The sequence below is a fragment of the Electrona antarctica genome (assembly GCF_951216825.1).
Source record: "Electrona antarctica genome assembly, chromosome: 5".
Lineage (NCBI taxonomy): Eukaryota > Metazoa > Chordata > Actinopteri > Myctophiformes > Myctophidae > Electrona > Electrona antarctica.
This window is the reverse complement of record NC_136810.1, coordinates 18,519,302-18,591,390: the sequence shown is the minus strand read 5'-3', so window position 1 is coordinate 18,591,390 and position 72,089 is coordinate 18,519,302. Positions and strand designations below refer to the sequence as shown.

Sequence of the window (72,089 nt, the reverse complement as noted above, 5' to 3'; positions counted from 1 at the left end):
CACATACTCAACCTTTATCATTGAATAGCTGACCATTTAATTCACTTCACTTTGGAAATGAACTATAACTATAATCTGTGAGTTTGACATACTACACTGATGAAGACAGCATGTTAGCATAACGATGAAGGAGAGTTGGGAAACTGGCGAGTTCTCCGGATACCAAATGTATCCCCTGTGCAAGCAGACCGGCAATATTAGCTCAATGGTCAAAAAGATTCACCACTTTAGCAGGAAACTGTGTATACAATCTGGGGTAGATGAGGAAAGTTACAGCTTTATGTCCAAGAAAACAATAATGAATACAATGATACAAGTCTGTGACTGTGACCTCAATGTGATGATGATGCTTAGCTAGCTCCCACGCTCCCGCCCGCACGCACGCACGCACGCACGCACGCACGCACACACGCACACACGCACACACGCACACACGCACACACACACACACACACACACACACACACACACACACACACACACACACACACACACACACACACACACACACACTCTGTGTGTGACCCAGAGGGTCCTATATTCTTTGCTGACAGCTTCAGACTAACTCATAATATTATTATCTGGCATTGTCTTGTCACTCCAGTAATGCAAACCTTCCTTCACTGAGGCAGCTTAACGGCAGAGAGGGTTCCTGAAGCGGTCAAAATGCCTTCATCATGTGTTCAAACACGGTCTACTGAAGCCATTTCTACAGTGTTTGGTTAACAGGCCTTACACAAACATGGCGCCAGCAGCATGCCAAGTCTTTACTCTCTGAACCTATTGGGAGTCTGTTGTTAAAGGGATACTTCACTTTCAAACATATGTTTGGGGTCATTTTAACATCTACTCAGACTTTTGTGTTTCACCCCAGACAGTTTTTAAGTTGCTTGATTCAGAATATTTAGACATTAATGATTCATTTTATCAGACACGCCTTCCTATACAAACCCGTGGTAACTTTAAACAATTCACAATCCATTTTAATAGATCCATGGAAAAACACCCGTCCTTGGTTGTGGTGACTGATATTGTCATTCTAATGATAGTGATGGAGCCGTTCTTTTTCAATAACCTTTTTCAATTAATTCATTCATTTATTGTCCCCAACAAGTATGTAAAAAAATAAAAATAAACTCAGTATACAGTAATTGAGAAAACAGGAGAATGGACAATAAGGACAATGGACAAGGACAATAAGAAGGACAATATCAGTCACCAGAAAAATATCAGTCACCAGAACCAAGGACAGGTGTTTTCATTTACAATTTAGGCATTTAGCAGAGGCTCTTAATCCAGAGCGATTTACAATAAGCAAGAACAAAAAACATGGTAATACATAAAAACATAAAAACATCATCATGAATCCTGCGTAAGCTTAAGAACCTAACATCTATCTAAGGAAACTATGTGTATACACTATAGAGTGCTATGTCTACATAAAGTGGTATTTAGAGATTTTTCTTTAAAATAGATGAAATGAATACAGTATCAAATATCGAAATACTGAATCAAGCAACTTAAAAATAGTCTGGGTTGAAACCCAAAAGCCTGAGTGGACGTTAACATTACCCCAAACAAAGTTTAAAGTGAAATATCACATTTAACACAAGTGGTTAAATATGAATGAAGATGAGTGTATCGTAGCGTGTGTGAACCTTTAGATAAATGACAGGTGTCACAATATCAAATATCTACCTATATCCATATCTACTGCCGCATATAATTTGATATTGTTTTTGTTTTTTTTATCTACGCCAGGGTTTCCTCTTCAGCCCCTTCAGGAGTTTTGGGTGGCTCTATTTATCGACAGAAAGTGGAGCTAACCAACCAGCCACTATCAGATTGTACCTGTTCCTCTCTCTGATGCTGGAGCACCAGTGACACAGCAAATGTGTTCCATCCGAACTATTAGGCCTGTCACAATGCATAATCATCTAATCGCAATTATTGACTATAATAATTGCCTGACTTTGTTTTTTTATTTATTCCATATAAACTTTTTGGCGTCCACGTGACATCTTGTAGGACAGGGGTCTGCAACCTTTTGGAAACAAAGTGCCATGTTTTTAGTTTCTAGATAGTCAGTGTGTCACTTTAATTTAACACCACACCACAATTCCAACATGTTTTGATTGTCTACTAGTACAAATATAACCTTTTAAACTTTTTAACTATTCTTTCACATTGTTATAATGATCATTAGACTCAGAGCATAGCCCTCCTATCTCCCTCCCCAGTCAGAGTTCAGAGTTTTATTGAATGTAGAATGATGTAATTTACATACAAATATGAGTGAATTCATTTATTTGACTACATTTGTTTAATTGTTTATTTACCGGCAATTGTTTTTGTTTATGCCAGTGTGCCAGGGATCACCCTCCTTTTGTGCCAAGGTTGGCACCAGTGCCAAAGGTTGCCTACCCCTGTTGTAGGACATCATCATCATACTGGACTCAAAGCTTGTGTCACAGTGTTCTTCTTCGTGTCTGGCCATCCAGTCTATATCACGTCTTTCCAGTGGTTGGCGCAGGCGAGTGCAGCGGCATTTGGTTCGGCCAGTACATTGTGGAGCAGAGCTACATCTCATGACGTGGTCCATTGTTTGTGGTTCATCCATTTTTCCATGGATTCCTTTGCAGCGTCCTTCGCCGACCCGCAGATAGTTCAACGTTTTCCAGATGTCCCAAGGTTGGTCATGACCAGTCGCAAGACATTAATCTGGGGTGATGCCTCTCTCTGTCCATTGGGTTGTCTGGCTGCCCAGGCTGTTCCACTGGTTGTGTCACTCTGTAGTCCTGGCAACAGATGGTGTGGTCTCCAGTTCTGCAGTGGCATCCAGGAGTAGCTTACTTCTGGACCTGAGACGTTTCTGGGGTACGCAGCATGCTTGGGTGAGCTCCCCACTTTGAGTTGGTTAATTGGTTGTTCCTGGTGGACACCTTGGCTCTGGTCTCCTGGATGTGCTCTTTGTAGCTGAGGATACGGTCTGCGGGCTCGTTCCTGCAGCATCGCAGGCGTGCATTAATGGCGTTAAACCACCCCCTCTCGTGTAATATTGCTTAATTATTTGTGTGACATTTAATGGTCGACTTTAACGTTGTAATGGTGACAGGCCTAATCCCAACACAATGTTATCAAACTGCTCACACATGAGCCGCTGTAGCAGCTCCCTGCATGACATGGGATTCACGGCAGTCTATACTTTCTTCTGTAGATGCAAAAGTTGCATTTGCGCACGCACGCACACACACACACACACACACACACACACACACACACACACACACACACACACACACACACACACACACACACACACACACACACACACACACACACACACACACACACACACACACACACACACACACACACAGTAACACGCTCGTAATAATTCATGTGCATAATATGCAAACAACACACAGTAGTTGCCTTGCTCATGAAATACACATGCATTAAGACAAATGCAAATGAACTATATATGTTCCCCCCCACTTCTCTCTCTCTCTCTCTCTTCAATGACCTTCACATTTTGCATTTGGGGCAGAAATAGTCACATCTCACCATCCCGTCGTCTTTGCGACATCCATCCATCTGTAGGACACTCAGCTCTATCAGCTGACCCCCCCCCCCCTCCCCTACTTCCTTATATTCTCTGTCTGAAATACAAATAGTACTACCCCCCCCTCACTCTGTCCCCCCCCTCACTCTGTCCCCCCCCTCACTCTGTCCCCCCCCTCACTCTCTCTGCTCTCTCACACGAATGCTTTCTATCTCTCCCCTTGTTTGTTCACTCTCTGCTCCCTACATTCTCTCCACACACACACACACACACACACACACACACACACACACACACACACACACACACACACACACACACACACACACACACACACACACACACACACACACACACACACACACACACACACACACACACACACACACACACACACACACAATTTCCCCCCTCCCCCGTCTCATTCAGTAAGAGCTTACGCCACACAGCTGCACCAGACTCCAACGTTACTATTTTTGTCAAAGTGGAGGTTAATGCACACGCACACAAGCAACAAGGATAGACTGGAGCACTCAGCCTCAGCCACGCCTACATACATACATACTGTAGTGTACACGCACATGTGCGCACACACGCACACACACACACACACGAACGCACACGCGCACGCACGCACGCACGCACGCACGCACGCACGCACGCACGCACGCACACAAACCTCTATTAGACACAGCACAGCTCTCCAACACAGGACCACACAAGTATGTGGCATTTCACAGCAGATACAGCGTGCTAACTCTCTCTCTTTCTCTCTCTCTCTCTCTCTCTCTCTCTCTCTGTGTCTGTGCAGCACCCTCTCACTCTCAGGAAGACTACAGTAGCCTACCACCCTCCAGACAGCCAACGGGCGCACTGGGGGGGCTCGGCAGTGCGGACGCTATAACAGAGAGGAGGAGAGAGATAACAGAGAGGAGGAACCAAGAGGAGGAGGAGAGAGAGAGAGGGAGAGATAAGTGTGCACGTGGTGGAGGATGAGATGACCATCGAGTCAATGAGCGCGTGCACGACACCCACCTGGGGTACTGACCGCACTCCTCAAACCACAACCTCCACGTCTGAAGAGTGAACTCAGCCGAGAAGACACAGAGAAAGAGAAGAGAGAGAGAGAGAGAGAGAGAGAGAGAGAGAGAGAGAGAGAGAGAGAGAGAGAGAGAGAGAGAGAGAGAGAGAGAGAGAGAGAGAACTACACTGCATGTTTTATTTCTTTCTTTTTAAACAATACTAGCTGCGGTGCTATAAGGCGCCAGATGAAGGAGACTGGCTTTGTTTCCACACTCACGGTGGAAGGAGGAGAGTGACAGCAGCCCGTTCACACGCACGGTTATTTCCAAGTGCCGGACGCCACAGCAGATGGTGAGTGCAGTGTGCTGTATAGCTATTGCGCGCGCATGCATGCGTGCGTGCGTGCGTGCGTGCGTGCGTGCGTGCGTGCGTGCGTGCGTGCGTGTGTGTGTGTGTGTGTGTGTGCGTGTGTGCTGTGCATACCATCTCAGAGCTGGGCTAATAGGTGCAGACTATTTGTTTTCATATTTGGCAGCCTAGGACAAGCCCATATACAGTACAACTTGGGAGGAGGAGGCAAAAGGGCTGGCCAAAGTACTGTACTGTCTCTCCCATAATTGGTAGCCGGCCGCCACATATCGTGGAGATGCTGTTACTTTATACCAGAGTCCTATAAGAGACATGCTTATTGTATCATGAAGACATATTATGTCGTGATGTTGTGAATGTAACCTTTAGCTGTACCTTTAATATCTGTGTCCTTATATGCTCTCCTTTATGTGGACATGAATACAGTATATATTCTCTGTGTGTGTCAACGAGAGTGCATGTATTTGTGAGCTCATGCTTGCATATATGCCCAAGAGTTTGTGCACTGTGCATATTTAGTTACTGTACATGTTTGTGCGTGTGTGCGTGTGTGTGTGTGTGTGTGTGTGTGTGTGTGTGTGTGTGTTTGTTTCCATCTCTCCTAAATGTGTGTACAGTATGTAGGCCGTCATGTCTTGTATTGTACGTATGATTGCATTCTAGTTCATCCATCGCTACACCGCACTGCACATGATGCATGATGCAGTAACTAGTTTGCCTATGAACACAAACAAAACAAACACAACCACTTAAACCGCATAATAATACTTAATTGACAGGAGACCCCAAACAGCCGATCTACAAGCTCGCAACATGATTCGTGCTTGTAGACCTGCTATTTTAGACGAATGTTTTGTTGCCGAATTAAGGACGCTGGAATTAATTTAAGAGCAGCAACAGCATGGCTTCTCGTGCTGCTGTATTCCAACGAGACAAAACATGATGTCTAAGTGCAGCCACGGGGAGAAGTTGTCATTGGCCATTAAGCAGCAGGGCGGTTACAGTAATGCTGAAAATGGCAGCAAAAACACTGCAGCTAAAAGAACGAACGGACCTCGGAATGAAAACTCTTAAGTATTCTGTGATTTAGGGCAGTGGTTTTCAAACCCTTTTCGTATCAAGGTCAATCATTTATTCGGCATTTGATGAGATTTAGCTTCTCAGACACAAAACTTCCCAGGTGAAGGAGTTTAACCCATTCAGGCCTGACGTCGAAATTAAAAAAAAAAAGTTTTCTAAATCATGACAATTTTCGGAAAGATTTGAGGCACATTTTAACGATTTTTCAAAAATAGCAGACCTACAAGTTCATAGCGCGCCACTCGGTGGCGCGCTATGAGCTTGTAGATCTGCTATTTTTCAATAGCTAAATTATAACATAATGTTTAAAACACCAAAAGGGGTTCCCACACAAAATTGGTTAATGTGGTTAAACGCTAACGTGACATGGATGCGTTCCAGGTCTCAATGGATTAAGTATCTCGGGGTCTTGTTCATGAGTGAGGGGAGGACGGAAAAGGAGATCAGCCAGCCAGAGAATCGGAGCAGCGGGGAAGGTATTGCAGTCGCTGTACCGCACTGTTGTGACAAAAACAGAGTTGAGCCAGAAGGCAAAGCTCGCGGTCTACCGAGCCATCTTCGTTCCTACTCTCACCTATGGTCATGAAGTGTGGGTCATGACCGAAAGAATAAGGTCGCGGATACAAGCTGCCAAAATGAGTTTTCGCCGACGGGTGGCTGGCATAGATAGTTGCCCTAAGATGCCCTTAGAGATAGGGTGAGAAGTTCAGTCACCCGAGAGAGACTTGGAGTAGAGCCGCTGCTTCTTCACTTGGAAAGGAGCCAGCTTATGTGGTTCGGGCATCTGGTTAGGATACCTCTCGAGCGTCTCCCTAGGAAGGTCCTCGATGCACGTCCCACTGGGAGGAGACCCCGGGGCAGACCAAAGATCAAATGGAGGGATAATATCTCCAAACTGGCCCTGGAACGCCTCGGGATCCCCCAGGAGGAAGTTACTAATGTTGCTCTGGAGAAGGAAGTCTGGAGCTCTCTGGTGGAGCTGTCCCCGCAACCCGACTGTGTAGACTTCTTGTAAATTAAGGTTAGGGTTAGTGTATACTGTATATAGCTAACCCTTTAATTGTAACTCTTGAGAGCGAAATTAATCTTGAGAGTCTCTAAGCGTAAAATTACACTCTCAATAGTTAAAGATCTAATAAGGGTCCATTTGGTTATACCAACTCTCCATCATTTAGCTGGGGGACCACCTGGAACCCCCTCAAGGACCACTGGTTGAGAACCACTGATTTATAGAGGATCTGAAGAGAAAGATGAGAGATATTATAATATAATTTAAAATTATTCAATGCTTTAAAAATGCTGCTTTCCCCGGTTTTAATGGGTTAAAAAATATATATCAAAAAACCTTTATGCATGTTTACATGTTTAAGCTGCATTTATGTTATTCTTTATTAGTAAATCTACACAGTTTTTCTATCGATCAAAATAGTATGGTGTAGATTTATCGATACAGAATCACATGGACAGCTAATAACAGAAGTCCTTAATCCCCCATCTGATCAGCTGCATCAATACTGCAAACAATATACTTTTCTGTCAAAATATTTCCATGAGCATGATACAGATATAGAATCTCAATACTGCGTTTGGTAAAACAAAACCACCCTCTCTCGACCATGCCTTGTACTTTGACAGTTTTTTATTTATTTATATTATGTAATATGTATTTAATTTAATTTTTTTAACAAAATCAAAGATATAGGATTATTTTCCTCATGAGGGTTCCTGAGGAAATAATATTTGGAAATAATCCCAACTTCCTTGATTTTTTTCAATCAAAGGGCCAAGCAAGCAAGAAGTACACATTGGGACTTCTAGTACAAGGACACTGACTTGACACTCATCCCTTTTATTGTGTTGCTTTTATGGTAGCACTAAAGATTGTAGTATTATTGTCTTATTATTATGGGAGAGTATGTTTTGCACTCCGTCCGTCCGTCCGTCCGTCCGTCCGTCTGTTACCAGCTAATCTCCGGCACCGTTAACCCGGTCAATGCCAAACTTTGCGCACACACTCCCTGGATGCCAACGATGAACCTCTGCCCCAAAAAAATCCAGAACAGCCTGTTATAGAGCTATTTACAGCTTTTCACATTTGTACCTATAACTGCACCGATCTGCGTGAAACGTTGCAATATGCACACTCCCTAGAGGCCAAGGACAAACCTTTGACCTGCATTTGCACATCTGCCTTTTATATATTTTTTTATATTACTCCTCCAGATTCAAACAAATGAACCTGTTTCCTGTCTAAATAGAATGCCATCTAAATTTTAACCTTGCATAAAACGGCATGCATTGGCTACGGCAAGTGCTCTATACACGAACACAACTGCCTGTGTTCAAGGGGAGGGAAGCCGTATTCCTGTCAGCAGGGGGTGTTGAACATGAGGAATAGGACACAGGTCCTCCCGGTAGGGGGTCCTCACTGACAAGTGAGCCAGGAGCCAGTAGCCAGTACTTCAATTTGGGGAGGAAAACAAATAAATGGCTACTCTAGATAGAATGAAGAACAAGAAAAGAATAAACAGCATTGAAATAACCTCATGAATGAAGAATCCCTCACCCATGCTATACAGCAGTGGTTCTGCATGTGGGTCGGGACCCCCCCAGACATGATTTTGGGGGGGGTCACCAGATGACAAGTAAAGTGTAAGGACTTTTAAGACCTTTTGAATACCTCAAAGAAAAGGCCAATATTACTGCATGAAAAGTAATCAACAAACTATACTTTAGTATAGTTTGTTGATTCCCCAATCTTATATATAAGATTGGGGAAAACAGCTGATCTAAAAGCTCACAACACCTATAGCAAAGCCAAACTAAAACTAAATGTAATGCCTCAACTCAAATATGAAGAAGTGTTCATCGACTAAAACTAAGACGAAAAATGTTCGTCGACTACCTTATCTCACTGACGAAAACGACATGGAAACTAAATAAAAACTAGACTAAAATGTTAGGAAGGGACTAGTGGACAAGAGATCTAGTATAAGTCATTTAACACTATAGGTTGCATGCTGAAAATAGCCGATCTACAAGCTCACAACGCATTGCGCTGCGGCTATTTGCAGCAAGTCATTACGACGGCATCAAGGCCCGCCAAAACCCATTTTAGTCGACTAAATCAACTGTAGATTTAGTCGACTAAAATCTGAAAAATCTGACTGAAACTAGACTAACACTAAGACATTCCAGGTGACTAAAATGTGACTAAAACTAAATTAAATCTATTCAAGAGACTAATGAGTAAAAATGAGTAAAATCAAAATGTGCTGCCAAAAACAACACTGGTCCCCCCCAGCTCGAATAATATGCTTATTTGGGGTGTCTCGCGGCCTGAAAAGGTTGAGAACCACTGTTCATACAGTATGCTATTGCGCTCCCACTGGCCCTCGGTTTCACTGTTGTCCTTTATCAGAATGACATTCAGCAGGCTGATCTCTTAGCACACGTCCCACATCCACATCTGTTGCTATGCGACACCTTTGGTTGACTGTTTTATTCTAAGGTCATCTTTTGTCGCACGAGGAGCAACACGGTAGTGACCAATGACGTGCACAGATAGACACTAGGTGGTGCTAGAGCACCCCCTGCCCTTTTGGCAATGTGCCCTTTTGAAAAAAACAACAACTTTATTTTTTATTTGCTTTGTACAATGTACACTGTACATTATGTGGACCATGGTGACATTGATCAATTATTTTATAAAAAGCTTCTAATATATTATTTAGGCCCCAAAATCTATAAATCTCACACTATTAAGGCAACCGGCCGGTTCCACGTGCTGCACAAGGTGAATCTTTTCCACTTGAGCACCTGCCCCTCTAAATGTCTGTGCACGCCACAGTTAGTGACCGGATGCATACTGAAGGCTTATAGCTGTTGTTATAACGTTATATAGGCTATCATGCTGACCTTTGATGGTGACCTTGACTTTTGACCATTTTGACCAGTGGTGGAAAAAAAGTATTCTCATGTTTTTTTACTTTAAGGAAAAGTATCAATACTAGCGATGTAGAAACATGTATTAAAATGTTGAAAATAAGATTTGTTTTTGGCTTTTCTGCCTTTATTGATAGATACAAATGGAGATTGACAGGAAAGAGGGAGAGAGAGAGAGGCGGGGGAGACATTGCAGCAAAGGTAGTCATGAACGGGACTTGAACATGTGACGCACTGTCAGGCCAGAGCCTATTATGTGACATGCTGCCTGGACCGCTAGGCCAAGATGTAGTGGAGTAGAAGTAAAGTATTGAAAATTGGAAATGCTCCAGTAAAAAAAAAAGTAACTTGAGTAAATGTGCTTAGTTACTTTCCACCACTTAATCATCTCTTCAGCTGACTGGACGTTCCCGCCGAGTTTCCTATCCTAAGTTATTTAGTTACACCCAGACATACAGTACACGCACGCACGCGCACACGCACACGCGCGCACACACACACACACACACACACACACACACACACACACACACACACACACACACACACACACACACACACACACACACACACACACACACACACACACACACACACACACACACACACACACACACACGAATGAATTACGATACCCTGCAACGCATCAGCGCACGCAGGGGAAGAAGACTCCGTGCGAGAAGAAAATGGGTGAAAATTAAATATGAAATTCAATTTAAGCTTCCCATCAGCATCTAGCTGACAGGGCCGTCTCCAGGCACAAATCAGCAGGGGGGCATATTTTTTTGCAAAGGGGACACTTCATTTTTCAAACCCCTATATGTATAACAAATAGTCGCCTATTAACAAAGCTTGAAAAAGGCTACAAGTAGGCTACAATTATGCAGCAGCACAAACAACAAACAAAGAAATACAAATATGTTGAGCATTCATATTATGCATGCATATACCTTGTATTTCTATTAACTTTTTGTATATATTTACAATAATCATGAAGTTCTTCAATAATCATGAAGAACTTTAAAATATTGGTAGTATAGGGTAGGGTACTACTGGCCAATCTGGACTGGAGGGGCACAAAATCCAATCTGTGGGGACAATGCCCCCCAATGCCCCCCTGTAGAGACGGCACTGCCAGCTGATGGCTGCTCAGATGGCTCGATGATGGCACACTTATATAACTGCCTTAAAATAGATAATAAGGCAGGGTTTTCTCTATTGTTTGATAACAGACTTCATTTTCATACAGTATCCAGTGACCGTTGGGTGATTGTCATTGGACACCTTCGTACAGTACACAGTGGAATCCTTAGGGTATACACACCCTGTGGAGTTGGGTCCATTTAGTTCCACATGTGTGGAGTTGGGTTAATTTGGTTCCACACCCTGTGTAGTTGGGTCCATTTGGTTCCACATGTGGAGTTGGGTCCATTTGGTTCCACATGTGGAGTTGGGTCCATTTGGTTCCACATGTGGAGTTGGGTCCATTTGGTTCCACACCCTGTGTAGTTGGGTCCATTTGGTTCACCACCCTGTGGAGTTGGGTCCATTTGGTTCCACACCCTGTGTAGTTGGGTCCATTTGGTTCCACATGTGGAGTTGGGTCCATTTGGTTCCACATGTGGAGTTGGGTCCATTTGGTTCACCACCCTGTGGAGTTGGGTCCATTTGGTTCCACACCCTGTGTAGTTGGGTCCATTTGGTTCCACATGTGGAGTTGGGTCCATTTGGTTCCACATGTGGAGTTGGGTCCATTTGGTTCACCACCCTGTGGAGTTGGGTCCATTTGGTTCCACATGTGGAGTTGGGTCCATTTGGTTCCACATGTGGAGTTGGGTCCATTTGGTTCACCACCCTGTGGAGTTGGGTCCATTTGGTTCCACATGTGGAGTTGGGTCCATTTGGTTCACCACCCTGTGGAGTTGGGTCCATTTGGTTCCACATGTGGAGTTGGGTCCATTTGGTTCCACATGTGGAGTTGGGTCCATTTGGTTCACCACCCTGTGGAGTTGGGTCCATTTGGTTCACCACCCTGTGGAGTTGGGTCCATTTGGTTCCACATGTGGAGTTGGGTCCATTTGGTTCCACATGTGGAGTTGGGTCCATTTGGTTCCACATGTGGAGTTGGGTCCATTTGGTTCCACATGTGGAGTTGGGTCCATTTGGTTCCACATGTGGAGTTGGGTCTATTTGGTTCACCACCCTGTGGAGTTGGGTCCATTTGGTTCCACATGTGGAGTTGGGTCCATTTGGTTCCACATGTGGAGTTGGGTCCATTTGGTTCCACATGTGGAGTTGGGTCCATTTGGTTCCACATGTGGAGTTGGGTCCATTTGGTTCCACACCCTGTGTAGTTGGGTCCATTTGGTTCCACATGTGGAGTTGGGTCCATTTGGTTCACCACCCTGTGGAGTTGGGTCCATTTGGTTCCACATGTGGAGTTGGGTCCATTTGGTTCACCACCCTGTGGAGTTGGGTCCATTTGGTTCACCACCCTGTGGAGTTGGGTCAATTTGGTTCCACATGTGGAGTTGGGTCCATTTGGTTCACCACCCTGTGGAGTTGGGTCCATTTGGTTCCACATGTGGAGTTGGGTCCATTTGGTTCACCACCCTGTGGAGTTGGGTCCATTTGGTTCCATGTGTCCACTCTTCTGAGTTAAGGGAGTACAGTTCACCCCCCCCAAAAAACGACTTGTTTTCCATCAATTACACACTCCATGAAGCCTTGAATTCACAGAGATTTTTTTTTGGTTTTCATCGCATTCCTGAGCCAATAATTTGATGACCGGATCATCGGTCAGCAGGAGTAGGAGACTCTTTGCCGGTCATCAAATTATGTGTGATTGATTTTTCTATAATTACTCAACGGCTGTACTGTGTATGTGTTTGCAGAATAAGTGGCCTCGGGCTCACCAGGGACTTTCTGTTCTGACGCCATCTGGAATCATAAAATTCTGTCCCAGTGGCTTTAATCAACGTGTTGTGAATCCATATAGAGCAGTAGACACTAGACAGCTAATCTCTGGGTGACGACGGTGCTGCACGTTGACAAGCTTTGAGCGCACATTTTCACAGCTTTTGTTTTTTGACACCTTCTAAAATCTCACAAAGTCGTCATAAGTAATTTGAGTATTTAGAAATCACACCCGTGTGAAGTGAGGGGCACTCTCATCATGATACTGTACATCATCTGTCGTCTCATTCCGGCCAATCGCAATTTGCGTCTTGACCTTCGTCTTCAATCTTTGTGTTTACACGATGTTTGTGTTTACAGAAACCCTCAAAGCTGGCCATTCATTGTCAATGGCATTGCATGTTTGGGTTCACACAAACCCTCAAAGCTGGACATAGAGGAGGGGCTAGCACCCCTTAAAAATACAGATGTGCTTTCAGGGGAGATGGCATGTTTTTAGATGGTTGTCAAAGTGACATATTCCGAACTATGGAAGATACTCTAAAACAAACCACATAAACTCAAAGTCAAGTAAACAAGACTGCAAGGTTAACACTCCGATTGCCCGGGGTTATTTAATCCATTAAATCCAGCGATTTATAGCAGCACTTTTACAGACGGACCGGATATTATCCCGGATGTGGATGTAGCAGCTAAATGTAGCCATAACACTCTCCGATCGACAACAACGGGAGGTATGATTAAATCTAACACGACTAGCGGCGGGACCACAGTGGGCCGTCTAACACATGATCTTTTCTTAGAATTGGACGGGATGATTTAGATCAAGAGTTAACGTTTTAAGATTTTTGGTCTCGACGGCTAAACAGGGGGGGAACATTTTCAATGAGGTCCCACCGTTACGCAACATCGAGTATTGCGCAACAGACGCTCCTAGGCTGTGGAGCGATGTGATCGGCTTTCATATCAATAATCTTCGTCTTTTGGATAAAACTTCGTCCTGGGCGCTGGGTGTTACTAATTGAAAGGACGGTGAACTTCGTCCTGGGCGATTGGGGTGTTAATTAACTATTATGATGATCTGTCATCATATTGATTGTGAGGTCAATATGGAGAGACGGCGGATGATTCTAGTCATGCAAGCCTTTTATTAGCTGCTCTTTGCACGATTGGATTTGTAGCGAGGTAAACCTCAGATGTGACAATTGAGATGATTCTGATTCTGGTATTGTGCTGCAGAACTTGCAGGCAAGATGACGATTAAGTCGCAAGCTCACAACTTTAGTATTATTTATTCTGGCATATCGTTGATGGCATATCAATAACGATAAGATAAGATTTCAACCCCCGATCTGAGCCCCATGGACTTCCACTATGAAAGTGAAATATTTCAAAATCCATAACACAAAATCTGAAATAATATGCATGGAGTTGCTTTATTGGCCTACTGGCAGACAGCACAAATATGGAGCTGATTGATCCAGGAGTTTGCAAGAATTATCTCTGGGCACGCACGCACGCATGCGCGCGCGCGCACGCACGCACGCACGCACACACACGCACACACGGCTAGTGTCTTGCGGAGCCACACCGTACACATTGGTGACCACAGGGCTTGCATATTGTACAGTACATACAATCGTGGCACGGTATACGCTTGATATGACAATAGATTCTTAAGCAATTACTGTCTCCTCCCAATTCAAGAGTTCAGGAGAGAGAAATCAAATTCGATTCTCTTAGTTTTAAGGGTAACTGTATAATTGCAATATTACACTTCTGCGTTGCTTTTGGAACTCCTGCAGCATCGCAGGCGTGCATTAATGACGTTAAACCATCCCCTCTCGTGTAATATTGCTTAAGTATAACCTATCAAATTTAGGCTGAGGAATAATCGACAAAAGAAAAGAAAAGAAAAGAAAAGAAAAGACAAGAAAAGACAAGACAAGACTTTTAAAAAAAGTACACCAGTGTAAATTATTCAGAGAGTGGCAGTCAATGGGTGGAATATGCCAGACTTCAAGTATACTGTAGTTCTTAAAAAAAGAGAGATAGAGAGAGAAACAAGAAGACCCCAAGTAGCGAGCAGACAAGTAGGGCAGAGAGAGAATGTGGATGGATGCACTCAGAGAGAGGTGAATGGAAGACTGGAATGCAGGAGGCAGAGAGAGAGAGAGAGAGAGAGAGAGAGAAGAAAGAGAAGAAAGAAGAGAGAGAATGAATAAGAGTGTGGCCAGGGGCTGCTTTAGTTAAAAGCTCTATAAATGCAGGATGACATACTGTACTATCGCAACCTTCCCCACTTTTCCTTTTGTCGGTCGCTCCCCACCCGGGAGGGAGCTGTGTGTGTGTGTGTGTGTGTGTGTGTGTGTGTGTGTGTGTGTGTGTGTGTGTGTGTGTGTGTGTGTGTGTGTGTGTGTGTGTGTGTGTGTGTGTGTGTGTGGGGGGGGGGGGAGTTTGAGTGTGTGTGTGTTCATGCACGCATATAGGATTTTTTTCAAACTGTCTATACACTGCACTTCCCAAGTGTGTATAATATTAATCCAACCCCAGAGTCAAAAATAAACGCCACGGAGAGGATTAAGGGATTGCTGTCGATTTTGATCGCATTGCTCTTTATGCAGGCCCTTTATGTGAGTTTTGCATGAAAGCACGCCAAGTTGATTGTACTGTAGATCATGAAACATTGCATGAATCATAAAGCCAGATTTATACTCCATCGTATGACGGTGAAAATAGCTGCGCTAAAAGCAACCTTCGCGATGCGTTGTGAGCTTGTATAATAAGTCGATAGATAGATAGATAGATAGATAGATAGATAGATAGATAGTAGGGGTGTCCTGAAATATCGATATGGCGATATATATCGATACGTCCTCCCGCGATAAATAATCAATATTGATTATTAAAATATCGATATAAAAAAAAAAAGATGAACAACATGTTTAGAAAAGGAGGAAATGACAGCTAAGTATTTTGTAGTTGCAGATATCGTGATATATCGTTGATGAAATTTCATACAATATATCGATATATCGCAAATATCGCAATATATCGGATATTGTGATATTATCGTTATCGAGGGCCTAATATCGCAATATATATCATATCGTGAGGAACCCATATCGTCCCACCCCTAATAGATAGGCATAACGAATTAAAGCCGGGAAAGCATCTGTGTCATTTTAGATGTTAGCTATATATAGCTAAAATCACACGTTTTTGAGTGGTGCCTCCGCTCCATTACGCAGCTATGTGTGTCCATGTATGTACAGTACAGTATGTGTGTCTGTCTCTGTGTCCGAGCACGGACAGCTGGAACACATAAAGTAGCCAGTAGTACAACACAGAGTAAAGTGCAGAGTACACTACACTACAGTACGAGCCCTGGACGCGTTATTGGGTGTCTGGATGTTCCGGGGACCCCCAGGTGACCCCCAAACGGACCCCCAGGGGACCCCCGAACGAACCCCCACGGTAACTGTCATTTCTCGACCGTTTCGGACACGGGCGGCTTGCCGGAACCGGGCCGGCACCCTGGGCGCGTTCCTTAGGGTCTGGATGTTCCGGGGACCCCCCGGGGACCCCCCCACGTGGTAACTGTCAGTTCTCGAAGTACAGTAGAGAGCACAGTACACTACAATACAGTATACAGAGCACAGTACAGTACAGTAACTATAAATAAATGTATAGTTGCACCGCTCTGTTCACACAGGTTGTGATTTTCAGAAAACCTGCAGGGTTTAGAACATTGGTTTAGAACAGTGGTTCTAATAGCCGTTCTAATAGCCGATATAAACAAGGTCACAGCACTTCCCTTCATGCTGCGCTGTGAGCTTGTCGTCTTCTCTTCTGGGGTCCCTGGCATGAAACATTTTCAGATGGTGGTGTCCGTGGCAAAATTCCCATCATTTTGTGTGACAATGATTTATAGAAGGCATTTGTAGAATCGGCCTCAGGTCTTTGAGGCTTAATGGTCTGTGTTCTGACGTATAGGGGACCTTCCTATACAACGAGGGCTCTGATGTAACAAACCCATAGATCTGTAATTATGTGACAATAATAAGAACAGCGTGACTATATTCCAGTGTGACAGGTCAGAAAGTAATCTCTCTCTGTAAGACCTTCATGGTCCCCGAGGCATGGATGGAGGGCCAGGTTCATCATCCTCTTACACAGACATGCGTGTTAAGCTGTAAAGGCCTTGACTGATGGGGCAGTCGGCCGGGCTGTAGATCAGATTGACTGGACAGGGACTAATAGCATGCTCTCTGGGAACGACGACCTGGCTTGACGTGAAGGATGGGATTGACATTGAACTTTGACGTGATTTGAGGAGAAACATATCGACTCTGTCGGGTGGAAATCCTCATATATGTCCAAAACCGTAACTTTTCAGGATCCCATTTTTTTGAAGTAAATTAAAAAAAAAAAAAGCACCTTTAAATAGCAAAAGTAGCAGATCTAGAAGCTCGAAACGAGCGCTACTTTTGATGCTTTTGGGTGACGCTGTAGTATGATCAATAGTGCATACATTTACAAAACAAAACACAAAAACACAACAACACAAAAAACTTTTCTGCCCGACACGATTTTCACTTAAGTAAAAGTACCAATACTATATGTCCTCTTTTTCCCGGACAAGTCCTCTTTTGGGGGGCTGTCCGGGGGGGTTTTATAAATTCCTTCGAATGCCCGGGGTTTTACACGTATCTGTACGCTCACGGACCATTCAAGAATGTGTATTACAATGCACGTTCAATGGTTCGTAGTGGAAAAACACTGTGGGAGGCGGACTTTCAGCCCAAACCCCGGAATGTGTATTATTCATAACTCTGCATGCGTTCAGCTGACAAGCGCTCCCAACAGCAGATCAAAGAAATTAAGGCTCGCTGCGGCCGCTGTCTGCACTAGACTGTTGTCTCCTCTCAATCTAACCATTGACATGCAGAAAAAGTAGGCTACTGTTTTCTTAGCTTTGTGACTGACCAATGAGAAGCAGATTGTATTGTCTGCAAAGGAACTATGTGTCTGTCACAAATACAAGTTCTGTCCTGCAAGCCCATGTCAACAACACAGACAAGGCAGCTGTGCACGATCCTTCTGCAATCCATTCTGACCGAATATTATTTTGTACACCTAGCAAAGCACAAGATATGATGGTTTAGAGAATAGTCTGGTCTCTCTTTTTATAAGAGATAAGCCATTGCATACAGATTCTCAAAACCTTTTAATTTCAAGGACTCCCATAACTCTGGGAGTAAAACCAAATGGACCCGTGAGTCCCATTTGATTCCATTTGTACAGTATCAGAGTTAAAGGTTATACAATGGTCCATTTGGTTCCATTAGTACTATAGTACTCTCAGAGTTACAGACCTGTAAGGGTCCATTTGGTTCCATTAGTACAGTATCAGAGTTACAGACCTGTAAGGGTCCATTTGGTTCCATTAGTACAGTATCAGAGTTACAGACCTGTAAGGGTCCATTTGGTTCCATTAGTACAGTATCAGAGTTACAGACCTGTAAGGGTCCATTTGGTTCCATTAGTACTATAGTACACTCTCAGAGTTACAGACCTGTAAGGGTCCATTTGGTTCCATTAGTACAGTATCAGAGTTACAGACCTGTAAGGGTCCATTTGGTTCCATTAGTACAGTATCAGAGTTACAGACCTGTAAGGGTCCATTTGGTTCCATTAGTACTATAGTACACTCTCAGAGTTACAGACCTGTAAGGGTCCATTTGGTTCCATTAGTACTATAGTACACTCTCAGAGTTACAGACCTGTAAGGGTCCATTTGGTTCCATTAGTACAGTATCAGAGTTACAGACCTGTAAGGGTCCATTTGGTTCCATTAGTACAGTATCAGAGTTACAGACCTGTAAGGGTCCATTTGGTTCCATTAGTACAGTATCAGAGTTACAGACCTGTAAGGGTCCATTTGGTTCCATTAGTACAGTATCAGAGTTACAGACCTGTAAGGGTCCATTTGGTTCCATTAGTACTATAGTACACTCTCAGAGTTACAGACCTGTAAGGGTCCATTTGGTTCCATTAGTACTATAGTACACTCTCAGAGTTACAGACCTGTAAGGGTCCATTTGGTTCCATTAGTACAGTATCAGAGTTACAGACCTGTAAGGGTCCATTTGGTTCCATTAGTACAGTATCAGAGTTACAGACCTGTAAGGGTCCATTTGGTTCCATTAGTACAGTATCAGAGTTACAGACCTGTAAGGGTCCATTTGGTTCCATTAGTACAGTATCAGAGTTACAGACCTGTAAGGGTCCATTTGGTTCCATTAGTACAGTATCAGAGTTACAGACCTGTAAGGGTCCATTTGGTTCCATTAGTACACTCTCAGAGTTACAGACCTGTAAGGGTCCATTTGGTTCCATTTGTACACTCTCAGAGTTACAGACCTGTAAGGGTCCATTTGGTTCCATTTGTACACTCTCAGAGTTACAGACCTGTAAGGGTCCATTTGGTTCCATTAGTACACTCTCAGAGTTACAGACCTGTAAGGGTCCATTTGGTTCCATTTGTACACTCTCAGAGTTACAGACCTGTAAGGGTCCATTTGGTTCCATTTGTACACTCTCAGAGTTACAGACCTGTAAGGGTCCATTTGGTTCCATTTGTACACTCTCAGAGTTACAGACCTGTAAGGGTCCATTTGGTTCCATTAGTACTATAGTACACTCTCAGAGTTACAGACCTGTAAGGGTCCATTTGGTTCCATTAGTACTATAGTACACTCTCAGAGTTACAGACCTGTAAGGGTCCATTTGGTTCCATTAGTACTATAGTACACTCTCAGAGTTACAGACCTGTAAGGGTCCATTTGGTTCCATTAGTACACTCTCATAGTTACAGACCTATAATGGATCCATTTGGAACCCCCCCAAGGAACCATGAGGGTCCCTGGATCACACCTTTGAGAGCCACTGCTTTAAATAAATACATAACTAATATAGAGCATATTTGATGAAATTTAGGAGCATAACTTTTTTGTTATAGATTATTTTGATATCTGAATTTAATTCAAACAGAACCGCGCACGCACGACACATGCACGCACGACGTGCACGCACACATGCACACGCGATGTGTCCTCTTTTTGGTAATTCAGAATATGGTAACCCTAGCAATGTAGAATTACCGGACTGGTACAAGTTATAGTCCAGGATTCAAAATGTACTTGTGTAAAAGTACAAAAGTACCAAATATTGAAAGTACTCATTGTGCAGAATCCTCCCTTTAACAAGTTTTCAAATTGCATTTATTGCATTTATGAAGTGAAGTGGCTGAAGTGGTTCATGTATGTTTTCTAATAATAATCAAAATCTACAAAGTAAGTTTTCAAATAAGTTAGTAGTGTGTATAGTGGCCTGAGATGTTGTGGAGTAGAAGTAAAAGTACAGAAAATTGGAAATATAAAAAATACCCCCAAAAAGTATAGTACTTGAGTACAGTTACTTTACACCACTGTAAAAAAAAGCACCATTCATCCACTCGGTCGATTCGTCCCTGAAAGCTACCCCGTACCGTAACACCCAGCCCCCCCCCCCCCCCCTCCTCCTCCTCCCTACCCCGTACCGTAACACCCCGCCCCCCTCCTCCTCCTCCTCCCTACCCCGTACCGTAACACCCCCCCCCCCCCTCCTCCTCCTCCTCCCAGCTGTCCCATCACCTTCCAGTGTAATGTATATTGATCACGTATATTACTAGATATATGAAGGACATTTGTGCCAAGTTTGGAAGGCAATTCGACAGCTGGTGTGTGTGTGGGAACGCGAATGCACGCACGCACGCACGCACGCACGCACGCACGCACGCACGCACGCACGCACGCACGTACGCACGCACGCACGCACGCACGCACGACACGGTTTTCCAATTATAGTAGTGAGATGAGATACGATGAGATAAAAGCGCATGCCCTTAGCTTTTATAAGTTAGGCTACTTTTTCTGACATATTGATTGGTGTCGTTTTGCGGATGTCAGCCATCTTCACATTCGGGCAAGTTTGACCCCAAACTGAGCACCCGTTGATTTCCAGTTAAATTAAATATTTAAAACATATAAAACATGCAAAAACAAATGTGTGGAGCTAAGCTCACACACACACACACACACACACACACACACACACACACACACACACACACACACACACACACACACACACACACACACACACACACACACACACACACACACACACACACACACACACACACACACACACACACACACACACACGCACACACACACAGTGTAAAAAGAAAAGCTGTAAAGCCAAATCCTACACTGATTTTGTGCAAACTTCCACAAGTTAAGCAGAAACTCAGGCTTTTATGTTTCAATGAATGTTACACAACATGACTATGCATGCTCTTAGCCAGCCTCCTGTCCTCCTGCAACTTTGTTTTTCTACAGTAGAGGAAAAAAACAACAACAGTAGTGTACTGTAAAGTCAAAGTCATACGATTTGTCACACACGTTACCGCAGTGAAATTTCAATTTGTTCTCCGCATTTCACCCATCTCTTGGAGCGCTGAGCCGCAGCCAAGGAGCGGTGAGCTGCAGCCAAGGAGCGGTGAGCTGCAGCCAAGGAGCGCTGAGCCGCAGCCAAGGAGCGGTGAGCTGCAGCCAAGGAGCGGTGAGCTGCAGCCAAGGAGCGGTGAGCCGCAGCCAAGGAGCGCTGAGCTGCAGCCAAGGAGCGGTGAGCCGCAGCCAAGGAGCGGTGAGCCGCAGCCAAGGAGCGGTGAGCCGCAGCCAAGGAGCGGTGAGCCGCAGCCAAGGAGCGGTGAGCCGCAGCCAAGGAGCGGTGAGCCGCAGCCAAGGAGCGGTGAGCCGCAGCCAAGGAGCGGTGAGCCGCAGCCAAGGAGCGGTGAGCCGCAGCCAAGGAGCGGTGAGCTGCAGCCAAGGAGCGGTGAGCCGCAGCCAAGGAGCGGTGAGCCGCAGCCAAGGAGCGGTGAGCCGCAGCCAAGGAGCGGTGAGCCGCAGCCAAGGAGCGGTGAGCTGCAGCTGTGCCGCGCTCGGGAATCATTTGATTAGTCGATTTGACCCCCCCCCAATCCAACCCGTTGATGCTGAGTATACTGCAGGCTGCAGCTGCTCCATCTTGGATCTGTACATCCTCTCTAGGGGGTCCGACTCTCATTAATAAAACATGCAGTAATAAAACACCCCTGATTTAACAGTAAATATTGACAATACCGACTTATGCAATCAAGCGTTTCCCTATAGCAGAAACAAACCATCACACTCGATAAATAAGGCAAGTCAGGGTTTTGGCAAGGATGTGGCAACAATGGGCGAATCAATTATGCAAGACGAGCTGCTCATTGCATGAGAAATAAACCCAGACAGGACGTCACGAAGCGACGTCAATTATCCTGCTTTATTGCTCGGCTATTTAATAATGAATTAATTAAATTAACCCAAAAGTTAACAAACAAAACTAAGTATGTCCTTGCTTTACATCAAAGAAAGTATTCCATGAATTTATGCCCCAGGTGCAGCCGTCTGTCCAGTGCAATACGGTCGCCGCCTCTGAAATCTGATCAAATACAGTATAGAATACATTTCCGGTTACGGCATTGTCCATTTCTCGCTTCAAATGTTGTCAAAAACATTCTTGAGAGCATTGTTAAGCTGTAAATGACATTGTGTTGTTAGTTTACATGGCTGCTATGTTCTGATACAATATAAAATCAAGCAGCGCAGCCAACAGGTGCTCCGAGCCTTTTGATGTCAAGAGGTCTGTCATTGAGCTCATGCAGCGGTCATTACACAGAAATAACACACCGCTTAATTTCAGTGATTGACCAATCGGAATCAAGCATTCAACCAAGCCGTGTAATAATCCTGAATAATACATGTTCATACTTGACCATGCATGTCAGACCGATTACAATCAGTCACAGTCCAACGAAACTGCCACAACACACGCCCATGTGGCTCATGCGCATCGTATATAACATGCGGACCATTAGATTACAATAGACTGCAAGTGAAACTTCGGTCACCCGTCCGTCCATCCATCAGTGGCGGAACAAGTCAAAGACGTTCCGGGAGGCAGATCGGGGCCGCCACGAACCGATTCCTACTACTCAGCACTATACTGTAAGTAGGCTACACGGCTATATTGAACTGAAAAGAGGAGTTATACAGTTAATATACGGTAATATACAGGTGTGATGGTACAATTCGGGAGTTTACCGGAGTTTGTTGGAAAGTTTAACGGGAGTTTCCTGTAATATACACAGCCGTATTCCATGCTTTTTGCGCAATTAACCCTGGAACACTAAACTGAACTTTTGTCAAACCATCACTAAACAACGTGTATATTTTACGGCACAATGTAATATATTCCATCAAAAATATTTCTCATCAAAATAATTATAATAATTATATTGAAGTACAGCAATCCATGGCAACTTGAGGTACTCTTTTTTTAATATTTCGTCATGGCTTTTCACAAATAGATATCATGGGGGGCCCTATCATTGGGGGGCCAAATCGGTGAAAAATGTGGGTATAAAAGAATTGAGCTGCGAACTCCTTTGGTCCACCCATTCCTGGGTCCACACCATTGTGGGTGTATGGGATTTTTCGCTATTACTATTACTATCACTAAACTCAGGTGAAATTCACCCGAACACCTGCCTGTAGAAAAAGCCAGGGATGTGGGCACACTGGGCAGGGAAACAAACTTATGATGTAATTGAGCATCATGAAGGTATACTAAAGACCTACCCACCTCAGACATCAGCAACATTATTAAAAATACAAAAATATAATGTTTAGTGTTCTCGGGTATAGTGCAGACATGCAGTGACAGTAATATGCCTCCCTGACCCAGACGAAGGAAGGCAATGTAACATTAGTAGTGTGGATTAATCAGCTGTGACGTCAGGCTCATCTGGAGTTGCAACAGGTGGATGATGATGAAGCCAAACGAAATATGCATGCAGCCAATTTGGACCGTTTACAGATTGCCTGGTCCATCTCTCTCTCTTTGTCTTCACATTTATTTATTTTTAGCTCCATTTTTATAGCCTGCTCTAATTCCGTTCATGATTAGGCTACATTGTTGTCACTGCTGCCTCTGTCAGCGGAGGCTGCATTCACACTATTGACAAATAAAGTTCCGGCCGTGCCCCTGGCCTGTACCCCCTGGCGGGTAGGAAGCCGCCTCCCCAGCCTCCCCTGGTGCTCCCTGCACCCATGGTACAGCAGTACTCAGTCTTAGAGTAGCCTCGGAAACCCAGACATTTTATTTCCAGGGAGAAGAGAAAAAAAAGTCTGGGGCCGAGTGAGTCCACTTCAATTCGGCATACAGTAGCGCAAACGTCGCTCACTCTCTGCTGATTTCGGATTGTCTGCACCTTTGTTAAATTGACGCACACACGCACACACGTACACACACGTACACACACGTACACACACACACACACACACACACACACACACACACACACACACACACACACACACACACACACACACACACACACACACACACACACTCCTCTCTCTCTCTGTCGCTCTAATTAATTAGTCTCATGTCGCGCAGCTGCGTATAGTTAGAGCTGTGCCTATGCCATAGAAAGCATAGGTGGGTTCCAGTCTAGTCTTTAGAGCAACCTAGTTTCACTAACATTTTTATGCAGACAAACAAAAAGAAAACAATACATAAAAAAAAAGTTAAAGTAAAACTAAGTGCAGACGGCTGATTGTATCAGTTTTATTTATGTTTGTGAAATAATCATTTTAATTGTTTTGTTTAAATCTGTAAACCAACAGCCACCATTATCTATGTTGCGTCCGTTTCTTTAGTTGGAGAAGGTATTTTTTGCCCTTGAGGGATGCTTGGAGGCATTACAATGGTGCTTTGATGCATTACAAACGGCATGAACAATGGCTTGCAGATGTGACTCAGGGCTATATAACAAATAACAGAGCATCACAGTGCTGTGATGCAAAATGCTTGTCTTTCTGTAAAATTGCTTATTTTGGTTATAATTGTTATGTTGGTTACATTTTTGTTAGGATTGTTTCTGAAGTATAGTTGCCTATTTGGGCTTGCTTCCAATGTCTTGTTCCAGGGACCCCCGTACCAGATTTGTGTAAATGTTTAAAACATTTTGCACTTTATTTTTTTCAATGGTGTTTTAAAAATAGCAGATCTACAATAGCCGACATACGTAGGTTTAACGTGTGACGCAGCCACTTCTTTGAGGCTTGTTTTCATTGTGAATACATAGCCAGTGTTACATCACGTGAGACGGTTCTAGAGAAATGTTGGCCCTTGACGCATGAGTTGGTGACTGAGGACAGCATTGCGTTGGCATCCACATAGTCTGACAAACATCTTTGAGTTGGTGACTGAGGACAGCAGTGCGTTGGCATCCACATAGTCTGACAAACATCTTTGAGTTGGTGACTGAGGACAGCAGTGCGTTGGCATCCACATAGTCTGACAAACATCTTTGAGTTGGTGACTGAGGACAGCAGTGCGTTGGCATCCACATAGTCTGACAAACATCTTTGAGTTGGTGACTGAGGACAGCAGTGCGTTGGCATCCACATAGTCTGACAAACATCTTTGAGTTGGTGACTGAGGACAGCAGTGCGTTGGCATCCACATAGTCTGACAAACATCTGAGTTGGTGACTGAGGACAGCAGTGCGTTGGCATCCACATAGTCTGACAAACATCTTTGAGTTGAGTTGGTGACTGAGGACAGCATTGCGTTGGCATCCACATAGTCTGACAAACATCTTTGAGTTGAGTTGGTGACTGAGGACAGCATTGCGTTGGCATCCACATAGTCTGACAAACATCTTTGAGTTGAGTTGGTGACTGAGGACAGCATTGCGTTGGCATCCACATAGTCTGACAAACATCTTTGAGTTGAGTTGGTGACTGAGGACAGCATTGCGTTGGCATCCACATAGTCTGACAAACATCTGAGTTGGTGACTGAGGACAGCAGTGCGTTGGCATCCACATAGTCTGACAAACATCCACATAGTCTGACAAACATCTTTGAGTTGGTGACTGAGGACAGCAGTGCGTTGGTGACTGAGGACAGCAGTGCGTTGGTGACTGAGGACAGCAGTGCGTTGGCATCCACATAGTCTGACAAACATCTTTGAGTTGGTGACTGAGGACAGCAGTGCGTTGGTGACTGAGGACAGCAGTGCGTTGGTGACTGAGGACAGCAGTGAGTTGGTGACTGAGGACAGCAGTGCGTTGGTGACTGAGGACAGCAGTGCGTTGGTGACTGAGGACAGCAGTGCGTTGGCATCCACATAGTCTGACAAACATCCACATAGTCTGACAAACATCTTTGAGTTGGTGACTGAGGACAGCAGTGCGTTGGTGACTGAGGACAGCAGTGCGTTGGTGACTGAGGACAGCAGTGCGTTGGCATCCACATAGTCTGACAAACATCTTTGAGTTGGTGACTGAGGACAGCAGTGCGTTGGTGACTGAGGACAGCAGTGCGTTGGTGACTGAGGACAGCAGTGCGTTGGTGACTGAGGACAGCAGTGCGTTGGTGACTGAGGACAGCAGTGCGTTGGTGACTGAGGACAGCAGTGCGTTGGTGACTGAGGACAGCAGTGCGTTGGTGACTGAGGACAGCAGTGAGTTGGTGACTGAGGACAGCAGTGCGTTGGTGACTGAGGACAGCAGTGAGTTGGTGACTGAGGACAGCAGTGCGTTGGCGTCCACATAGTCTGACAAACATCTTTGTGCGGAAAGAACAAAAAAGAACCTTGAGGCGGCTCTGCATGGTGCCAACAGGATGATTAAGTGATGTCACATATCTTTCTTTTCTTCCCATTCTACCCCTCTGCTACGCACCTCTCTCTCTCTCTCTGTCTCTGTCTCTGTCTCTCTCTCTCTCTCTCTCTCTCTCTCCCTCTCCCCCTCACTCTCCCCCTCACTCTCAAAGTCTCTTTTGTGATGTATACGCAGAAGAGAGGCTTGAAAAGGATTAACCCATTTTGGGCGGGAATCCCTTTTGGTGTTTTAAGCGTTATGTTATACTTTAGCTATTGAAAAATAGCAGATCTACAAGCTCATAGAATGAACTTGTAGGTCTGCTATTTTTGAAAAATCGTGAAAATGTGGCGCAAATCTTTGAATATATATTATTTGAATCTTTGCGTCTGGATGGGTCCCTGCAGGAACTACATATTTTCAGAGGGGGGTCGGCGGCCAAATACAGATAATTCTAGGGGTCGTTGACATGAAATAGTTTGAGAATGACATAGAAACATTGTTTTTTCAGAAAACTGCCAGGATTCAGAAGACATTTTGTAGAATCGTCCTCAGGTCTAAAAGGATTAATCCATACATAACATTCTTTCATGATTACATCGGCACTGTGGGGCAGAAACCTTGTATCTCCATGTGTCCTTGTGTTGTACTGTATATCAGGGGTGCCCACGCTTTTTTGACTTGAGAGCTACTTTAAAAATGACCAGCTCAACAAGATCTACCCACCGAATACCATTGCTGAAAATAGTCATGGAATAGGTAGCGTTTTTTGTATTTAATTTGTAATGCTACCGACGTTTGTGCACAGCAACGCTCTTGAAACTATAAGATTGTACATTGTGGGTTTGAGGGGGTGCATACTTAGTTTAGACTAGTCATTGGTTAGACATGGGTTAAAAATATTTTTAATTCAAGTGGCAGATGCAAACAATATATATTTTAAAAATATTATTTAGGGGCATGTCATGCGATCTACCTGCACAGCCTTTGTGATCTACTGGTAGATCGCAATCTACCTTTTGGGCACCCCTGCTGTATATACTCCCTCCCCTCCATAATGAAATGCCATATTTTATATATACGTTGTCGCATGACAGTATCGCACAAAACCACAACGCATTGTGACATTGTACGGTTGGCTAGTTTCACAATATTTTTGAAAAATCTTGGAACATTTTTGACACATTTACTAACTACAATCACTCAAAAAGAGTGGCTCTCTTGCATGGCTAAAAATGTATTCCCTCCGTGTTTGTGTTGCGCTCAGTGGAACAATCGCTCAACAAACTTCTCAGGAAGCAAAGAGGCCGTGGTGGTAGAAGTACTACAAGTGCACATAAAGTGCGTTGCGATGCGACACGCGAGCTAAAAGATTGACTATTTTCAAACAACCTAAAGGTACAAAATAGGGATAAAGTGATTAACGTATGTTTTATAATATAATCATTTATATCTGCAAAGTAACTAGCTAAAGTTCAAATAATTATAAGGTAGTTAAAGTACAATATATTTGCCTTTGAGAAATAGTGGAGTAAATGTGAAATTCTTGAAATTTGGAAATACTTAAATTGTACTTAAGTATACAGTAAGACTAAATGTACTCAATAGTTACTTTACACCATTGCAAAGAGACAAATAATCAAATGGACTGAATACAAAGGAAGGGCTGCGTATTAAGTCAGATTGCAGAGCTGCAATACCAGTGCAATGAAATCTAACAGAGTGACTAACATGTTGTTTCTACAAAAACAAATAGAAAACACAGTGCTCTGCATTGGATGAAAGGCATGCCATCTTGTCAAGCCTCTCTCTTTTGAATACCCTAATCAACAGCTCCTTCCTACATACCTCTCAATTATACTGTCTGAGTGCTGCAGCCAGCAGGGATCTCATGCTGAACATGTATTTATAGACAGTCATACAGTAGAACAGGGCCGGATCTACAATATGGGCACGTGCCCAGGGGCCCTTGGGCAGCAGGGGGCCCTAAAGAAAGAAAAATCACACCCGTGTGCAGTGAGGGGCGCTAATATATTAAAGTCTAACTCATGTTGATTAGGTGATGTAATGATGTAAAACAAACGGTGCAAGCACAAACATCAAACGCCATTAACAATGAAGAGACAGTATGACATAATGAGGGACATGACTTAAATTTTCCCTTCATTGTCAATGGCGTTTACAAAACAAACATTGAACTAAAGACAAACATTAAACCTGTGTATATGAGGGGCTGGCGCCCCTCAAAAAAAGAACGATTTTTTAAAAGCTCCACAGAAGATTTCCCCACTAATCAGAATGAAATAAATGGTGTCTAAAAAGATTTGTGTTTAATTGTTGGTGAGAATGCAGCTGAAAAGTGCAATTGTGTGTAAAGCAGTAAAGCAGCACTATAGATTGTCTGTTCAAGGTGGGTGGGCCCACTGGGCTGTGGGTGGGCCCACTGGGCTGTGGGTGGGCCCACTGGGCTGTGTGAGGTCAGGTGGAGAGGTGGGTGGGCCCACTGGGCTGTGTGAGGTCAGGTGGAGAGGTGAGGTGGGTGGGCCCACTGGGCTGTGTGAGGTCAGGTGGAGAGGTGGGTGGGCCCACTGGGCTGTGTGAGGTCAGGTGGAGAGGTGGGTGGGCCCACTGGGCTGTGTGAGGTCAGGTGGAGAGGTGGGTGGGCCCACTGGGCTGTGTGAGGTCAGGTGGAGAGGTGGGTGGGCCCACTGGGCTGTGTGAGGTCAGGTGGAGAGGTGGGTGGGCCCACTGGGCTGTGTGAGGTCAGGTGGAGAGGTGGGTGGGCCCACTGGGCTGTGTGAGGTCAGGTGGAGAGGTGGGTGGGCCCACTGGGCTGTGTGAGGTCAGGTGGAGAGGTGGGTGGGCCCACTGGGCTGTGTGAGGTCAGGTGGAGAGGTGGGTGGGCCCACTGGGCTGTGTGAGGTCAGGTGGAGAGGTGGGTGGGCCCACTGGGCTGTGTGAGGTCAGGTGGAGAGGTGATTCTGGTGCATCCAGCTTGTTTTCATTCTGCAAGCATGGCGTCAGGTGGCTCGACAAAAAAAAGGTAAAAATACTGAAATACACTGTCTGGCACTGGCCAGATTCTCTCACCCATTTGCTTACTATGTGGGTCAAATAAAAAAACAATGTGCTTGTTACTGCCTGACTGTCACTCTGGGGCTGGGTAGGCGGCCGGGAATAGACCAATATAACGGAATAAAACCGCCCCAAAACGGCCCAAATTGGGTGGGCGCATGATTCGACGTGCATGTGCAGGGGGGGCCCTTCAAGCTTCAGTGCCCAGGGGCCCTCAGAGGTGTTAATCCGGCCCTGAGTATGCATGTGTCTAGTAGTGTGTCTACTGCATATGACATTGCAACGTGTCCCTGTACCATGTATTGTGCTATTATTAAACTGGTATTTACACCCCAGCATCAATACTACTAAAGTATAACATTTATTGTACATTGGAAAAATAATTAAGCCCCACCACCCGCTCTCCCAAGAAAGTCACCTAATGTCTTACGTACTATAGTATATTACTGTATTATTACATGTCTTGGTTGAATGCTTGATTCTGTCAATCGCTGAATTCAGTGGTCTGTTATTTCTGGATAATGACCGCTCCGCTCTATAACAGACCGATGCCTAAACAAACCCTCGGAGCACATGCTGTGCTCCGCTGATTTACTGCTGTTTCCAACATGACAGCCATGTAAACGCACACACAATGTAATTTGCATGCTAAACATTGCTCTCAAAAATGTTTTTGAAAACATTCGAGCGAGAAATAGACGAAGCAGTTCCCGAAAAATGGATTCTATTTGATCAACTCACTTCCTTGTTTTTCCGACAGTGCTCCAGCCCTGCAGCTGGGCAGATGCCAGAGCCAGTCTAAAGGTGGGATCGGAGACATGTGGTACTTGGACAGGCATCGGGGGAACAACCTGGAGAGTCTGGGTGAGTGAAACACGCCATTCATTATCGTCTCTGTTGGAGATCAGCCTGATGGCTCTATAGAGTCCATAGAGCGGGCCTATAGGCAACCATAGGAGATCAGCCTGATGGCTCTATAGAGTCCATAGAACGGGCCTATAGGCAACCATAGGCACAGGTGGCCACATTGGCACAAAGGAGGGTGATCACTGGCACACTGGCATAAGTGTGAGAGAAAGTATTTTTGGTTTAAAATAAATTATTTAAAAAACATCACACCCGTGTGAAGTGAGTGGTGCAACTCCGTGTGGGGGTCCCCGGGGGGTCCCCGGAACTTCCAGACCCACAGGAACGAGCCCAGGGTGCCGGCCCGGTTCCGGCGAGCCACCCTGCGTCCGAAACGGTCGAAAAATGACAGAGTTAGTGTGAGGGTCCCCAGGGGGTCCCTGTACTGTACTGTACTGTACTGTACTGTCACACCCGAAATCATCATATATACAGTTAATATATGTGTGTGTGTGTGTGTGTGTGTGTGTGTGTGTGTGTGTGTGTGTGTGTGTGTATTTGGCTGCACAACAGTGACACTTGGTGATGAAAACCAACCAAACGCTATTTTCGTGCTCGGACCCAGGGACGGACACAGCCAGCCAGGGACACAGCCAGCCAGGGACACACAAAGCTTTTTTTTGAGTGGTGCAACCACTCCTATAAGTGGTTGCACCACTCAAAAAAAAAGTAGTAGCTAAAATCCCTCCCATGTGTATGTAAATTACATCATGCAAATAATTCTACATTCATTAAAACACTGACCTCTGACTGGTGAGGGAGTCTCGTCTGATTGTTAGGGAGTCTAATGATCATTATATAACAATGTGAAAGAAAATATTTAAATAGAAGGAAAAGGGTTATACAGTATGTGTGGATAATCAAAATATGTTGAAATGTGAATGGTGTCGTTAAAATGAATATTCATGGCAGACTGACAAACAGATTCCTGATGAAGGTCGTTTAGACCGAAACGTTGTCATCTGAATAAAACTGCTGCTCTATTGGTGAAGACAGTGTGCGGGACCCCTTTTCTTCTCATGATTCGCATTTGGTTGCCGGCTCCGTCGCACCTGTCCTTGTAGGTGTGCACAAGGCCCTTGTCTCTACAAAGACTGACACTCAGAGAAATAAAAATATAGCACTTAACCTATTTTGGGCGGGAACCCCTTTTGGTGTTTTAAACATTATGTTATAATTTAGCTATTGAAAAATAGCAGATCTACAAGTTCATAGCGCGCCACCGAGTGGCGCGCTACGAGCTTGTAGGTCTGCTATTTTTGAAAAATGTTTTTAACTTAATGGGTTAAATTTCAAAAAGGTTGCAAATCCCTGCAATAGAGTGAGCCATGCATGGTCCAACCCCCGCCGCAGTCTTACAGTTCAAGTGCACTTGAACAAGAACCACTGAACCCTGAAGAGCGTCTTCCGAACAACACATGCAGAGTGCAGACGTAACAGGGACGTGCACACATAGTCATCAAAGGGGGCTTCAGCCCCTGCCCTTTTACCCGTCTGTAAAACAACTGCCCTCTCCAGACCACGAAAGAAATGCAAATGCCACTCCTGAACTTGAACACAGTATTTTGCGTTGAACAAATTTGTTTAGAAATCCATGTCGTTACACACCGCATCTCCACTATAGCTAAAGAGTGCGCCCCGAAAATAGCTGATCTACAAGCTCTCAACGCGGCGCAGCGCGGCGCGTTGAGAGCTTGTAGATCTGCTATTTTTGTCCAAAAGTGCCCTCTTATACGGGATTTCAGCCCCTGCACCTCTAACACTCTCTGCATGTCCCTGAGACATAACATCGTCAAGGTCTAGTGGTATTTTGACAATTGAGCTGTCCATTCTCCACTTCCACTAATAGAATAGTATTAGATCATTTAAATGCAGAGAAACATACAGAGAAAAGTAGTGTAACTTCAAAAGCAGAGACACACAGTCACCAGTGATGTCCCTTTCTTGTTAGACTGGAACTCACCTATGCTTTTTATGGCATAGGCAGCTCCGCCGGGAGAAACTACTGTAGGCACAGCTGCAGGACATGAGACTAATTAATTAGAGCGACAGAGAGAGAGAGGAGTGTGTGTGTGTACGTGTGTGCGTCAATTTAACAAAGGTGCAGACGATCACAAATAAGCAGAGAGTGAGCGACGTTTGCGCTACTGTATGCCGAAATGAAGTGGACTCTGCCCCAGACTTTTTTTTTTCTCCCTGGAAATAAAAACGTCTGTGTTTTTCCGAGGCTACTTTCTTGTTAACTATAGAGTGGTGCCCGTTGGAGCCTTTACAGCGAAGCTGGCCTACTTGGAACGATGCAAGTTGGAAATGCGTGAAGAATAAAAGTGACCTGCACACCGTCCTCTTGCACAACAGGAACACTTTTATTAAAGCTTTAATAAAAGTGTTGGTGTTGTAAGTGAACGGTGTGCAGATCACTTTATGCTAACACAAACTTTGTCCTACACAAACATTGCGTAACAAACATTGAAGATGAAGGTTGAGGACGCAAATTCTGATTGGCCGGAATGAGATGATGTATGATGATATGATATATGATGATCATGGTATATCAGATAAGATCGCCCCTCACGTCACACGGGTGTGATTTTTATTCAGCTATAATATAAAAAAAAACTATATGTACTTGGACTATATCACCAAGACAAATTCCTGTACAAAATAGGCCATTAAAACCGGGAAAGCATCTGACAATTTGTGATTTTTCTTTAAACTCAAATCTTTGTCCTGGGGGTCCCCTGGGACAAAATATTTTGAAATGGGGGGGTTCCGAGGCCAAATACATTTTGGGGGTCCTTTGCATGAAAAAGTTCAGCAACATTTAGAAGACATTTGTAGAATGGGTCCTCAAGGTCTTAATGGTTAAGTATAGTGATTCTCTCTCTTCCATCTCAGTCTGTGCAGTGCTGCCCAGCGTGCTGCTGACTGTAGTGAGTCTCCTGGGGACTGTCCACGGCTGTCCCGGGGTCTGCACCTGCCGCGGAAACACCAGCGACTGCTCCGCTCTGGGTCTGCTCTCCCTCGGCCCCATCCTGCCACTGCTGCCCCGGGACACCCGGACCCTCCGCTTGCCCCAGAACAACCTCTCCTCGCTGGGCACGGGAGAGCTGTCTGACCTCAGCAGCCTGGATCTCCTCGACCTCTCGCAGAACCACCTGTGGAACCTGCAGCCCGGGGTCTTCTCGGGCATCTGCGGCCTGCGCTCGCTCAATCTGTCCCGCAACCGCCTGGGCAGCAGCCGCCTCCCGGCCTTCGAGCCCGGCGGCGTCCAGCGCGCCAATGGCAGTCAAGTGAGCAATGGCACTGCTGCTCAGCAAAGTCTGAGCAAGGACCTGTTCCGAGGGCTGATTCTGCTGCAGTCGTTGGACCTGTCTGAGAATGGTCTACTGTGGCTCCCCAAAGGCCTGCTGGACTCGCTCCAGGGACTGGTCTGGCTCTCTCTGGCCGGGAACAAGCTCCGGGCCTTGGACAGAGTGACTTTTGAGCCTCTGCTGGCGCTACAGCAGCTCCAGCTGGCCGGGAACCCGTGGGTGTGTGACTGCAAGTTGAGAGACTTTAAGCACTGGATGGAGTGGCTGATTTACAGGGGTGAGCATGCGGGCCCTGTTTTCTGTTACTGCCATGCTGGCTCTTTTGAATCTCAAATGTGTTGGACATGGATAGGCTGCTAATGGACCTACTGTGGTTTATGACTGTAGGGGAATGAATGATGTTGTACTTTAAAGGCTATAGCTGTCTAATCAAGTCAATTAATCTCAGTTCTGCAGTATTTCTAGACCTGCTGAACACAAGCATTTATAATCTCTCTCTCTCTCTCGCTCTATCCCCCTCTCTCTACTGTATCTCTCTATCCATGTCTTTCTTTCTCTGTATCTCTCCATCTTTCTCTGTCTCCATCTCCCTCTGTCTCCATCTCTCTCTCTCTCTCCGTCTCCCTCTCTCTCTCTCTCTCCCCTTCTCTCTCCCCCCTCTCTCTCTCTCTCTCTCTCTCTCTCCCTCCCTCTCTGTCTGTGTGTGTTGTATCTCATCCAGATGGACAGGTGGATGCAGTGCAGTGCAGTTTCCCCAGGGACCTGAGGGGCAGGGACATCCGCAGTGTTCCGGCAGAGATGTTCAACTACTGCCTGCAGATCCAGCAGGTCAAAGAAGGAGGAGGAGGAGGGGACCCCACCTCCTCCGGCTACAACAACAACAATGCCAGAGCCCTGCCGGGGCCGCCGCCCTGCCCGCAGGGCCGCATGACCACCAGCGGGGAGGACTGTGTGCGCCAGCGCTACAAGCCCGCCAGCGTGCGGAGGGCGGCGGGCACGCAGATCGTGGCGGGCGTGGTGTGCGGCACGGTGTGCGTGATGATGGTGGTGGCCGCCACCTACGGCTGCATCTACGCCTCGCTGATGGCCCGCTACCAGCGGGAGATAAAGAGCCGCGGCCAGCGGCTGGTCAACGACGCCGGGGGCGCCGAGACGGAGCCCGAGGAGGGCGAGACGGACGTGGAGGACGGCGTGGTGTCGTCGCTGATCTCGCCGGACGAGTCGCCGACCATGCAGGCAAGTGGCATGGACCACAGCTACAGGATAAGCAGCTTCTGAGAATACTTTCACGGTCTGGCTTTTCTGATTTCAACTTTCAACTTTTTATCATGATGGGCCACCATCTGAGCAGCCATCGGCTGGGGGGTGAAGCTGAAACTGAATTCTCCCCCCCGTCCGTCCGTGTGGGATTAACACAAAGGTCTCTCTTCCTTGTGACTGCTTCAGCAAAGGCCTTCTCATCTCATTCACGCTGCTACAGTACATTATGGGGGACGGTGAATTGTATGGAGGCAAGTGTAGCCTATAAACCCCCCGGGAATCAAACACCGCCGCGGCTCTCCCGCGTGGAAGAGCCAACATCTCATCCACTAGACCAAAGGGAATTCCCCGTATAGGACGGGGAAGATATTAGGCTTTTAGGTCAGCAGGCAGATTGAGGCTCTGAGCCACTACTGCTAGACTAGCATACAGTACCTACCTATACAGTATACACAGTACTGTAAACTGTACCTATCTCACTCTATTGTGTGGCTAAGGTTTCAGATGTGAACTGATTTACTGCGTATCGACCAAATGGACTACATTCAGCGACAACTGGATGTGAGCAGCTCATCTACCAGATCAGTGGTTTTCAACCCTTTTCCTATCAAGGCCAATTATTTATTCGGAATTTAATTGAGTCATGGACTGATGAGATTTAGCCTCTCAGACACTAAACTGAAGAATATGTTGTTGCCGTTGGATACGATTTTGTCTACAATTCAATGCTATACTGAAGTGGTATACCATACGGAGAGACAACAGGCAAACGTTGATGAAAATAACAATCCTTCGACATTCTCTAATTGTGTAGATTTCGTAAATTAAGAAATGCTGATTTTTTTAACAATAATTTCACTTTTGAGACTGTAAAATTACACTCTCAAGACTTCAAGATCTATGAGGGTGACCAACTCTCCATTTATCTGGGGACCACCGGAACCACCTCAAGACCCACTGGTGGTCCCCGGACCACTGGTTGAAAACCACTGTACTGCAGTAGATGTGGATTGGAATTCCCTGCTCCGCTGCACAGAGCTGTGTCTCTGACAGCTTCCTCGCGCCTCCGAAGCTGATGCCTGACACGTATTCACCTCTGTTTGACTGCTTGTCTTTACTCCAACGCTATGGTGAGCCGTTGAGGTAGCTTTGATCAAAGTGTTTTTTTGTTCTCTGCGTGTCTGTAAAGCACAAAGCGACAGTACCATTGTGTATCTGTTTTATGTTTTGTTAAAGTTTACTATGAAAACCTGCATCTCCCGTCAGTCAGTCCGTCAGTCACGCCTCGTGACACATATATGGCCAATACAATAATTCATTCCATATGTTGATCTGACTTCATCAAACCCTGTACACCCAAGACACGCTCCATATATGACCAGTATAGAATTCATTCCGTTGATCTGACCTCATCAAACCCCCTAGATCTTCATATATGGAGCTGGCCTGTTCTGATATCCAACGTCTCTTCTCGCCCTCTGGGCGTCTTATACTGGTTTAATTGTGTGAACTTTTACCCAATATCCACCTTGCGTTACAAGTTTATTTTCTGTAATTTTATTATTAGTATTATTAGTATTATTATTAACATTCCTAGTCCTCAGAGTAGCCCAGTTAGAATGAAACCATAAATAGTAAAAAGTATGATCAGGTTTGGATTTGCTTATGGGCAGGATGGATGGCTTGGGAATCCATGCCTCTGCTGTTGATATCCCCCACCCCTCCCACCCCCACGGTCATTCATTTCCATTTTTATGGCCAAACGTGGCCAGTGGCGGACATGTTTTATCCCTGGTCAATCACTGCATTTCTGTTTTTGGAATATACACGTTTGATATGTTTGATATTTATGTTTGATAAATGATAATACCTGCACAATTTAACTCCTGGAGACTCCTGTCCAGGACAGGCTTTCAGAGGCGCCTCAAGACTATATTCGAATTTTTTTGAAAATAGCAGATCTATACAAGTTCACAAGACATTCATGAGTTGCGACCTTGTAGATTGACTATTTTTGCTATTTTGTTGTGCAAATAAGTATTTGGTTAAGGAGGTTAAGAAGTTTGTTTGGCTCCTGTTTTGTTTGTTTGTTTGTTTGTTTTTTGTAAATCGAACCCTGTGCGTTTCATCAGTGCGTGCGTGCGTGCATGCGTGCGTGCGTGCGTGCGTGCGTGCGTGCGTGCGTGCGTGCGTGCGTGCGTGCGTGCGTGCGTGCGTTATAGACCTGCGTGGAGATGCTGAATCATTTATTTGGTGAACAACCACTTTAAAAGATGTGAGTCATATAAGGTACGGGTTGTGAAGGTGAACTGAAACAAGAGAACAATACTGGCACCTAGAGGCCATCAACCATAACGTAGCTTTGGGCTCATTAGCTGCTATAGAACACTGGAGGTCAGGGCATGGACATCATGGACATGGCTATGCTTTTCCTACATCAATGACGGATAGTGATTATTAAAGATAGCCCAACCTTCATGTTCCCAGCCTAACAGTGAGATTGTTGTTGCTGCAAACTTACATTAAACACAGGGTGAGTGCACATACTGTACCATTTTTTTAGAGTGAATTCAGAACTGTAGCGTCATTGTGCAAGCACAACATTGCAATTGTGTCAACCCAGCAATTGAGACTTATTCACATATGTATTTGCTTGCTAATGGATCCTCTGTCTTATCCTATATGTATTTGATTTTGTTCATATTTTCTGGGTTAAGCACAAGAAATGTTATCAGTTTGTCCAAAGACAATGAGGGTTTGAAATTTGAATAAAATGGTACCCATGCTGAAAATAATAAACTTTATTTATCTAAACACAGTTGTATTAGTCTTTGTAACACTGTAATTGTAGGATTATAATGCTTGCCAACACCCAATTCCCAAATTAGCATCGCTCAGATAAGAAAATCAATCAGACACTATGGAGTGCAGCCAGAGAGATCCAGATCAATAAAATAGAGGTCAGAATCAAACACAAGACTTTTCACCCTTTCTTGTAACCTTTGCGTGTATGTACACGTGGTACAAATCCACCAAAGCATAAGCCTAGCTCAGCCATAAACACTGTAAAACGCTTTACTTTTCAGGAAAATGAAAATAGAGTTGTAGAGCTGTATTCCAATGGATCCACTTTAGTTATTCACAGTAGGCTCTTAAGAGCCTTTTGTTAATATTTAACTATTCGTTAAATATTAACAAAACCCACAGACTCCATATTTCTTTCATACATTTTCCAAATCTTTCAAGATTTTTTCAAAGTAGCAAAAATAGCGTACAAAATCTACAAGCTCACAATGCATGTATCAACTTGTGATGCATATGGTATGACAAAGTTCAGCCAAAGTACACGAGAGGGCTTAACCCATTCTGGACTGGAACCCCTTTTGGTGCATTATGTTATACTTTAGCTATTGAAAAATAGCAGATCTACAAGCTCATAGCACGGCACCGAGTGCCGCGCTACGATCTGCTATTTTTTAAAAAATCGTGAAAATGTGGCGCAAATCTTTGAATATATATTCTTTCAGAGCGAACGTTTTTAACTCAAATCTTTGCTTCTAGGGCAGGGGTATTCAACTGGCAGCCCGCGGGCCGTGTTTGGCCCCCTAGTGGCCCTTTGAATGATTTTCAAAAAAAAGAGAGCTTATGAAAGTTACAGGTATGATGTGTGCGATATAAAGTGCTAGATTATCATAATAACAATCCTATATATATATATATATATATATATATATATATATATATATATATATATATATATATATATATATTCTATCATATAGAAATTAGAATTAGACAGACTCCTGCAGTGTGTGTGTGTGTGTGTGTGTGTGTGTGTGTGTGTGTGTGTGTGTGTGTGATTGTATTTCCAGCTAGTGCTCGTTGACGCTCGTTCTGTCAAATAGGTCTATTCTAAGCATATCTATATCTATAGCATATACTTGTATAGACATATACCCGTAACACCCTGTGCTCATACTGTGCACAAATGTATTAGCCTACACAAATTGCATTTGTAGAACCCAAAACATTTCGCGCTTCGTGCGCACACTGTGCGGCCCCCCACACACAATCATTCTACAGTTGTGGCCCCCGACCTAATCTAGTTGAATACCCCTGTTCTAGGGGGATCCTTGGAACAACACATTTTCAGAGGGGGGCTGGCGGCCAATTACATATAATTTCTGGGGTCCTTGACATGAAATATTTAGCACCTACTCATATAGAAACATAGCTTCTGGTCTGGCCTAAATGGGTTAAGTGGTTAAATGATGACCAATAGCATGCCTTTATGACAGTGGTTCTCAACCAGTGGTTCGTGGACCACCAGTGGTCCTTGAGGGGGTTCCAGGTGGTCCCCAGCAAACTCTTGAGTGTAAAATGAAACCAAATGGACCCTTACTGGTCTTACGCTCTCAAGAGTTAAATTATTTATTACTTGAGTCTACACAATTAGAGAATGTAGAAGAATTATTTTGATCATGTTTGCCTGTTAACAGTAATATGGTACCACATAATACAGCATGGAATTGTGATAACGATCACCAAATATTCCATGTTTTTGGTCTGAGGCTAAATCTCATCAAATGTTGGTATGTGGCTCAAATGCCGAATAAATAGTGGACCTTGATATGAAAAGGGTTGAAAACCACTGATTTATGGATGAAATATGGAGATAACGCAGTATAGCGTTTCTGTCCAACAGCAACGTTATGTAAACTTACCTCCAGCGATGGCCGTCTTGTCCCCAGATGAAATCGTCACAGCAGTCGTGGCGATCACATATTTCACCCCTGCCAACGATTAACATTAATGTTAAGTATACATAGCTGCCAAATAAAATTCACATCTGACAAAAATAAATTGCTTTTGCCAATTAGATCCATGCAGCTACACGTTGTAGACACGCGTTTTCTTGTCTGCAACAAAACATTCACAAAAGGATATCTTTTGTCTTCATATGATTGGTCCTCATGATAAGACCGAAGACGGCACCATTTCTGTCCCTAGTGACATCATTGGGAGGCAGGTTTGGTCATTTCAAACAAGATTTCAAGAATTTATTTTTACCATAATGTTTTCTTAATCAAGAGCATAGAAACAGAAGACATTGCTCTTGCATTAAAACCCATTTTGGGCGGGAACCCCTTTTGGTGTTAGCATTATGTTATGCTTTAGCTATTGAAAAATAGCAGATCTAAAAGCTCGTAGCTTGTAGGTCTGCTATTTTTGAAAAATCGAAGAACGACTGACATAGAAACATAGGTTTTTCAGAAAACTGTCAGGATGTAGAAGACATTTTTAGAATCTGATCTCAGGTCAAAATGGGTTAATAAGAATAAGTAAGTAAGTAAGTAAGTAAGTAAGTAAGTAAGTAAGTGAGTGAGTGAGTGAGTGAGTGAGTAAGTAAGTAAGTAAGTAAGTAAGTGAGAAAGGCTTATTGTCGGTATCAAGGTGCAGGAGTCTATCCCCGTTTCAATGCGCTAGACCTCTGGGAGATGTATTGTTGAGGTGGAACGTAACACCTACCATCAGCTCCCAGTACTTACAGACCTCTGGGAGATGTATTGTTGAGGTGGAACGTAACACCTACCATCAGCTCCCAGTACTTACAGACCTCTGGAAGATGTATTGTTGAGGTGGAACGTAACACCTACCATCAGCTCCCAGTACTAGACCTCTGGGAGATGTATTGCTGAGGTGGAACGTAACACCTACCATCAGCTCCCAGTACTAGACCTCTGGGAGATGTATTGCTGAGGTGGAACGTAACACCTACCATCAGCTCCCAGTACTAGACCTCTGGGAGATGTATTGTTGAGGTGGAACTTAACACCTACCATCAGCTCCCAGTACTAGACCTCTGGGAGATGTATTGTTGAGGTGGAACGTAACACCTACCATCAGCTCCCAGTACTTACAGACCTCTGGGAGATGTATTGTTGAGGTGGAACGTAACACCTACCATCAGCTCCCAGTACTTACAGACCTCTGGGAGATGTATTGTTGAGGTGGAACTTAACACCTACCATCAGCTCCCAGTACTTACCACACAACTTCAAGCCGTGCTCCTCATACGCTGAGTTGGCGGTGCCCGGGATCGAACCCATGACCTTACGGTCGAAAGGTGAGTGGTCTAGTACCAACTGAGCTACCTTACGGTCGAAAGGTGAGTGGTCTAGTACCAACTGAGCTACCTTACGGTCGAAAGGTGAGTGGTCTAGTACCAACTGAGCTACCCGGACACAAATATGACTTAATAAGACATTAAGTTAATGAATAACATGAATAAGAATAATTATTAAAAAAAAAGGTTGAAATCTTAATTTGCCTACTGATGTCACTAGTTCTGAACTGTTCAGACAGCTATCCCCTGAGACACAACATAGATCGAAATGGTGCCATCTTATAAGGAACAGTAGTGAGGACCAATGATGACTGTATATGAAGATACGTTGAAAACGGGTGAGCCAGTGAGCTTGTAGATCGTTATGTTTGCTATTTTTTAAACAGGACTGAAGTGGACACTTTTTTAAACAGGACTGAAGTGGACACTTTTTTAAACAGGACTGAAGTGGACACTTTTTTAAACAGGACTGAAGTGGACACTTTTTGAAATGAAGCCTCTGCTTCCAAGCACAAATACTACAGTACAGTATACAGTATATTCCAAGACAGGTGGGTAAGCTTACTAAGCTATACCTGAAGAACAAGCCACTGGAGCGAGTAAAAAAAATTGACCAAGGTCCCAATGCAACATAGATGTGATATATGATGGTAATTGTCTGACATTGCGAGACAAGTACCATCATATATCATATACCTATTATCTATAAACATGGCTTTATATATAATACAGATACCAATGATTATTGCTTCTCTCAGCCAGATAAAACTAGCCAACCTTGTCCTATAGGATACCGTGATGCGTATTGCAGCATTAAACCTTAGAGCTGAGTGCCAAAGGGAGTCCAAGGGATTAAGTGTATAAGAAAGTAGTTTCAGCAATCCACTTCCTACAAATCAAAGGAATGCTGGTTTTATTTCTGTATAAGAGGCCTGATGGATAATTTTGAGTTATTAGATCTGTAGATCTGTTATTTTTGGTGGATGGTAGTTTCCATGTTCTCAATAACTATGTATTTTTCATGCCCTGTATCCCACTGAGTTTACATATCATTTCTGCCCCAGCGTAAAACAGATAGTATTAAATCTCACTCTCCCCCAGTCAGCGAGTAAGATAAAAGATTGTTTTCTCCTGTTGGACGTCTTGAATTATCTGCCCCTCTGGTGAAAAACATGTTATTCGGCCTTGGTACGGTGCTAGAGCAGACAAATTGTCTCCTAGTTACGTTAGCTGGTTGTCAGTAAACTTGGGCTGTGAACTACATTTACGTAAAGAACTACAATTCCCTTCGGTCACTCTTCCGGGATTTTACCGGAAGTATAATTTGCCACGTATCCCAAGTAGGCCTCCCGGCAATAGGTGTCGCCATAATTCACTTTTGGGTTACCCTCTGAACTCAAATACATTACTTCCCCATGTCCAAAGGATGTTATGACTTATGTAGTATAAAATGTTGTCACTGATGATGTGTCAGGGAGAGATCGTTTTAACGCTGTACGGACCTGCCATTTCTCTCCCGATGTGATGGGCAATATATATCAAATGGAAAATCCCCATAGCTCTGGTGTGGACTTCTTTCTTCCGTGTCTGGTGTCAAACTCATTCTAAGGTATTCTGGTATACTCTGATACTTCTCTGCCTAATTCTTTCCTTTTGGTATTATAGTTTTCCTCTAAAGTATTTATCCTTAAAAGGTATTACTATAGAGTTACAGTTGAACATTATAACAGTAAAGATAAAGTTAATATTCACTTGTTTAAAAGGTTTACAGTCCTTAATTCTGACTTCTTGAGTATTTGTACTCTATTACATTCTTACAAATTCTCCTCCACGGTACTCCTCCAGAGTCCAGATGATTGATTGGTCTTCAATCCTTCCCTTATCCTAAATTTATATGCATCAAGGCCAAATGTTGTCGTAATTTCCCAACACGGTTGTTGTGCTATTTAAAAGTACATTTGTCATCGAGCCAGATACTAAGATATAGTAGGCCTGCTTGTATTCTGTAACTCTTGATATTTGACCGATTTTGGATCTCAAAACCACAAATTTACATTTATTAGCATTAAGTGTCAGTATATGAGAGAGAGAGAGAGAGAGAGAGAGAGAGAGAGAGAGAGAGAGAGAGAGAGAGAGAGTGTGTTGCAATGCATAAATGTGCAGTTTCTCAATGGATAACTGTACAGAATCAGCAATACAAGAAAATATTATCATTCATTAGCATTACAAGGACCTAATATGAGCATACAGTACATAACGTGCAAGGTCCAGAGTCATAATGCTCAGATACTGTTGCTGTGATTGTCAAGGATCACAATGTGTTGACGTAAGAATAAAGACAATATTATGGTAATTCAATGACCTTTGTCGCTGACAGAGTAATAGTAGAATTTGCCAGGAGTGTTTTCCACTGCCAAGCGGTACCACAGCGGAAAGTGATCCACGGTGAACAGGTTGTCCTTGTCAGCAGGCGTCAGGAACTTCCTGTTATCAAGACAGAATCAGAACTTTAGTTGCCAGGTGCATTAAATGTACAGGAATTTGTCCTGATGACATTCGAACTGGACGTGAGGGAGGGAGGGAGAAGGGGGCATTTCTGGGGCTAAGCAGGAAACTCTTGCCAGGGAATGAATAGGCTTGTTGTTTTCAACGTATTTTTAGATCGTCATGGAGAGCAAATCTAACATTTATTTTTAGCCTGGCATGACTTTCACCACTGCATGTCCTGTACTGGTGTAATGCATCTACCATTAACTGGAATGTGGCACCATTTTTGGCCATCATCATCTATTCTATACAGTACCTCTACCAACACATTGGCTCTCCATGTAAGACTTACTTGGCCACTCTTGACTCCATACCAGTATATCTGGTTAGCCTCATGAGGCCAGAACGAGTGCCAAGGAAGGCTGTTTCCAGCCCAGCTTCCACCCTGTGCACACACACACACACACACACACACACACACACACACACACACACACACACACACACACACACACACACACACACACACACACACACACACACACACACACACACACACACACACACACACACACACACACACACACACACACACACAAAGATAACATGAGGAAATGGTGACAAAGCACAGATCATCTAGGATACTGTGTGCATTATCTCTCCCCAGCAGGTGAAAGCAGATCAGAGGGCTTATTTTTTGCTAGGGTTTCCCCCCCGCGGTATTGTTTTGCTTTATTCTTCAAACAGGAGAGCGTAGAGAGACAGGACACCAAGGGGGTCATGATGCGCGATAAGATGGGAGTCAGCTAGCGTTGGAATCGGGCTCACACATAGCAGTACTGTATGGTGTGTGCACCAACTGGAGCCACCAGCACTGTTGCCATGTCTGCTCATTATACGCTTTTTTTTTTTTGGAGGGGCTTGTTAAGTGTAGTCAAGCAAATTAATGAATGAATGTATTTGTCCATGGGCCTGTGAGCTTGTAGATCGGCTATTTTCAAATAGCTGATTTGCATATAGGTTTAGTCGCTTCTTTTGGGGCTTGTTTTCATGAACCTGGCAACACTGGCCACCAGTCCCCCCCCACCCGCACCCCTCCGGCGAATGAATGAATGTATTTGTCCATGGGCCTGTGAGCTTGTAGATCGGCTATTTTCAAATAGCTGATTTGCATATAGGTTTAGTCGCTTCTTTTGGGGCTTGTTTTCATGAACCTGGCAACACTGGCCACCAGTCCCCCTCCCACCCGCACCCCTCCGGCGTGCAGAGGTATTTTGACTGGTTCCCAGTTCCCAGTTTGAATCCCTGTCCAGGAGATCGGGGAAGGTAAAGGTTAAATGAATAATACGCTCCCCTCGTTCCGTTGCTCCCGGCAAGGTGTTTTTGAACGAGCCACTTAACCTCACGCTGCTCCAGTGGAAAACTGCTCGGCGGTAGAAAACTGTGTCGGCGCTGCATGGGGGCAAGACCCCCGAATGTGAATATGTGTTAGAATAAATGCCTGGCTGAATTTGAAACAGCGTTTCTGGAAATGAGAGAATCTGTGTCATCTCCAGCAAAATGCTCCCTGGATGAAAGGCAAAATAAAAAACAGCATGGCTTCCTCCTGTGCAATCTGTAGCTATGTTTAGCAAGTTTGTGGACGAAGCAGCAATGACACACTAATGTTAGCTTAGCAGCGTGAGGTTAGCTGTGAGATGAATGCATATAGACATGTTATAAAGTGAGTGTTCTAAAATAGGATAGTTCCAGGCCTTGGTTCTGACAGGCTGAGTCCTGTGGTAAAATGCTCCATAAACACACACCACATTATATTAATCAGTATCGATGCGGCAACGTCTTTCTTTACATGGATGTATTACCGTTTGCGTTTTTCATATGATTATTATGATTATTATGATATATTTCCCATACAGCAGGTTTTCCTTTAAAGTTATTTAGTTCTGTACAGCACCAGAAATTGTCTTTCACCTGCAGGACATGCCTTAGGCTTGGGCAGTAGAATCGCTGGTAGCAGATAAACAACCCGTCATAACAGAAACTCTGCGTGCGTGCGTGCGTGCGTGCGTGCGTGCGTGCGTGCGTGCGTGACAGTTGTGACTGATTAAATCACACATCATCATCAAGGCTATACTGTACATAAACAAGGTAAGGACTAGCCTCGCAGTGGCCGGACGCGCCTCTGCCGGTGCAAAGATATAAATAAATGCCAGGCTAGGTAAGGACGTCCTCGTTACTTTCTTGGTCTGGCGATTCCAGTTGGCAGATTTGTCACACTGGGAGGCAAACTGCGTATGGATAAATGCTACCTTTGAATGATTGCGACCTTTGTAAAATGATCCATTCAGAGAAATAAAAGATGGTATCACACGTTTTTTTGTTGTCTTGTTTTTATTTTATTATTTATTTTTCTCTTTTTATCCCATGATTTTGTAACCATTTTGTCACCCGGTGCCAATTAATGCCTTTAGAAGCTGTAATCCTTGGTCCTACTCTCCCTCTGCCAACCTGGGGAAAGCCCCGAAACTGAGCTCATGGAGTGAGCAGGCCGCTTCACGTTATTGTAGCCCCTCCATCAGGCCCCGGCTGACCAGGGGGAGACAGGATGTTTTTTTTGTGAGGATACTGAGTACCTATACCCTAGGCCTAGGGGACAAGGGGGGAACATGACCCGCGTACTGTAGGCTGCTGATGATGCAGAGGAAAGAACTTGCCCCCATCGCCCACAGCGTTCCCCTGGCGGGAATCGAACCCGGGACCTTCTACCTTCTGATGTCCTGGCAGTTTTTTTTTATGTCCTATACAATTTCCTAGACAATTTCGTCAACAAATAAAAACTAGACTAAAATGTTAGGAAGGGACTAGTGGACAAAAGATCCAGTATAAGTAAGACACAAGTCATTTTACACTCGCGACGCGTTGTGGGCTTGTAGATCGGCTATTTTCAGCAAGTGTAAAATCAGCCATTACGACACCATCAAGGTCCGCCAAAATACATTTTAGTTTGTAAAAAACTAGACTAACACTAAAAGTTTTCAGATAACTAAACTAAACTATGACTAAACTCAAATCTAAATTTGCTGCCAAAAACAACACTGCATTCCTGTGTCCTGTTCTGGGTACGTTTCTCATAGCTGATTGGCTCAGCAGCAGCTTTGAACTGGTGGAAACACACACAACACCTTCATAATGCGCTTCCCGTCACACAATCTCAACGCATTCCATCTAATTCCTGGCTTCCACGCCGTGAGAAAAACAAGTTTAAATCTTACCCGTCGCCATCGTTGAGCATCAGAGCGTTCCAATAGGCTTCCATAGGAGCCGTTACCACAGCGTCAAACAGGATCTGTTGCAGCAGCACTTCGTCACCTATGGGTAACAAACAGGGTATAGGGAAATAAGATCATGTTGATTCTGAACCCCTATGGGTAACAAACAGGGTATAGGGAAATAAGATCATGTTGATTCTGAACCCCTATGGGTAACAAACAGGGTATAGGGAAATAAGATCATGTTGATTCTGAACCCCTATGGGTAACAAACAGGGTATAGGGAAATAAGATCATGTTGATTCTGAACCCCTATGGGTAACAAACAGGGTATAGGGAAATAAGATCATGTTGATTCTGAACCCCTATGGGTAACAAACAGGGTATAGGGAAAAGATCATGTTGATTCTGAACCCCTATGGGTAACAAACAGGGTATAGGGAAATAAGATCATGTTGATTCTGAACCCCTATGGGTAACAAACAGGGTATAGGGAAATAAGATCATGTTGATTCTGAACCCCTATGGGTAACAAACAGGGTATAGGGAAATAAGATCATGTTGATTCTGAACCCCTATGGGTAACAAACAGGGTATAGGGAAATAAGATCATGTTGATTCTGAACCCCTATGGGTAACAAACAGGGTATAGGGAAATAAGATCATGTTGATTCTGAACACCTATGGGTAACAAACAGGGTATAGGGAAATAAGATCATGTTGATTCATTCTGAATACAAATCTGTCAGTGGTCTGATCTTCACATAGTAAAAATCAATTGGAAGTTTTTATTTTTTATTTTAAAAAAACGTTTCGGGGGAATAAAAAAAAGATTGCGGCTAACTCTACATAGCCGTTGCTAACTTTTGGTTCTCGGCCTGAGAAGTTAATGGTCTTCAAAATAAGATATTTGGCTGAAAGGACATCGGTCTCTATTTTGGGCATAGATTTTAGGCGAAGATTTTATTTTCAAAAATAGCTGATCTACAAGCTTACAATGAATGAATGATTAATGAGGCTATTGAAACATTTCTAAAGTGGTTAAATAACATGTATAAATGTCCATATTTTATATTAACTTTTTTTTCTCCCTTGCATAATTAAACGTTACACATTTTTAATTAAACGTTCTTTTATTATAAAAGTTACAATACATACATCTTTTCATCTATTATTTATTTGTTAAATGTTCTCAAATATAAACTTTAAAGCAGCACTATGTAACTTTCCTTTTCTACCCCATATTGGAACCTGGTTTCCGTGCTGAAATTCTTACCATTGCAATTGATAAAATATTGATCAAAACCCATTAGCAATCGATGGTCTACGACTCTCCTAAATTAATCCTGGCACCGGTCGGGCTCTCCACCCAATAATAGATCAATAAATGTTTTAGCACTTGGTTCTGCTTGCATGGCTTGGACCACTAGCTGCTACAGTCAAGTACAGCTGTGTGAGAAAAATAAGCTACTGGGTCCAGAAAAACAAGCCCAGAAGGAGTGACTAAAGGCAGTGTTGTTTTTGGCAGCACATTTCTATTTTAGTTTTAGTCATAGTCTCTTGAAACGTTTTCATTTAGTTTTAGTCACATTTTAGTCACCTGGAATGTTTTAGTGTTTAGTGTAGTTTTAGTCTTCTAAATATCATAAGATTTTTGTCGACTAAATCTACAGGTGAATTAGTCGACTAAAATGTATTTTATGCCGTCATAATGGCAGATTTTACACTTGCTGAAAATAGCCGATCTACAAGCTCACAATGCGTCACAGCCAAGTGTAAAATATCTTATACTGGATCTCTTGTCCACTAGTCCCTTCCTAACATTTTAGTCTAGTTTTAATTTGTTGACAAAATCGACAGTATAATTTTTCGTCATAGTTTTAGTCGACTAAAGGTTTCATGAGCACTTTAAACCTACTGTATAGACATCAGCTACTTGAAAATAGATGATCTACAGCCTCACAACGCGTCGCAATGTGACACGTTGGTACGGGGGTCCCTGGCACTAAATGTGTTCCGGTCGGGCGGTACGCGGACAATTACACATTCATTTAAACAACATTAGGAAGCAAGCCCAAAATAAGCTGACTACACTTTAGAAACAAGCCCCAAAAATCCGCAAGCCGCAACTAACCATAAAGGACATGGCAACAACACTGGTGCGGTGCAGCTGGTGGCTCTAGCGGTATACAGTATGGAATATTCCATACTGTAACAGTATGGAATATTCCTTCCTCACTACAACGCCTGAAGCCCAGCCCATGAGGACAGCAGCTTGACAGATGAGCTTTCATCTGTGCTGTAGCCACAGTCAGAGAGATGTTGAATAATTGGGGGGGGGGGGGGGGGGTCATACATTCTGCATCAATAACTGACTAGTGACTACATAAGATCAAGCAGACCCACCAGGTGTTCCTGTGTATAATAGGGCATTCACTTCTAGTCATTTTTACTAGTTGACTAGTTGACTAGTTTACTAGGCGACTAGTCGACTAGTTGTTTAACTACCTATTATGTAATTTCTTTTTAATATATATATATTTGTACATTTAAAAACGGTGCACATTGGTGACTATAACTAGGCCTACTAAATCGGGGAAAAAAACTAAAAAGACTTGTACTAACAAGGTTGACTAGTGGATTAGTGGAGTCGACTAGTTGCTTAATGCCCTAGTGTATAATACCGTACAGATTGAAGATTTTCCACATTGCATCCGCAATGTGGAAATAATAGCTAGTAGTAGTGTTTCAATGATTTTGTTTTTGGATGTGTGAATTTGTATAGGAATACTTCTGGTTCTTTCAGTAGTATTACAATGTTGCCGACTGTCGGGGACAGCTGAGCTGACCCCTTATTTCAGTAGTATTACAATGTTGCCGACTGTCGGGGACAGCTGAGCTGACCCCTTATTTCCATATTGTAACTTTTTGCGTAAATTCATGGCTTACTTGATCATACTACAGCGTCACACAGAATTATGAAAACAGACAAGCTTGAGCTTGTAGATCTGCTACTTTTGCTACTTTTTAATTTGAAAAGTAACACTTTTATATTACTTGCAAAACATACATTGCCCAAGAAATGTAATCCTCTTATGTTTTATAACTGACAGACAGTGTTATTTGTATGTCAGTATAGTCATATATTGTTAAACCTTTTGTGTGAAATGATTAAAGAAATATCATATAGGCTAGTTTGTTTTTGGTTCAGTGTTTTCTGAACAACTTCACCCATTTTGGGCGGGAACCCCTTTTGGTGTTTCAAGCATTAGGTTATGCTGTAGCTATTGAAAAATAGCAGATCTACAAGCTCATACGACCTTGTAGGTCTGCTATTTTTGCGAAATGTGGCGCACATCTTTGAATATATATTCGTTCAGAGCGAACATTTTTAACTCAAATCTTTGCTTCTGGGGGGTCCCTGGAACAACATATTTTCAGATGGGGGTCGGTGGCCAATTACATATATTTTTGAAGATCCTTGACATGAAAATGTTTGAGAACGACTGACATAAGAGACATCGGTTTTTCAGAAAACTGTCAGGATTTAGAAAGTATTTGTAGAGTCGTCCTCAGGTCTAAATATGACATAGGCCATTACTCTAGCACGGTAGCTACAGCCACTATCTGGGAACCTTTCTGGGTGAACCTTAGCGTAGGCGGTTTGCAATGGTTTCCCCTGTTACTGTCTGTGTACCTCCATTTGCTTCATTTCAGACTGGGTTGCAGCACTCTGCAGTTCTTGTCATTCTCCAAAAGCAGTGTTTTTAATTATTAAAGGAGGGGTAAAAACCTTGTAGTTTCTGGTAAAAAAAAAACTACAGCAGGTCGAAAACATGGCAGGCTGCAAAACTTTGTACACACACTCCCTGGATGCCAACGATGAACCTCTGCCCCACATTTTCCAGAACGACCTGTTATAGTGCCACCATGAGGCAGCTTTTCAAATTTTTTACCTAAAACTGCACCGATCTGCGTGAAACGTTGCATGCACACTCCCTAGAGGCCAAGGACAAACCTTTGACCTGCATTTTCCGCACCTGCCTTTATAGCGCCACCAGGAGGCCGACTTTTGTAAACAAATCGTTACACAGTATCTCTATGGTCATGTGCTCAAGTCGGATCTGTCCGATATTTCATATTCCATCCTAATTGCCTATAATTGGCTTTCACAGTTTGCAAGATTGCCCCATTTTGAACAAAAGCCTCAAATCATGAACGCAGCATGCAATTTACGTGAAATCTTTCACACATTTTCTTACTAGGCTGAGGAATATATCCCACCCTTTTCACATTGGCCTGTTATAGCGCCACCAACAGGTTGATTTTTGCAAAACAAAACAAATCATCCAATTGCCATCAAAGGTGTATGAAGAAATGGCACCCTTTTCACATTGGCCTATTATAGCGCCACCAGGAGGCCACAACCTGACCTGCCCTGGTGGAGACCTGTGCCCCGAGGGGCACTTTTTCTAGTTTGTACTTAGGCTGTCGTGAAAGATTTATAATAGAGAAATTCCAACACCAAAGTAGTAGTAGTAGTAGTAGTAGTAGTAGTAGTAGTAGTAGTAGTAGTAGTAGTAGTAGTTGTGAATTAGCAAACTGTACATTGAATGTTTCTTTAACCACGTGTTGCGCTTCTGTTTTCACCAAAGTTTTTATTTGTGTTGTTTCTCATAAGTGCAGGGCCGTTGTGCTTCAACTACACAGCCGTCTGCCTTGACTTCTGTGTGCACTGACTGCGCCCGCCCACTCCTTCCCAGCCCCTCCCCACCCCTCACCGGGGAAAATTCCGGGAGGAAAACCGGGCAAGCAAAGCACACACCCTGCTTTGTAAGGGACTGCAGCCATGGTCGCCCCAAGATGAATTTGTATTGGACCCTGTGTTTTCTCGGTGTTTCGCCCCAGGTCGACGTAGTTTTGAGGTTAGGTATAGGCATAGTTTCTGTAAGGTTAGGGTTAAGATTAGGGTTAGGATTAGGGCATTCGGGAGCATTTGATTGAAGTATTGGCCCACATGCCCCTAGTAGGTCAATAAGGTTTTACCACTTCAACACGATATATTTTGCAGTGCGGCGTCCTCCAGGGGTCTTATACTTGGCCCCCTCCTTTTTTCCCACTCTATACACGAATATCTTTGCCAAAACAATTGCCAATCTACAAGTTCAAAACGTGGCAAGTTGCGGCCCATTGTGAGCTTGTAGATCGGCTATTTTCGCAGAATGTTCGCCTGTTAAGACATGTCCAGAATAGGGACAGAAAAGCACTCGGGTGGTGCAGTGATAATGTCTCACCACCACAGAGGTTGGGGCGGCAACTGTCAGAGGGGAGTTTTGGGGCGGGAGGACTAGGACGAAGGCCCTATGTCCTCCTGGGCTCCTCAATGTTCAGAGTCAGTAGGACAACAGCAGTAGCCTCGGAAACCCAGGCGTTTTTATTTCCAGGGAGAGAAAAAAAAGTTTGGGTCCGAGTCCACTTCAATACGGCATACAGTAGCGCAAACGTCGATCACTCTCTGCTGATTTCTGATCGTCTGCACCTTTGTTAAATTGACGCACACACACACTCCTCTCTCTCTCTCTCTGTCGCTCTAATTAATGTCTCATGTCACGCAGCTGTGTCTAGATTCTCCCGGCGGATCCTGCCGGGAGCTGCCGGCTTTCAGCTGTGTTTCGACTGCGCCCCTCCCCCTCATACAACACAATGTTGTGTCAAACCATGTGACTCACATTGGAAATGCATTGGGGCGGCCATGACACAACACAACATTCATCCAACAAGCATAGAGCACTGCATTAACCGTGTGAGCTCAGCCTATGCCAATAATGCCATAGAAAGCATAGGTGGACCCCAGGCTACAACAGCAGTGACACACAGTCCCCTGTGTGTGTGGGGGGGGACTGGGGAGGATTCAACTGGCATAACGACTAAAAGTGGGGACCGAGGGAAAAAAGGGGTCTAAAAAAAAAGAAGAATAGGGACGGAATGCTGGAGTTCATGTAGTTAGTCTAATGTGATCTGATGTGATTTGTTAGGGAATGACACTCACACTCCAGGTCGGGTTCCTTCCCCAGCAGGTAGCGTGTGACAGCCTGGAGCTGTGTGTACTTGCGGTGGTGAGGGTCGATGTCCAGCTCACAGTATGTCCTGTGGGGAGCGGTTCATTTGTCATAATCTCAGTGGTGGAAAAAGTACTCAATTGTTTTACTTAAGTAAAAGTACCAATACTGCAATTTAGAACTACTTCGTTACAAGTAAAAGTACGGGATTGAAAATGTACTTGAGTAAAAGTACAAAAGTATCGGCATCAAAATGTACTTAAAGTGCTAAAAGTAAAAGTAGGCTACTCATTGTGCAAATTCAAAATGTGTACAAAATCTATTGAAAATAGCAGATCTGCTATTTTCAAATGGCCGAAATGTATAAGGTTGAAGTGGTTACTGTATGTTTTCTAATCAAAATTAAAATCTCCAAAGTAACTAAAGTTTTCAAATAATTTTTGAAAAATTTAAAAATGTTGGCTCTGAGATGTAGTGGAGTAGAAGTAAAAGTACTGGAAATTGGAAATACTCGAGTAAAGTACAAATCCCTCAAAATTGTACTTAAGTACAGTACTTAAGTAAAAGTATTTAGTTACTTTCCGCCACTGCATAATCTTACAATGGCCAATTAGCCATTCAATTTGCTGTTCGTTTATGTCGGGCAGAAACCTCTTATCTCCATATTTAATGTCCTACTGTACTTACTGAAAAGTAACAGTTTAGGACATACCATGTATGAAGTTTCCACCCGACAGAGACGACTTCATATAGTTTAATAACCGTACTGAGACATCGAAATTACTTTGACGTTATTCAACGTCATTAAAATGTGTTCATTCATTCATCCAACAGCCAAAAAGGGACTGCAGCCTATACATCTGTTGTTTGTAATCCACAAGTGAATGGATTGTGGGTTTTCTATAGTGATTCCATATACGTACCATTCCGACGCTATGGTGAGGTCTGGAGAGTTGAGGTCATGGAGGCCTGTGGAGAAAGAATAAACCACAGTCAACATGGATTCAAGTTCTCAGTCGCCTCAACTGGTTTTGTCTACTGTATTGTTCTCTGCTGGACCCTCTCGAAAACGAGGGGGTATCCTTTCAATAAAGGTATAGCTGTAGTGTCCAGTGTCACTTGTATTGTATTGTCACTCATTGTATTGCATAATGTACCAGGATGTTAGACACAGGTGTATCATATGTGATTAACACACAAGTGGAGGTGATTACATGCGATAACACGGCTGTGACTTGTTTCATTGAACGCTGACCAGTAAAGAGTACAAGGCAGTCCTGTCTCCGGGTGTTTTAATACGACTTAAATGTGAATATACAACACTACAATAACTACAAGCTCACAACGCGGCTATTTTTGGTTATTAGTTATTTTTGAGGGGCGCTAGTTAAGACGAGAGCGTAACTGAAGTGTTCAAACTATAGCAATAGAATAGATTAGATTAAAGAGTGTTTGGGATTGGTCAAACTAGCATTAGAATGCATGCGACAAAGCATTCCAAACAATAATAATGATGATGATATTTCATAAAAGCAAAGGCTTCAATCTGCGATTTAGAAACATGTGGACAAAACATCATAATTCTACAGAACAAAGGGAGTCTACCAACACTGGAACGGCTAGTCCGGTCCATCACAGGGACAGAGACAACATTTGCAGAAGAAGGAGAAGACGCTGGAGCAGCATGGACAATTCAAGCCTTTTATTTAAGTGCTACAGTAGTATAAATATAAATAACTAACGTTTCGACCTACAGTATACTATATATATACGGTCTTCATCAGAGTCATGACATGAGTCATGACTTTTTTTATACTAGCTATACTATACTGTTTTTGTCGACTAAAACTAAGACGAAAAATGTCGACTACCTTTTTTCACTGACGAATACTAAATAGAAACTAAATGAAAACCAAGATATGATGACTAAAACTAAGACTAAATGTATTGACAATTCGTCAACAGGTAAAAACTAGACTAAAATGTTAGGAAGGGACTAGTGGACAAGAGATCCAGTATAATTTATTTTACACTTTGTTGCATGCTGAAAAACGCATCGCAGCGTGACGCGTTGTGAGCTTGTAGATCGGCTATTTTCAGCAAGTGTAAAATCAGTCATTACAACGGCATCAAGGCCTGCCAAAATACATTTTAGTCGACTACATCAACTGTAGATTTAGTCGACTAAAATCTCATGATATTTAGTCGACTAAAACTAGACTAGACACTAAAACATTCCATTTGACTAAAATGTGACTAAATTAAAACTATTCAAGAGACTATGACTAAAACTAAAATAGAAATGTGCTGACAAAAACAACACTGCTAGCACCTATAATAAAAGGCTTGCATTGTCCGAGCTGCTCCAGTCAGTCTTCTCCTTCTTCATCATAACTCCACACTCAGTTGCACATAATGGCAGAATGGGTCGTGAGATTTTATTTATCTATAGGCCTACATCAGTCAATGTCTGATCTACTGTAGGCCAATGTGTGGGTGTTTTTTTGTTTTTTTAATTGTTGTTGTTCAGTATAAAGGAAAGGCCATTGAACCCGTCATTAACTACTCAAGTTGACTAAAGAACACAAGCATTATTTACCACAACAGGGTTAACACAGGAGGAGCAGAAGAGACTAATTACAACCGGGAAACCATCTGTGTTTAGCTATACTAAACTCTTAGGATTTAGAACAGCGGTTCTCAAAAAAAGCAGATCTACAAGCTCACAACGCGTCACTTCATGCCGCGATGCGAGCTTGTACATCTGCTATTTTTGTACTTTTTTTTTTAATCTTGAAAGTGTTTGATAAATGTGACCATTGACTGAGAGCCTGCCATCGTGCAACCTCTAGCTTTTCACCAGAGGAGAAAAACTGAATTTACTTATATTTTATCCAAAATGAGTTAATAGCACAGGCATGCAGACTCTTCACATACTAGAGCATGTCTGAAATAAATATCAGAGCTGAAATCGACATGTAAATATGAAATAAATGTAGCTAGGTGTACCACAGAAGTGAACCTTTCAAGCCTGTTTTCTCAACTCGCTGTTTTCTGCAAGACATACTCTATAAGCCACATCTCCAAAACTGGTGGGTCAAACTGAACAACCAATATGTAAAGTTGAAGCTATTCCCTGCTTTCATATGACATGAAAAAACGAAAATGTAAAAAAATCCAATGGCAGTCCCTCAGTCAAATTTGGCCACAGATGTTTAAGAATTTGCATTGGATAAACATTGAAACAACCTACCTTCCTCAACAGACACGCTGCCTGTATAGATTAACTGGCCAGGGCCCTGGGTCAGCACCAAGCCAAAACTGAGGACACAAAATGGTTGGGGAAAACCATGATTTTTTGTCCAACCTAAAAGCTACACAAACTTGTAACTTCCTGATGAAATAGTATGTCACATACTGCCATCTAGTGGAGAAAGTGTACACCTTCAATAACAGGGTTCAATTATTGTGTCTGGGAGACCAATAATATACAATATAAATTCATAGTAATTAGACAATGACAATAACATCCACAATGTAGACATGAAATATTTGGTTTACCTGAACGGGGTATCATCAATGTTTGTATAGAAATAGTCATTGACTAGATAAAAGGGTCTTTTCTGTTGGAAGAACAAAAGAACAAAGTCATTATGTGAGGACAGATCAGCTAATCATCAATGATAGCAAAAACATCTTGATGACTTTTCTGTACTTTTACAAGATAGGACTACGCAACCTACGTATCTTGGCAGACAGACAACATCAGAGTTGAATCAATTATATGTGTATATTTTTAAGACCTCTAAAATGAGAAATAAATAAATAATAGGCTAAATAAACTATATAAAAAGACCACAAATATATGAAAAGTAACCAACAAACAGACTGTATTGTCAAATATTACCATAAAAATAGGCCTGAAAGGTTACCACTCACCCCTTTATCTATAGATGCTCTGATGTTCAGACTGAAGGACCCAGTCTCTCCTCTCACCATGGCAGTTCTTAACTGGGAACATTACATTTGATAGTGTCAGTCTCTCACATATATAAAACACTGCAGACCCTATAGTGTGTCTACGTTGTTCACTATATAGGTTAATTGTTATAAGATATTGAATTAAAGGTTACATTCAAAAGCAGTATCATACTGTAGATGTATGTGGGTAAGCCTAGTAGCGAGAGAGAGAAACAGAATAAAGCATGTCTGTCTGTCTGTCTGTCTGTCTGTCTGTCTGTCTGTCTGTCTGTCTGTCTGTCTGTCTGTCTGTCTGTCTGTCTGTCTGTCTGTCTGTCTGTCTGTCTGTCTGTCTGTCTGTCTGCCTGTCTGTCTGTCTGTCTGTCTGTCTGTCTGTCTGTCTGTCTGTCTGTCTGATTGAGCGTGCTTAAAATAAATCAAATGACTGAGAAAGGAGAGAGGCTGCACAGCTCGTAGTCACGATGCCATCAAAATCTTTATTTTTCCAACGTTTCGGCAACAAGTTGCCTTCTTCAGGGAATCAAAAATAAATCAAATAAAACAAATCTAAGCTAAAAAAAAAAATGCCACGTTCGCCTGTAGTGTAGCTCAATACGTTTTGGCAAGTGACAGCATTGTGCAATGGAGGTTTCTTTTAATATTGATACACTTATAGAGCTTATTCGTGTGTGTGTGTGTGCACGCGCGTGTGTGTGTGTGTGTGGGTGTGTGTGTGCGTGCGTGCGCGTGCATGTATTTACTATCTCATCCACGTCCTCCCATTCCACCTCGTTCAGGTCCACACTGTTGTAGTTGGGTTTGGGCTTCAACTTCTTGCCATCTTTGTACTGTTGAACAGGGCCGCACGCACGCACACACACACACACACACACACACACACACACACACACACACACACACACACACACACACACACACACACACACACACACACACACACACACACACACACACACACACACACACACACACACACACACACACACACACACACACACACACACACACACAGAGAGAGAGAGAGAGAGAGTAAGAGGGTAAAGTATAAAGGTATAAAGTCGTCGTATACATCAGTGGTTTTCAACCAACTTGGTCTTTGAGGAGATTCCCCAGCTAAATGATGGAGAGTTTGTAACCAAACAGACCCTAATCTAGAGAGTGTAAAATGAAACCAATTGGTTTCATTTTACACTATCAAGATTTACATTATTGTTGCCTTACTGAATTTACAAGAAGTCTACACAATTAGAGAATGTAGAAGAATTGTTATGTTCATCAACGTTTGCCTGCCTCTCCTTATGGTACCACATCAATACAGCATTGAATTGTGGACAACATCTTATCCAATGATGTTGGCTTAATCGGAGGCTTAAAATCTCATCCAATGGTGGTTCGTGGCTCAAATTCCGAATTAAATAATGGGGCCTTGATATGAAAAGGGTTGAACACCACTGGTATAGATTAAACAGGTCTTAATGGTGGGATAAATGTTTCTTTTACATGTGATGTCCAGAGTTAAGACTCACCAGTGGACGCAGGTCAGGGTGAGCCAGGATGTAACCATTGTTGGTGATGAGGAAGGCATAACCATGGGCACCCAGCTAGAGATGAAACAACAGAGCTTTGGAAAACAAAACCTACAGGCGGTACAGTGACATACATGCTTCTATCATTAAACCTACAGGCGGTACTCACATACATGCTTCTATCATTAAACCTACAGGCGGTACAGTGACATACATGCTTATTACCACAGAGGTCTAAAGGCCAGTTTGTGGTGCTAAAACCTTTTAAATCGCTCAGGCTTAAATGTTGGAGAAAGAAAGAAAGAGAGAAAGAAAGACAAACAGACAAAACTTTGACCAACCATGTATCTGGGAGCCAGTTTCATGACCTCCATCAGGGGGATATCAGAGCCCACCACCCCCAGTAGGATTCCATGGGACAGCTGGGCGAGAGAGTGAGAGAGAGAGTGTGAGAGAGAGAGAGAGAGAGAGAGAGAGAGAGAGAGAGAGAGAGAGAGAGAGAGAGAGAGAGAGAGAGAGAGAGAGAGAGAGAGAGACAGGTGATAGGGGTCAATGTCGCACACTGACTGGCCTCAGGAATGATCATCACAGCATTTAAAAAAATACATGCTGCAAAATGCACCACGTACGGCATGCATGTTGAATCATACAATGTTGAACTACTTCTAGATACTTCTAGAGTCAATTCCACTGACACTAGGTGGGTTTCCATCAAAACATTTCGAAAATAGGAAGCGAATAAGTAAGTAATTCGAAAAAAGAAAAGCGTATTTTTCTTGTTTCCATCCACTGACAAAATGCGCTTCTTTGGAGATATTAAATAAGCAGTAGGCCTAGATGGCGCTATTTTGCCAGTCAAGTGAGACGCGCAGAGAGGCGCATATTATCTGACATTTATTTTACCGTTTGATGTCTGAAATCTGATAGCATCTGCATTACACACTACATGACTACAGGATAATCTTACACGATTATTTGATCATGTCACACACACACACACACACACACACACACACACACACACACACACACACACACACACACACTTTGTGTGTGTGTGACGTTCTTTTAGGCTATTCAAGTTGGTCTGCATGAAGTCCGCTGTCCAGATTGGCCACTGGGACAGGCTGTCTTTCAAACAGGCTGTCTGTTAAATAAATAGGCGTGTGTTTTTGTCTAGACAGGGGCTGGTATAGTTTCGTTTTCAAAGTACAGGGACGATCGGGACCCCTGCCCTGCGACTTGACAGTACATTTCCATTTTGACTAGTCTCCTCTCGTCCGTTTCGTTCCGAGCTGTTTAGGAGAAATATCACCGATCTAACTTCATGATCAACGGCGAACGCCCCCTCACCGGGGAGAGCAAAAGAGCCTCAGCCTGCAGACAGAGGCTTCGAGACTCGAGTGTGTAAATGTAATAATTTATGTATCCACATACCACCCACCCTCCCGTTCGATCACTCCACAAGTCCACTATACTCACCATCGCGTGTGGGTTTTTTTTCCCCAACTGTTAAAAGCGATATAATGCGAGTTCAATGCTTTCTAATTAGAAATATTTTCCGCAAGTGTTTCCATAAACCATTTGTGCATTTCACTTTTTCGATATAGCCCCAAAATCCGCCACCTTCTAGCGAAAAAGTGTTTTTGCGAAAAATGCAGACTTATGCGCATTTTGAGGTGTTTCCATCCAGGAGATTTTGCGAAAGAACCTTAATGCGCAAAAAAAAGGCTTTATGGAAACGCACCTATTGTGAGGGCTCAATATTCAAGTTGACATCTTACAGTATAAAGGTGGTTTCAGACGGAGAGAGTCTGGATCAGCGACGCACGCGTCTGCTTGTGATGGGCGCGGGACTCGTAGCACCAAAAAAAAAAAAGCTCACCACAATCCAGGTCTATAGTCACCCACGGGCGTGTTTACAAGAGAGCACGCGTGCGACAATTTCACGGGACCGCGCCACCTCAACTTCTCTGCACGTCCAAAATAAACGCACGCGTCTCATTGAAAATGAATTACCAAGGCGCATCAGTCGCGGGTGGTTTATACATGAATAAAAGGCCTTCATAGACAGGAGGCGAGTGCAGAGGCGTTCTCGCCCGGATCAGTGAGGGGGGCGTGGGATAGCATAGCGTGAAAAAAAAAGCTCACCACAATCCAGGTCCAGTCGCCCCGCGGGTGTGTGCAAGAAACGAGCACGCACGCGGCAATTATGCTTGCATAATCGCCCATCAACTTCTCTGCGCGCCCAAAATAAACAAAATGCTCTTGTACCCGGTTATTGTTAGTGTATTATTTTGGCGTACTGTTGCATATATTCTATAGGCTTCTGGAGGAATTGTTCATGGATTTATTATTTGGCTGTTTAATTTGACATGTACAATTGTAGCGTTGAACGTGTAATTATGTATTCTGCCTCTTGGCCAGTTCCCACTTGACAAAGAGACGCAGTCTCAATGTGTTTTTACTGGTTAAATAAAGGTTAAATAAAAATAAAAATAAATACATGCTTCTCATTGAAAATTAATTTCCAAGGCACGTCAGTCGCATGGATAAAACATGAGTGGTTTACTGACCGTTTCCTTCTTCTTGCTGAACACTGGCATGGCCACAGAGGTCATGAGCAGCAGACTCTGAGCCTTGGTGTAGAAGAGCTGAGAATGGAGACAAACACACAACCGTTACATTCATTTTATTACAGTATGCGTAGCATCCACCTCTGTTATTGGGCTATGAGAAAACTAAAAATGACACGGATGAGATTCAAAAACAGGCCTGTGTTACTGCCTCATTGTCGCATTATTGATAGGCCTAATCGAAGACTTATTTGTAAGCAAAAGCAACTAATGCAGGATCCATGTATTCATGTCATCTACCTTTTCTGATCTAAACATTGGTCTGGGAAATAATATTTTGTTCTGAAGTATTTTGTTTTTTAAATTATCTTACACATTAACCACATACAGTACGAAACGACAGTACATATGTACCAGTTGCTCTTTTCTGTCTCTGTATACTCCAGGGGGCAGTATGGGACTGTTGTGCTGTCTAAAAGGAAATCTTTCACAGCTGTATCTATTGCAGTTCATGATGAAATGTAGATTTTGGCTCTAAATTGAGCAGAGATGATGATGTGTTTGTATTGCAGGTTGTTGTAAAACCAGTGTTGATTCCGTCGACTTTCACAGACGAAAACTAAATGGAAACTAAATAAAAACTATGCTATGATGACTAAAACTAAGACTAAATATACTGACAATTTCGTCAACAAATAAACACTAGTCTAACATGTTAGGAAGGGACTATTGGACAAGTGTCATTTTACAATTAGTTGCATGCTGAAAATCTACAAGCTCACAACTTGTAGGCTTGTAGATCAGCTATTTTCAGCAAGTGTAAAAACATCAAGGCCCGCCAAAATACATTTTGTTCGACTAAATCAACAACTTACTGTAGATTTTATCGACTAAAATCTTATGATATTTAGTCGACTAAAACTAGACTAACACTAAAACATTCCAGGTGACTAAAATGTGACTGAAACTAAATTAAAACTATTCAAGAGACTGAAATTAAAATCTAAATTTGCTGCCAAAAACAACACGGTGTAAACACTGAATAGAATGATTATGAGTCTATGAGTTTCATGGAGGGAACGAGCAACGGACAGAAACAGGACATATGTTTTTCACTCAGTTTACCTCCTTGGTATTGGGCAGCTGAAGGGGGGGTTGAAGGGATCCAGTGCGATGGAGGGATGGATCCAGTGCGATGGAGGGATGGATCCAGTGCGATGGAGGGATGGATCCAGTGCAATGGAGGGATGGATCCAGTGCGATGGAGGGATGGATCCAGTGCGATGGAGGGATGGATCCAGTTTGATGGAGGGATGGATCCAGTGCAATGGAGGAATGGATCCAGTGCGATGGAGGGATGGATCCAGTGCAATGGAGGGATGGATCCAGTGCGATGGAGGGATGGATCCAGTGCAATGGAGGGATGGATCCAGTGCAATGGAGGGATGGATCCAGTTTGATGGAGGGATGGATCCAGTGCGATGGAGGGATGGATCCAGTGCGATGGAGGGATGGATCCAGTGCGATGGAGGGATGGATCCAGTTTGATGGAGGGATGGATCCAGTTTGATGGAGGGATGGATCCAGTTTGATGGAGGGATGGATCCAGTGCGATGGAGGGATGGATCCAGTGCGATGGAGGGATGGATCCAGTTTGATGGAGGGATGGATCCAGTTTGATGGAGGGATGGATCCAGTTTGATGGAGGGATGGATCCAGTGCGATGGAGGGATGGATCCAGTGCGATGGAGGGATGGATCCAGTTTGATGGAGGGATGGATCCAGTGCGATGGAGGGATGGATCCAGTGCGATGGAGGGATGGATCCAGTTTGATGGAGGGATGGATCCAGTGCGATGGAGGGATGGATCCAGTGCGATGGAGGGATGGATCCAGTGCGATGGAGGGATGGATCCAGTTTGATGGAGGGATGGATCCAGTTTGATGGAGGGATGGATCCAGTGCGATGGAGGGATGGATCCAGTTTGATGGAGGGATGGATCCAGTGCGATGGAGGGATGGATCCAGTTTGATGGAGGGATGGATCCAGTTTGATGGAGGGATGGATCCGGGATGAAAGATGGAAGTATAGAGTGACAGGGAGGAGAAAGAGAACATGAGTAATAATGAGGGGGAGAAAGAACACATGACATTGTTTCCATTCCAAAAAGCCATATTGTAGTAAAAGGGAAAAAAGCTCTTCCTTGGTGTAAATAATGTGATATGTAACCCGCGCAAACCCATATATACAGTATACACACTTCATTGAGTCGATCCCCCACGGCTCTATACTTGGTCTGCTACTTTTTACTCTCTACAAAACTAATCTACAGGCTCACAACACGTTTGCGATGCAGAACATTGTGAGCTTGTAGATCTGATCAATGTTTTCCCCAGAAAGAGCTTAATATGTCACTACGGACGGTACATACTGTACATATCTGTAATTGTCTCCACCAGGCTGAAGGCATGGGGAGAGAGTATGTTTTGCATACTCTGTCCAATATCTGTCCGATATTTCATATTCCATCCTACCGGCTAACATTGGCTTTCAAAGTTGTCAGGATTGGCCCGTTTTGAAAAAAAATTGGAACAAAATGCCTCAAATCATGAACGCATCGTGCAATTTACGTGAAATCTTTCACTGACTTTCCTACTAGGCTGAGGAATATATCCCACCCTTTTCACATTGGCCTGTTATAGCGCCACCAACAGGTGGATTTTTGCAAGACACATCTTTGGAACAAAATGCCTCAAATCATCCAATTGCCATCCAAGGCGTAAGAAGAAATGGCACCCTTTTCACATTGGCCTATTATAGCGCCACCAGGAGGCCACAACCTGACCTGCCCTGGTGGAGACCTGTGCCCCGAGGGGCACTTTATCTAGTTACATCTGCTTCTATAATGTATCCCACTGCACCATATGTACCGGTATACATGTGTAAATGGTAAATGGTAAATGGTGCATTTATATAGCGCCTTTATCCAAGGCGCTTTACATAGATTGTGCATTACATTCACACACCGATGGCAGCGGAAACCATGCAAGGCACCAACTAGCACATCGGGAGCAATTAGGGGTTCAGTGTCTTGCTCAAGGACACTTCGACAGTAACTCCCGGGTTCGAACCAGGCACTCTACCCCTGAGCCACCGCCGATATGCTTATATATACTGTATACTGTATGTCAGTCACACTATACCCATGTTGATATTCTGATCTGTCTTTCTACCTTTCTTTAAACTGCAATGAATGAAGCATGCCGTTAGTTCACGCAGGACACGGGTGTCATACAGACATCATCAGTCGTCAGTCTGCTGATTTGAAACTAATCGGCCAGGTTTTTTCCTAACACCAATCACAGCCTATTTGCACGGCAGTTCATTTAACCCATTTAGACCTAAGTTCGATTCTACAAATGTCTTCTAAATCATGACAGTTTTCAGAAAAACCCATGTTTCTATGTTAGTGGTTCTCAACCTTTTTCATGTCAAGGACCCTAAAAATTATATGCATTTGGTCACCGACCCCCATCTGAAAATATGTTGTTTCAGGGACCACTCCCCCCACCAAGAAGCAAAGATTTGTATTCATATATTATATAACACATATTCCAATTTTGCGACACATTTTCACGATTTTTCAAAAATAGCAGACCTACAGTACAAGCTCGTAGCGCGCCACTATGTTATAGCTAAAGTATAACGTAACGCTTAAAACACCAATAGGGGTTCCCGCCCCAAAATGGGTTAAACTGAAATTCAAGTCTTTGCATGGCTCTAAAGTTAAACTGACATAGCCTGGCTAATAAGCCAGACTAATATCACACAACACTGTCGCGGTATATTAGTCTGGGCTGGCTCCACTTGGATTTCATTTCCCGGGGGCGGGTTCAAACATTTTCTCTTTGACGCAATTGGTCAGAGATACTGTCAGTCAAAGGTCTCAAGCATTGAACGTCACTGTACCAAAGCCCGCCCATATTGCATACCGTGTCCCGATTGGTCCGACCTGTTCTCGGTTGTAGGAAAGAGGCGTGCTACTGAGCCTCGCCAGACCGTAATCCGCTGGTAGGCAATTTTTTTTTGCCAACGGCTGATTCGGTCTGGTTTATTAACCAGGCTAAAACTGACATACAATTGCTTTGCCTGGCTCTAATGGTTTAACTGAAATTCAATCTTTTGAATGGCTCTCAAGTTACACCAAATTAAATGCCTTGCTTTAGGTCTACTCTGGTATGCCCTTGGCTAATTCAGGGCAGAGAGCAGAGCCATCAACTGTATTCCATTTGTTGCAACACATGGTCAAATCGTATCTATCACGTGAGTGTCCCTGATTGAATAGGAGCTTGTACGAGAAAATAATTTCACCCACTTTTTTTTTTACACCTGTAAACCTGTGAGGTGACAATACAGTTGAGTTGAGAGAATAGAGAGGCTGGGGTTCATGTGGTTTACTTGATTTTCCTTTTCCTCCAGGGTGCAACCACCACACCTATAGACAGCTATGTGTGTGGCTGTGTCCCTGTGTCTGTCCCTGTGTCCGAGCACGAAAATAGCGTAATAGCATTTGTTCACCACCAAGTGTTGCACAGCCTAACACACAGACACAGACACACACACACAGGCCAGGGAGGAGGGCTTGTACAGTACAGTACAGTACAGTACAGTACAGTACAGTACAGTACAGTACAGTACAGTACAGTACAGTACAGTACAGTACAGTACAGTACAGTACAGTTAGGCGCTTCCGCTCATCCTTCCACTAGTTTATGGCGCGTTCGGAAATAGTGCACTGAGCACACTGTGCAATGCAAACTAATAGGCGAGTGCGCTCCCGGTGCGCATTTCCGAACGCACCCTTAACCTGTGATATCATGCCGTACTTTTTATTTGCCTTTTCTCTTTGGTCATTAAGGTCCACAGAAAATAAACAAAACAAGACAAATAAACAGAAAGACAATACCATAATAACAATAATAATAATAATAATAATAATAATAATAATAATAATAATAATAATAATAATAATAATAATAATAATAATAATAATAATAATAATAATATCAATATCAGGGTTCGGGAAATAACGATTCAAATATGTGTAGCAGTTTTTCATTTTTTTTGTTCTTTACTAGGGTCAAAGAAAAATGGGATTCTAAATCAGTCCAAAATCTACGGGAGATATGGCAGTTAAAAAAATAGATGGGGGCCGTTTCTACTTCTTGATCACAAAATGAACATGAGTTATCAATTTCTGTAAATTTAGCTATAATACTGTTAATTGGATAAATGTTCTGTAGCAGCTTAAAATGCACCTCTTTGGCCCCGTTTGAAATACAGTATTTGTGCAGAAGAATGTTTTTTTCAAAGATGTTTTTTTCCACTCTGTCCATAATAAGTGACCTCCAATAAAACGTTCCCCTTGGTACAACAGTCTTCCTTTATGCATTACTTGACGGATATGTTTGTCCTAGCAGAACATGTCTGTGTGTCTGTGTGTCTGTCTGGGAAAAATACAGTACAGTACAGTACAGTACAGTACAGTACAGTACAGTAGTGATGTAAATAGGTTTTCAATGTAATGAGTCCCGGGATGCAGGGATGGTCTTTTTTTGATGAGTCCCAGGGACATTTTATGAGTCCCACTTCAACGACGTTAGGAGTCATATTTTGCCATTTTTACAAATTGCAGCATTTAACTCCCATTTAGTTTTTATATGGTTATAATGTGGTTATATTCATGTGGAAAACAGAAGAAGAAATTATTATTATAAAATAAACTAGAATTAAAAACAGTACAGTAATACAGTAGTGCATCCCGTGGATGCAGAGGTCGTTGTTTTATTGCGTCCCTTAACTATAAACTGCGCTATATGGGATGCAAAATGCACCCTATTTTAATCTCTGGTACAGCACCACTCACTTCCAGACGGGTCTGATTTATTTTTATTTTCTGAGCGTCAATGCAGCGTGACTCACCACAGTGTCCATGTAGGCCTCGGTCCAGATGATGTCATGATCGTGGTTGATCACCATTGGCCGGCTGAGGACATGCAGGTATTCCATGACGTTCTCCTGGACATCCGCCAGGGTGGAGATGTGTGTGTAGAAGCCTGGTGGGGGACGGACGGACAGACAGACGGACACATATGTGACCAGATTTTACTGAGAGCCTGCCATCACGCAGCTCCAAAATGAGTTAATAGCACAGGCAGACTCACACACACACACACACACACACACACACACACACACACACACACACACACACACACACACACACACACACACACACACACACACACACACACACACACACACACACACACACACACACACACACACACACACACACACCACAAAAATGTCCTACCCTTGTTATTACAGGCAATCCACTTGGTATTTTGTGAAAAGGTCATCTCTCTTCCGATGAGGTACGTGAACACTCGGACCTGAGACACAGAGGTAGAGGTTTTAGTACTGCTGTGTATCATAACCATGTGACAGATATAGAAAATAACAGATCGACAAGCTCACAACTAAATAATATGCTATAGTAAACATAGGCCCTAAATATATATAATATTATGTGGCTGTGTCGGGTAGAAACCTCAGATGTCCAAACCTGTTACTTTTCAGGTAAAAAAAAGAAGAAAAAAAAAAGGAAAAAAAAGCTAAAGTACAGTGCAAGCTCATAGCGTGTTGCGTTGCACTGCACGTCCGCACTGCATTTAGAGGTTGTGGATCTGCTACTTTTGAGCAGCGATGTGCAGAGAGTATTAGAGTGGCAGGGACTGAAATCCTGTAAGAGGGCACTTTTGGACAAAAATAGCGAAAATAGCAGATCAACAAGCTCACAACACGTCGCGCTGCGATGCGTTGAGAGCTTCTAGATCAGCTTTTTTCAGGGCGCAACCCAGCACTCTTTAGTTAGTGGAGATGCAGGTGTAACGACATGGATTTCTAAACAAATTTGTTCAACGCAAAATGCAGCGTTCAAGTTCAGGAGATTTCGGAAAAAAAGTAACTCTCCCGAATGCTGAATAACGGCATGGCATGGAAAGGAAAGGAGTGGCATTTGCATTACTTTCACCATAGTAAATGTTGCATTCTTGGTCTGGAGAGGGCAGTTGTTTTACAGACGGGTAAAAGGGCAGGGGCTGAAGCCCCCTTTGATGTCTATGTGTGCACGTCCCTGCTTTTGAGAGTCCCTGTAGTATGATCAAGTATGGCATTGATTTACAGGAAAAAAGAAGAAAGAAAACACAGAAAGATACAATATGGAAATACAGTAAGAGGTTTATGCCCGACAGCAAAGATATAGTAAATGGAATATTGATATGAATCTAATATTGATTATGTTCTAAACGGTACAATATATAGTGAAAGGCATGTGTGGAGTACACTATATGGTATTATAGTGTATTGTAAATGCTGTATTACCCGGCGCTCGGGCCAGTTAAATTCCTGAAAGACGGCCTCAAAGTCTTCCATGGCTCCATCTGTGATCAGCATGATAGCCTGGTTGCACATGCTTCCCTGGCCGTTGGCCCTGACCTGGGGAGGAAGCAGCACACAGGGAGTCTTCACGCCATGCCAACATGTCTTTATACAGCAAGGAATACCTCAGGGAGTCATCACTCCATGCCAACATGTATTTATACAGCAAGTAATACCTCAGTCAATGAGGGGAAAGAGACTATAGAGCATATTGAATGAATACAGAGTCCATGCAGACAGTGGTGGGAAGTAACGGAGTACATTATACTTTTACTACACCACACACACGCACACGCACACGCACACACACACACACACACACACACACACACACACACACACACACACACACACACACACACATATATATATATAATTTGACGCACAGGACATTGTCAATGTGTCAGACACAAACCAACCTCATTGAGGATTTTGAAGGCCTCTTTCATGGCCTTTGCGATTTTGGCCTCTCCTTTCACATGAAGGTCTTCTACCAGCATTTTGAAATGCTGCAAACAGAGGGAAAGAAACACTTGAAGTTAGCTAACCGCACGTAAAAAAAAGAAAGTACCTTTTTCTTTTCTTTTTTACCTTTTCTTTTTCTTGCAGGTTTATAGTTAAGGGCTAAAATGTGCTTGTACAGCCTTCAAATTAAATTAAACCAAACCAAACTAGAATTACAAAATAGCAGGTCAGAAGGAATGGTGATTATAAACAAATGTGTGGCTGGATTGACAGACCATGGGACAGACAGACAGACAGACTGCCAGACTGACTGACAGACCATAGGACAGACAGACTGCCAGACTGACTGACAGACCATAGGACAGACAGACTGACTGACAGACCATAGGACAGACAGACTGCCAGACTGACTGACAGACCATAGAACAGACAGACTGACTGACCATAGGACAGACAGACTGACTGACAGACCATAGGACAGACAGACAGACTGACTGAAAGACCATAGAACAGACAGACTGACTGACCATAGGACAGACAGACTGCCAGACTGACTGACAGACCATAGGACAGACAGACTGACTGACAGACCATAGGACAGACAGACTGACTGACAGACCATAGGACAGACAGACTGACTGACAGACCATAGAACAGACAGACTGACTGACCATAGGACAGACAGACTGCCAGACTGACTGACAGACCATAGGACAGACAGACTGACTGACAGACCATGGGACAGACAGACTGACCATAGGACAGACATACTGCCAGACTGACTGACAGACTAAATGGGCTCCTCTTGCATTTCAAGCGGTATAGCCCTACTTACAATTCATACACAGTCTACACACACACACACACACACACACACACACACACACACACACACACACACACACACACACACACACACACACACACACACACACACACACACACACACACACACACACACACACACACACACACAATGTGCGTATTCCCAAGCAGCAGCTTGCCCAGGTTTGCTCCCTGATTTCCAGGAAGAGGGCCAAATGGCTGAGGCCTTTACTGTATGACAGCTACTGTACAGTATGTATACTAGCACTGTGTGCGTGCGTGCGCGTTCACAGGGTTGTGGGGCAGCCAAAGCCCTAACGTATATCGCCCCAGGTACAGTACTATACTACTATCACTTGAGTAATGTGTGACCAGAAGTATCTCTGTCCACATGGTGTTACCTCAATTTACAATTTAGGCATTTAGCAGACGCTCTTAATCCAGAGCAATTTACATTAAGCAATAACAAAAAGCATGGCATACATCACATATATAAAAAGTAGTTATCATGAAACATGTGTAAGCTAAGAACGTAACAGTGGAGTATCTATATCATGAAACTATATATGTAAACTATACATACTATACTATATTATATTATACATACGTACTATAAAGTGCTATGACATAAAATGCAATTCTAGTGCTGTCTACGTAACATGCTATAAGTCTGTTTAAAATGCTATCTAAGTCTACACAAAGTGCTATCTAAGGGGCTAGGGCAAGTGCTACGGGCCATGGTGGAGTCTGACACCATGCATGCAGTGTTACACACATAGGTGTAATGGAATGGCTGGCTGTTGACAGCTCTCCCTCTCGGTTAGGAGTCTCAGTGGAAGGATGAGCAGCTAAAGCCTCCATGAAACCCTTAATGGGCTTAACGTTTCTTTCTTACCTCTCTGTTGTCCAAGTCCGCCTGGACCAGGGTGCCTCTGAAGCAGGGTTCCACATATCGCACGTAGTCCGTGTACTGTGGAGACATCAGAGACATGTATGGGCAATGAAACACAGACCGCAGCAATGATTGATAATGATCATTTGATTATTATTAGTTACAATCAGGGGTGGGCAACTTTGAGGATGTAGAGAGTGCCACTATATCTCCACACTCACTCGAGAGGGCCACATTGCATATTTCTGTTGTAGCAAAAAATAGCCGATCTACAAGCTCGCGTTTTGAGCTTGTAGATCGGCTATTTTTTTGCTATATTTGAATTCAAATCCTGAATATTTTTTTAATTGGAATCCTGAAAAGTATTTATTTTTATTTTTATTTCAATTACATTTAGTTAGTTAGTTAGTTAGTTAGTTAGATGTTAGTTTAACATTTTAATACCAGTCATTAACTCTTTTTTTTGCTACATACTGTATATAGCGTACTGTAATTAAAGCGGGTCATGTTTGCATGTTTGGAATTGCAACAGCTGAAATATATCAGTGTTCTGAACCTGTAGGTTAAGTGATGGTGGGGGCCGCATGTGGCATGACTGACTTAGTGTCAATAATTTGACACTCATGGAGGATTTGACCTGAGGGTCCCTTTTTTGTTTATACTTTAAGAGATAAACTGACACTTTTCTGTTTATGAAAGTAGAATGGAAGGACCGTATCATGTTGAAAGTGACTTTCTCTCTTAGCTACCTGTGCCCCATACTTCTCAAAAGTAGGAATGGAGCTTGTTAATTAGGGGTCAAGCCCAATTAAGGGCATAGACCAAGCCCCCCAGAGCGGCTGGCCAACGTTGAAGCCACCGAGACGTAGTGGTCAAAGCTGGCACTGCAGGCGGCCCGTGCATTTATCACGAGGAAACCCGCGCATGCTGGGGTTTAACATTGAGCGCTCCTTAGCAGTTCCGCATTTTGACCACCAACTGAAAAAATGGAAAAAATGCCAAAGTAGAGCGTTCTTCCGGGTGCTGTCGCTCCCGGTCCGCTCTCTATCCATTATAACTCTATGAAAATTCCGCCATTTTAGCAGTTTTGACAGTTCCGAGCTATCGTTCTTCACGAAA

General features: G+C 43.5%; 2 protein-coding genes across 2 annotated transcripts; one reads left to right on the top strand and one right to left on the bottom strand.

The window, feature by feature from the left end:
- Positions 1-30,598: 30,598 nt before the first annotated feature.
- On the top strand, positions 30,599-35,278 carry LOC306923878 (leucine-rich repeat and transmembrane domain-containing protein 2-like; the record flags this gene model as incomplete). The annotated part of the gene is made up of 3 exons (XM_079502222.1): positions 30,599-30,644; positions 33,585-34,277; positions 34,722-35,278. The coding sequence occupies 3 exons, from the start codon at positions 30,599-30,601 to the stop codon at positions 35,276-35,278; spliced, it is 1,296 nt and encodes a 431-aa protein (XP_079358348.1).
- A 2,262-nt stretch (positions 35,279-37,540) lies between these two features.
- LOC306923877 (voltage-dependent calcium channel subunit alpha-2/delta-4-like) lies at positions 37,541-71,069 on the bottom strand (the record flags this gene model as incomplete). The annotated part of the gene is made up of 20 exons (XM_079502221.1): positions 37,541-37,569; positions 39,985-40,053; positions 43,750-43,871; positions 44,227-44,319; positions 47,147-47,243; positions 53,193-53,290; positions 54,126-54,171; positions 56,456-56,523; positions 56,764-56,825; positions 57,142-57,213; positions 57,924-58,010; positions 58,710-58,784; positions 59,051-59,131; positions 61,286-61,363; positions 62,411-63,487; positions 67,268-67,401; positions 67,662-67,740; positions 68,732-68,845; positions 69,208-69,297; positions 70,974-71,069. The coding sequence occupies 20 exons, from the start codon at positions 71,067-71,069 to the stop codon at positions 37,541-37,543; spliced, it is 2,667 nt and encodes an 888-aa protein (XP_079358347.1).
- Between the last annotated feature and the right edge of the window lie 1,020 nt (positions 71,070-72,089).